Here is a 72,089-nt window from a genome sequence, read left to right on the forward strand (position 1 = left end):
TGGATTTAGATCTTCTTGTGTATTGAAAATACATAACCAAGTGTTGTACAATTTTTACACGAGATGATAACATGATCATCTCGTTTAATATGACAATTTTTTAAATTTAACTCATATAATGTGATGTCCACAAGATGATCATGTGATCATCTCGTGTAAAAAGTATACAACATCAAGTGCTGTATTTTCAACACAGTAGATGATCCAAATCTGTATTTAAACTGATTACATACTTTCTACCGATGAATAAATAAATAATGGATTATCCCAAAAACTACTAATCTATAAATGCGGCAACAAACCAAGAGGGTTTTTAATTACTCTATTATTATGAGCTGTAGCTCAATATTTTTTTCAATAAAAAAACCTTCAAACCGGTTTCTTTTCTACCAAAAATTTATCTAAATTTAAGGGGCAATAAACAAAGGTTCGTGTATGTACATGTACTAGTCGATGTTGGTAAAAAGATAAACGATGCGCACAACAAATTTGGCTAGGTGTGGTAAGATGAGTCGGATCAATTGTCGTATCTATACTTTTTTGGTGGTTTGGTAGAAACTATCATATAGATAGTGTCTTCGTCCAAACATATAACACGTGTGTTGAATGATGAATCATAATTGAAATAGTGATCATGATTCATTCATTAAATACACGTGTCATGTGTTTAGTGAATAATGACAATATCTGCGCAGGTAACATCAACAAAACCACTTGGACTAAAGTCGAAAAGAGCTCGAGTTCGATTTACTGCGACAATCCTAGCCGTTGGCTTGCTAAATCGCATCTAAACTCGGCCCATCCGACCCTTGAATTCGCCAGATCAAACTCCATCCACATATCCTGCTGGTGATGGTGCCCAATCACATAAGCCTCGACTCCCAATAAATCTGAGTTCCCAAAAGTGAAGCAGAAGATCCCATCACTCCCCCGGGTCATACCCGGAACCCGGTACAGCAACTTCTCACCCGAAACACTCATTTCAACGCCTCGAAACATCAGATTCACGCTCGGCAATGGCGGCAAACCCGCCCTGTTCAGCTCCACTCTGTAGCACAAATCCATCGCCCCTTGGAACACGAAGTTGGGATCCTCGTACGGCCGCAGAACCCCCCTTGTCTGACTCAAGAACTCGTTTTTCAGCGCCGTGTAAGCCGAACCGAGCAAGAAGGTGAACTGCGTGCCCGAATCCACCATGGTTTGGCCTGCGCCGGTGTGATCGGGCTCGTATACCGACTTGGGCAGTGGAAGGATCGTGTTCGAGACCCGTATGCCTTCGAGCTGGACAGTGTACGCGACTCTGTCGAAATACGGCAGAGGGACCGACATCTGAACCATGGGAGTGTAATTCAACGGCCGCAGCCACTGGAAATTCGCCACGCCGAAGAGCAGAACGCCCGACGAGCCACTGCCCGATATGCAATATGAGAATTGAGGGTAACCCATCTGCGAAACGAATGATAAAGCGCCTCTGTTCAACCCGATTAACCCGGTGGTTTTCGAGTCTTCATCAGGGGTGGTTGTGGAGCTGGAATCCATGCACCCGAACGCCATTTGTGGAGTACTATTCGGCCCGCCGATACTGAAAGCTTCGAACGCTAAACTACCTTCGACAGATGACATATCCGCGTACGAGAGAACCACGTGACAGAGCTTATTTGCATCGCAAGAAACGGGTATGGTGAAATCCCGGGTCCTGGACGTGCAGGTTGGTGACGAACATGGGACCGGGCGGTAGGAGGTGGAGATTTGTGGGCTGAAAGACATTGGTGTGGAGGTTGTTTTCTTGCAGTGGAGCCATGAAAGCTCGCTCCCTGTGTCGAGCACCATGGTGACTTGCTGAGGAGGCGAGCCGACTGCGAGGGAGACTGTGAGAGACACGTTGTGGCGGAAAGAGAGCTTGTTGGGTGGTTTTGGGATGATTTGAGGCGAAATTTGCTGTGCTTTTAGTGGCAGAATCAGTGAAGAAGAAGGATTCGCAGGTTTGCAGGAACTCAACTGCATGAAAAATGTACAGAACATGAGAAATTCAGCAAAAAGAAAGCGGCGAAACTCCATTAGCTTTGTGTTTGAGCTGTATGGCATACGGTAGGAAGGAATAGTTCTTTCTTTGGCTTTGTGGTTTTTAAAGGCAACACACAGGTTTTATAAAGGGAATCGATGAGTAGAAAACAGGGCGCACACGGGCATATTGGTCCACTTCAAAAGTAGTAATATGCCAACAAAATCGATCCACAAATTGTTCTGTTTTAAGTTTTGGTTGCTAATAGTTAAAATTTGGTTTCGGTTTAATCGGTTCATTTTTTCTTTTAATTCTGCATTTTTTAATATTGATATGATATTAGATATTAATAATGTTGTGTCCAGAGTCACGTTAAGAAAAAGATAACAACGAAATAATTAAATTATAGAAAAAGATTAGTGTTTTTATTTATGAAAAAGAATATATATTTTGTTTCAGAAAGGAATGTATCTTTTTAAGAAAAAATTTGTGTGAGACGGTCTCACGGGCAGTATTTTGTGAGACGGATATTTTATTTGAGTCATCCATGAAAAATTATTACTTTTTATACTAAGAGTATTACTTTTTATTGTGAATATCGCTAGGATTAACCCGTCTCAAAGATAAAGATTCGTGAAATCGTCTCACTAGAGACCTACTCATCTTCTTATTAGTACTCGAAAAGAGCATGTTAAGCCTGAAGCAAAAACTCCTGTTCTTGTCAAAACGAGAAAAAAATGGTCGATCATATATTAACCATTCAGTGATGTTGTTATATACACAACAAAATTTATATAATAATTATTACAACACAAAAAATTCAATATAATTTGATAAATTTAATATAAAATCTCATAAAATAATAATAAAAGATCACGATATCATTAATATAAATATCGTTGTACGATATATTTGTTGTACATTTCTGATCATGATTCACTTCTGCTTTTAAGAACTTTACTATTTTTTTAAAAAAAAATCGTGCCATAAATATTTCATAAATTTACTTTTATTAAACAAAAGGTTGAGTTCGCTGAATTAAATAGAAATACTAAGAGAACTTAATTAGTTCATTTGAATTAAAATAAACTTGCACTAAAGATCGGACATCTGGCTGGTATTTATAATATTGCAATAAACAGTCTACACAAAAATAATGTGTTAGCGTTAACCAAATCATTGTCCTAATTATTATTACTAGATTACGATGAACAACAACTTTGATAGAGACCTGAAAATTATCATTCAAATCAAATCTATGAAAATATAATTTGGAAAATATCATAATATTGATCTATATCTATTTAATATATATATATATATTTTGGAAAATATCATAATATTGATCTATATCTATTTAATATATATATATATATATATATATATATATATATATATATCATGAAATGCAAAAACTTGTGTGAGACGGTCTCACGGGTCATATTTTGTGAGACGAATATCTTATTTGGGTCATCCATGATAAAGTATTACTTTTTATGCTACGAATATTATTGTTATTGTGAATATCGGTATGATTGACCCGTCTCATAGATAAAAGATCCGTGAGACCGTCTCAGATTATCCCATAAATCAAAGGTTAAAAACTTTAATTTAGTGTCTTAAAAATATAAAAGTTAAAATAATCCTAGAAGATCATGGAAGACATTAAAAAAGTAGAAGAAAATAAAAAAGCATCGAAATTCCAGCTTGGTGCATCAACAACTACCAACTATTAATTCACGATTGGAAAAAAAGTGCAGAACATATGAATAAACAAATGGTTAATGGCATTTTTTAATCATAATTATTTAATTAAATGGCTGATACAGCAGACAAGAGTCTCCCATTTCCATGCTTGTAAGAAATTCAAATCTTTGTTTAATTTACGAGTCATAATCACATTTAAAACATCACAATTATTTTTATATAATTTGACAACTATTATATTATTGATCACTATTTTGTTATGACTTTAAAACCTCCAAGAAATTGATGTTGAATGTTTTGATTGATGATTGATTTCAAGTGTCTCGTCGCCGTTTCACTTCCTTGTTCAAATTAAATTTTTATATATCAAATGAAAAATAAATGTCTATGATTTAATTATATACGTGTTGGGTTAAACGTGTACGAGTCAGAGATTTCTAATATGGATGACATCCTAATAAATTCTATTATGTCGAGCCGTTGATGTTTCAAATCACCTTGGAGAACTAATGCCTCCTTTAAAAAAATCGGAAAAAAAAAAACTGTTGATGTTGTACTATTTAAACTAGTTAACTGTAAAAGAAAAATATTATATCTTAATGAATAAGATTGTCTTTGCCGGAGGCAAGGTCAACAGAGATATCAAAAGTGATATGAGACCACATCAATATTTAGACACAGTGCTCATTCTCAGAATCAATAGTCTCACAATCTTTAGATAAAATAAAGATGTTTTTCTTACAAAATCATGTCAACATAAATAAAAAAATGGCTTGTAACAATATAGAATACCTATCCCAGATAAATAGAGGCTGGATGAATTGTTCACTAATTTAAATAAGAACGACACGATGAAGTATTTAATTGATTCAAGTACCCAGTTGATGTTTTAATTAATGGTAGTGCGGAATCAAAATTTGGTAAAATCGGATAATTTTGTTTACGGTTTTGCATTGTTGTATGTGATTATCTTACGGTTGTAAATGAATCGAGCTGATTTAAGAGTTTTTCGAGCCTATTCAAATATATTTTATTCATATTTGGAATTGTCGAATTCAGCAAATTATCCCGTTGGATGGTTAGCGAGTTACTCGGTGTAAGGCCCGAGATGTTATCATTTTAATCCGAGATTATTTAATTTATGAATTTTGGAATGATGAATTAAGTTCCACGGTTTTTGTAATTAATTAAGGATTGAAATTGAATTAAAAAGAGTTGTGAGGACCAAATTACAAATAGTGAAGATTTCAGGGGCTAAAGTGCAATTAATGGGATTGAGTGGGACACTTGGCTTCACCATGAATTTGATATATAAATAAGTTTAATTTCTTTGGGACTTTCAGAAGGAAAATCGAGAGTTGCCATTACAATTTTCCTCAAGCTTCACTTTACACTAGATTGTGATTTTATGCAATCCGGTTACCAGGATTTGAATCCGAACACAATTCTGTGATCATCTCTTCAAGAGCTACTCAAGGATGTAAGTTTCATCGATTTCTGACGTGTTTCGAAATTCATGTATTGGAGGAATTATGATTTGATCATTATTATGTGTTCTGGATATACTGATCAATAGATATTCGAAGTCAGATCAAAGAACAGACATGTTTATGAAATTATTATGATTTTTCAGAGTATATTGATTGAGATATACAGATTTGGATTATTGACTGATTCTGGATTGTATCGGATATTGGTTATGATATGTAATTGATATCTGTTGATATTGTGTTGACGGAGATATCGGATTATGCCGTTATGCTGTTAATTTTGAATTAGATTCAGATTGATCGGATTTAGTATTGAATTGGGAATGGAATGTTGATATTACTATTCTCGATATGTCATTTTAGATTGACAGAGACAGTCTTGAATTCAGAATTTCCAATTCTTTAGGCCGAGACTACGAACGAAAGGTATAAGTCGATGTTAACTGGGAGATTAACTTGAGTCAGATTGGACTCTAGTTTCCCTAAAACCACATACTTTATTTTATTGCAATTGTTTGACATTGATATGATTAATCTATTGATTTATAGAAAGTAGAGAATAGCCGATAGCTATTGAGCGAGAGTCATTGACAGAAGGGCCAGACAGTGATAGAGTGGTCATTGGCCCATTGCACATTGTCATAGGATAGCTTTGGCGGATATGCCATGTCTGTGGCAGATATGCCAAGACACTAAATTATTAACTTATATCGATATTGCTTAGGGGCGGATCGACTCCTATCGCTGAGATTCGATATATGTGTTAATGTCCAGGAACCGAGATCCCTAGATTAGAGATGAGTCGAGTCGAAGATGATGAGTTAGAGAGTTTTATCTATATTCACTAATGTGTCATAAATTATGATTCATGTTCTTAATACATGGTTTATGCTTTTGTATATGATTTTATGCATCGCATGTGTACATTACTTATACTGGGATTTTATTCTCACCGGAGTTATCCGGCTGTTGTCGTGTTTGTATGTGTGCATGGCAATAGGTGGGACAGGATCAGGGTCGAGGAGATGATCAGAGATCGTGATTAGAGTGGAGACTACGGACTTTGACGTTGCTGTAGATAAGATTCAGCACTTGACATCTAGTTGTTGAACCTTAGTTTAAGTTCGATGTTTGTTGTACAAGACTTGTACTTTTATACTGATATGTATATTAGATTGAATTACATTACGTTCCGCAATTTAAAAAAAAAATTTTAGACCCAGATTAATTAATTGATCCATTTATCCCAATGACGATTAAGAAGATGATTAGCGTCCGGGTCCCCACAACAGGTGGTATCAGAGCGATAGATCCTTTAGATTGAGATAAAAGCTAGTGAGCGGGGTAGATTAAGTTTTCTTTCCTTGCTTTTGATTGCTAGCATGATTTACTGGTTTAATACATGTTTACCTGATTATCTGACTTTGATATGGTAATGTGTTATTGAGAATGAATCAGGACCGATTATTGATCAGCAGTAAGATGATCGGAGGAGGATTGAAACAGGTTTGTTGCATTTGGTTGCTAACCCATTTGATAATCAGATATGCCTCCCTGACGAATTCCAGAATAGGGCAGCACTTCGAATCCTCCCATGGATGTGACAACAACACCGATGGAGACATTACTGAAGAGATTTCAGTCATTCCATCCACCGACTCTGAAGGGTACTGGGACTTCAGTTGATTGCGAGAGTTGTTTAGACGACATTGAGATGATGTTTGAGTCCTTGGATTACACTAATGAGAGGAGAGTGAAACTGATTGGGCACCAGTTGCATGACGTTGCAAAGAACTGGTGGATTACGACAAAGAGGACTTTGGAGCATCGAGGTACGACTATTACCTGGAATGTCTTTAAAACTGAGTTTTATCAAAGATTCTTCCCAGTATCGTACAGGAAAGACAAGGGGGCAGAATTTGCAAATCTGAGACAGGGTCAGCTGAACATTGAGGAGTATGTGGCCAAGTTCTCTACATTGTTGCGATTTGCTCCTCATGTGGCTGAGAATGAAGAAGCTGTTGTTGATCAGTTTATCAATGGTCTGAATCCTGACATTTTTACATTGGTGAACACTGGACGACTGAACAACTTTGCTGATGCCTTGAATAGAGCAAAGGGAGCCGAAGCTGGTCTGATTAGACAGAAAGGAGCTTCGTATGTCGCACCAGCACCGAGACCACATCAACCATCCTCAGCTCAGTTTCCACAACCTCCTCCCAGATTTGAGAGTGGCAATGACAGTGGAAGGAAAGATCAGTTGAAAGCTAGAGGGAAGCATTTTAAGAGATCTTGAAGCAGTTCATCCAGTTCTAGTGGCTCGAAACAGATCGGTCAGGGCCAGAGTTATATAGGAGCCTACTGCAGCACTTGTGGAGGAAAACATGCCTCAGAGCAGTGCCGAGGAGTGTTTGGCCGTTGCCGTATCTGCAGACAGCAGGGACATTTTGCTAGAGTCTGCCCACAGAGAGATTCTCAGAGGTCACAGGGTGCCGAATCATCTGGATCAGCGACACAGACTAATAGACGATCGGCTGTTGTTCATTCGTTCCAGCCAGCACCATCTTGGTCACCGCAGAGGCCAGGAGGTAGTCAGACAGTTAGCCAGCCTCCTAGACAACAGGCCAGAGTATTTGCTTTGACAGAGAAGCAGACTCAGGACGCACCAGATGATGTTGTTCCAGGTAACTGTTTTATTTCTGGTTATCCTGCATATGTATTGATAGATATTGGTGCATCGCATACATTTATATCTGAGCGATTTGCATTGATGCATTCATTGCCTGTTCAGTCATTATCTGCTGTAGTATCTGTCTCTTCTCCTTTGGGGATATGTTTGATATCAGTGAAGTCTGTGAAACATTGTATGCTACAGAATGACAGGCATGAGATTGAGATAGATTGTATTGTGCTTGGATTGTCTGATTTTGACTCTATTATCGGTATTGATATGTTGACCAAGTACAGAGCCGCTGTTGATTGTTTCCACAAGATTGTGAGATTCAGACCGGATATGGCTGATGAGTGGAAATTCTACGGTAAGGGTTCTCGAGCTAGAATTCCTTTGATATCTGCTATGAATATGACTCGATTATTGCAGAAATGAGCGGATGGATTCCTTGTTTATTCAGTTGATTTACTGAAATCGAGTCCATCATTGGCGGATTTGCCAGTGGTGTGTGAGTTTGCTGATGTCTTCCCAGATGAGATTCTTGGCTTGCCTCCGATTCGAGAGATAGACTTCAGTATTGAGTTAATGCCAGGTACAGCTCCGATTTCGAGGGCACCGTACAGAATGGCACCGATTGAGTTGAAAGAGTTGAAAGAACAGTTAGGGGGATTTACTGGCCAAGGGGTATATCAGACCGAGTGTTTCGACTTGGGGTGCTCCAGTATTATTTGTGAGGAAGAAAGACGGTTCTATGAGACTCTGTATTGACTACCGACAACTGATCAAGGCTACGGTAAAGAACAAATACCCTTTGCCTCGTATCGATGATTTATTTGATCAGTTGCAGGGTTCTTCAGTATATTCATAGATCGATCTGAGATCTGGATATCATCAGCTGAGAGTCGGGGATTCTGATATCTCGAAGACAACATTTAGAACCAGGTATGGACATTATGAGTTTATTGTCATGCCGTTCGGTTTGACTAATGCTCCAGCTGTGTTTATGGGTCTGATGAACCGCATATTCCAGAGATATCTTGATGATTTTGTTATTATATTCATTGATGATATCTTGATTTATTCGAAGAATATGATTGAACATGCCGAACATTTGAGAACTGTATTGAAAATTCTGAGGGCTGAGAAACTGTATGCTAAACTGTCGAAATGCGAGTTTTGGTTGAGACAGGTTGTATTTCTGGGTCACATCATATCCGGAGATGGTATATCAGTTGATCCCAGCAAGGTTGAAGCCGTGATTTCTTGGCCGAGACCGACATAAGTACCCGAGATTCGTAGTTTTATGGGTTTGGCAGGATATTATCTTTGATTTATTAAAGATTTCTCGAGTATTGCCAAGCCTATTACTCAGTTGACTCATAAGAATGCTCCGTTTGTATGGTCTGAAGACTGTGAGTCCAGTTTTCTTGAGCTGAAGAAAAGACTGACCAGTGCTCTGATCTTGACTATTCCATCAGGTACTGGTGATTTTGTGGTTTATTGTGACGCTTCTCACAGAGGGTTGGGTTATGTGTTGATGCAGCGAGGGCATGTCATTACCTATGCTTCGAGACAGTGGAAGCCACATGAGACTCGCTATCCAATTCATGATCTTGAATTGGCGGTCATTGTCTTTGCATTGAAGATTTGGCGACATTACCTGTACGGTGAGAAATTCGAAATCTATTCTGATCAAAAAGCTTGAAATATCTGTTTTCACAGTCTGAATTGAATATGAGACAAAGAAGATGACTTGATTTGCTGAAGGATTTCGATTATGAAATCAAGTACTATCCGGGAAAGTCCAATGCAGCAGCTGATGCACTGAGTCGTAAGGTATGTTCTTTGTCCTTATCGACAATAGGTGTTTCAAATTTGATAGAAGGTTGCTGTTTGTCTGGATTAGTATTTGAAACAGATTATCAGCCTCTGAGATTGTATGCTATTCAAGTCGAACCAGAGCTGATTTTGAAAATTAAAGCGGCTCAGAAAGTTGATCAGAATGTACAGAACTCAATTGAGATGGTCAGATCAGGTCATCGATAAGAGTATCAGGTACGTGATGATGTACTGTATATGAACAATCGTATTGTTGTACCGAATGTTTCAGAATTGAGACAGCGGATACTGGCAGAAGCGAATAGCAGTCGTTTTAGCATTCATCCTGGTGGCAGAAAGATGTACAATGATTTGAAAGGACAGTTTTGGTGGAAACAGATGAAGACTGATGTTGCAGAATTTGTTTCCAAGTGTCTGAATTGCCAACAGGTGAAAGCGGAAAGAAAGAAACCAGGAGGTCTACTGCACAGTTTATCGATTCTTGAATGGAAATGGGATCACATTTCCATGGACTTTGTGACGCAGTTATCACGTTCCTTCAGAGGTTGTGATGCGATTTGGGTCGTGATTGACAGATTGACCAAATCAGCATGCTTCATTCCGTATCAGATGACGTACAGATGTGACCAAATGGCAGAAATATATGTCAGAGAAGTGGTCAGATTGCACGGAGTGCCGAAGTCGATTGTATCAGACCGTGATCCTAGGTTTACTTCGCACTTTTGGCAGAGTTTGCAGCAGGCTCTAGGTACGAAGTTACATCTGAGTACCGCATATCATCCACAGACCGACGGACAGTCAGAGCGGACTATCCAGACACTGGAAGATATGCTGAGAGCTGTAGTGCTTGATTTTATCACTAGTTGGCAAGATGCATTGCCACTTTGTGAGTTTTCGTACAATAACAGCTATCAGACGAGTATTGAGATGGAGCCGTTTGAAGCATTGTACGGTAAGAAGTGCAGATCCCCTCTGTATTGGGATGATATCTCTGAGGTACCTGAGTTTGGACCTGATATGATTAGAGATATGACAGAAAAAGTGAAGCTGATTCAGAAGAGAATGAAGACAGCTCAAGACAAACAAGCCAAATATGCCAATGTTCGACGTAGACTGTTGGTATTTGAGGCAGGAGACCGAGTATTTTTAAAGATTTCACCTTTCAGAGGAGTTGTCAGATTTGGCAAGAAAGGGAAGCTGTCTCCATGATATATTGGGCCGTACGAGATTCTCGAGAAGATAGGAGATCGTGCCTATCGACTCGCATTACCGCCTTCTCTATCTGGAATACATGATGTCTTTCATGTATCTATGCTGCGGAAGTATCTCCCTGATGATTCTCACATTATTCAGCCAGACGAGACAGAACTTGATGAATCTCTGAGTTACATCGAGAAACCAATCCAGATTATTGATCGTAAAGAAAAATAACTCAGAACGAAGATTATTCATCTTGTGAAAGTCCAGTGGTCTCGTCATGGTATTGAGGAAGTTACTTGGGAGACTGAATCAGATATGAGACAGGAATTCCCAGAGTTATTTCACTGATGTGAGTCTTTTATTTTAGCTTCTGTTATATCTTCCTATCTGATATGATTTGACTGTCTGCGATTTCGAGGACGAAATCATGTCTCAGAGGGGGAGAATCGTAAGGCCCGAGATGTTATCAATTTAATCCGAGATTATTTAATTTATGAATTTTGGAATGATGAATTAGGTTCCACGGTTTTTGTAATTAATTAGGATTGAAATTGAATTAAAAAGAGTTGTGAGGACCAAATTGCAAATAGTGAAGATTTCAGGGGCTAAAGTGCAATTAATGGGATTGAGTGGGACACTTGGCTTCACCATGAATTTGATATATAAATAAGTTTAATTTCTTTGGGACTTTCAGAAGGAAAATCGAGAGTTGCCATTACAATTTCCCTCAAGCTTCACTTTACACTAGATTGTGATTTTATGCAATCCGGTTACCAGGATTTGAATCCGAACACAGTCCTGTGATCCTCTCTTCAAGAGCTACTCAAGGATGTAAGTTTCATCGATTTCTGACGTGTTTCGAAATTCATGTATTGGAGGAATTATGATATGATCATTATTATGTGTTCTGGATATACTGATCAATAGATATTCGAAGTCAGATCAAAGAACAGACTGTTTATGAAATTATTATGATTTTTCAGAGTATATTGATTGAGATATACAGATTTGGATTATTGACTGATTCTGGATTGTATCGGATATTGGTTATGATTTGTAATTGATATCTGTTGATATTGTATTGACGGGGATATCGGGATTGTGCCGTTATGCTGTTAATTTTGAATTAGATTCAGATTGATCGGATTTAGTATTGAATTGGGAATGGAATGTTGATATTACTATTCTCGCTATGTCATTTTAGATTGACATAGATAGTCTTGAATTCAGAATTTCCAATTCTTCAGACCGATACTACGAACGAAAGGTATAAGTCGATGTTAACCGGGAGATTAACTTGAGTCAGATTGGACTCTAGTTTCCCTAAAACCACATACTTTATTTTATTGCAATTGTTTGACATTGATATGATTAATCTATTGATTTATAGAAAGTAGAGAATAGCCGATAGCTATTGACCGAGAGTCATTGACCGAAGGGCCAGACAGTGATAGAGTGGTCATTGGCCCATTGCACATTGTCATAAGATAGCTTTGGCGGATATGCCAAGTCTGTGGCGGAGATGCCAAGACACTGAATTATTAACTTATATCGATATTGCTTAGGGGCGGATCGACTCTTATCGCTGAGATTCGATATATGTGTTAATGTCCAGGAACCAGGATCCCTAGATTAGAGATGAGTCGAGTCGGAGATGATGAGTTAGAGAGTTTTATCTATATTCACTAATGTGTCATAAATTATGATTCATGTTCTTAATACATGGTTTATGCTTTTGTATATGATTTTATGCATTGCATGTATACATTGCTTATACTGGGATTTTATTCTCACCGGAGTTATCCGGCTGTTGTCGTGTTTGTATGTGTGCATGGCAACAGGTAGGGACAGGATCAGGGTCGAGGAGATGATGAGAGATCGCGATTAGAGTGTAGACTACGGACTTTGACGTTGCTGTAGATAGGATTCAGCACTTGACATCTAGTTGTTGAACCTTAGTTTAAGTTCGATGTTTGTTGCACAAGACTTGTACTTTTATACTGATATATATATTAGATTGAATTACATTACGTTCCGCAATTTAAAAAAAAAATTTTAGACCCGGATTAATTAATTGATCCATTTATCCCAATGACAATTAAGAAGATGATTGGCGTCTGGGTCCCCACACTCGGGAACTTTAATATTTTATTAAAATAATATAATTATATATTAACAATATATTTTGAGTTTTTATTTTCGGATAGATCAATAAAATATTCAAATATTTCGAGTCGAACTCAAACTCGAAAAAAAAAAATTTCAAGCTTCAAATCAAATTTGAGCTCGAATAATACACTTATCCAACTTAAAATTAAATTTTGGCGATCTTGCGTTTGATTCAGTTTGTTTATCAATTTTAAATTAAAACTTTGGTTTTTGTGCAATAACTTCATTTTTTATGATTTTAGTTTTATATCATCGGAACCAGAATGCTAAAAAATACTGCAATATAATATGCCTGTAAAGGTTGACGCGACATTAGAAATTATTGACTTGTTTTAGCGTCATGTCATAAATTGGAGCAAAATAGTCTAAATTTAAAAATTAATATACTAAAACCAAAGTTTGAAAAATTAGTGAGTTAAAACTTAATAGTAACAAAAAAATTATTTTGGATATATATTATATTAAAGAGAATTGAAAGGAATATTTTTTTCCTTTATTATTGTGCTAAATTGATATTATCAATTTAAAATTTTGCCTTTCTAGATTATCAAATCTTGCTTGATTTAATTCTAAATGATAATATCTTGGTGTTGGGTGCAATAATTGTCCATGCTTGTTAGAGCGATCGAACCGTGGTGCTTGAGCTGCTGTGCGTTTTAAAAGATTTGAGTTGCACTATTACCACCAGCTATAGCTTTTGGTAAAGTGGTAAGCACTCGATCCTACAATTGGTATCAGAGCCAAGGTCACGGGTTCCATTTTCATTGATTGCAAGAATTGCAATTATTGGGAGGGAGATTGTTGGGTGCAATAATTGTCCATGCTTGGTAGAGCGATCGAACCGTGGTGCTTGAGCTGCTGTGCGGTTTAAAATATTTGAGTTGCACTATTACCACCAGCTAAAGCTTTTGATAAAGCGGTAAGCACTCGGTCCTACACTTGGTTTACTTATTTCTAGATTATTAGATCTTGCTTGATTTATTTTTAGATGATAAGAACTTGATTGATTTATATCTAGATAATATGATTTATTTTTAATATGATTTGTATCTTTAACATATTTTATTCTTGTTTAAAAGAGTTTAATATCTAATGAAAATCAAGTTTCCACATATTGTAGGACTCTTCTATGGAATAACTTTTAGGTCAAGCCATGAATATAAAGATGTATAGTCTTACAGTCGTACCAGGTGCTTTTAGAGAGAGAAGGCTTTGGAGAGAGAAGAGGTGTGGTAGAGAGAGAAATGGACAGAGAGCTTTTTGATGAGAATAAAATTACAAGAAGTCCAACATATATTTTCTCTGTAGTTTTTCTGTGATCGGTGATCACTTTTGCAGGAGCTTTTCGTGTGAGCTTTTTGGTGTGAGCTCTTGAGAGGATCGGCTGAGGAGTTCTTGCATAGAAAAAAATACAAGAGCCGAGTCTATTTTGATGAGACGTTTTTGTGTGTTCGGGTGATCACTTTGCAGCGCAGGAGAGCTGCTGGAGTTTTTGATGAACATACACAAGTTCCGTATTGAAGATTTTGTGTGAAGACTTTGTGTGATTGATTCAAAGACCTACCATGTTGCTGATTGGTGTTGGCAACACTCAAAAACAACACCGACACAGAGTGTTGATTGAAGAGTGTTCTTTTGTTTGGTTTTAAGCAACACGCTTTTTGTTTCATGCATCTAGTATTTACTTTGAGTGTTTGATGCATGTTAATCCCTTGGAGTATCAAGGAATTTAGTTTTGTTAAGCTCTCTAGTATTGTTTTGGTGTAAACGATTTACATATTTTTCTAGTGAATTTTTTGTCATGAGGCATCACACAAGTTTTCGTTCTTGTGCATAATTTAAAACTGGTGTTTATTCTTTAAAGTTTACGTGTGTGTTAAAAATAAATTTTCGCTGCATGTTGTGCCCTCGTGTTGACAACACCAAAGCACAACACTAACTTCTGATACACACATTATAATATTTTAATTTCATGTACGTTCATGAGCAACATTCCTTTCAAGTGGTATCAGAGCCAACGCTTGATACACTAAGTTATTGATTCTGATTTATTGTTGTTTTTTTTTGCAGGAAATTTTACAGAATCCCAATGGACGTACTGTCTACAAACACTGATGTTTTTAAGGAAAAATGATGGCTGCAAGTCAACCCGCATGGTGTTGCCTCTGGTGTTTCAACACCGGGCCGTAACACCACTTCAAAATCCTTGTGTATCAATGCTAAATCTCACAATGACTCAGGTAATCATGAAATCCAGGATAGTGATTCTGATGAACTCACATTTGAAGGTGTGCAAGCTATGTATGAAGAGCTATACGAAGATTGGATGAAAAGAAATGAAACAAATTCTATGCTCTCAAAGGAAAATACTGAGTTAAAGAGTAGCATGTCTCGACAGGAAGTTTTGTTGAGTAAGAAGGACCTCGAACTGTGCAAAGTCAAGGATGATCTTGAGAAGACCTCAAAGACTATTGCTAAATTCAGCTCAAGTTCATCAAAACTTGACTCAATGATAACTATGGGAAATGACAGCAGAACTGGTCTTGGATATGTTGAAAGCGCATATGAACATGGTGAAACTTCCAACTCTGAATCAAAATCAACCGTGTTTGTAAAGGCAATTGAAGACAATTCTGTCTCTTTAATGGTAAACCCTCCTATGAGACTCTGCCAATCTCAAAGCTAGCCTCGGAACAAAGGCTGAAACAAAATAGAGCTTCTTCCCCTCCTTTGAAAGTTGACCCGCCAGTGAAGATGTCACAAACCAAGAAGCCCGTGTCAACTTCTAAACCAAAGCAAAGAAAAAGACATTTTATTTGCCACTACTGTCATAAGCCTAGGCACATCAAACCCTTCTGCTATAAACTCAGAGATGACTACCTGAATTGGCAATCAAATCGGGTGTTGCACAACACCAGACGCAACACAACAGTCAAGAAACCTCATGTGAAGAAAGTTTGGGTACCAAAAGCTGTTATTCATTGCAAAGTCGTTTATACGTCTTTTAAAACTAATGTTGCAGGTCTATGGTATTTCGACAGTGGGTGTTCACGCCACATGACTGGATCCAAGGAACACCTAACGGATTATGTTGAAATAAAAAGTGGGCGTGTAACCTATGGTGGTGCCAAAGGAAGAATTGTAGGCAAAGGAACCCTGAATGTTGACGAGCTTCCTGAACTTCATAATGTTCTACACATTGAAGGACTTAACTCAAACTTAATAAGCATAAGTCAACTTTGTGACGATGATTTACATGTTAAGTTCAATAAAAGTAATTGTGAAGTTTTTAATGATGCCAATGATTGTGTAATGTCAGGTACTGGTTCTGCTAACAATTGATATCAATTGGAAGAAAATGATGGTTGCCTAAGTGCCAAGGTGAGTGATTTAGACCTATGACATCAAAAATTGGGACATGTGAGCTTCAATACTTTGAAAAATTTGTGTAAGTTTGATGCTGTGAGAGGTATGCCAAATTTAAGTTCAGGTAACTCATATGTCTGTGGACCGTGTCAGAAAGGTAAACAAACTCGTGTTGCACACCTGGTGTTGCAACACTTTGGGACAACACGGTGCCTTGAACTCTTGCATATGGATGGATCTAATGGGTCCGATGGAAGTTGAGAGATTGGGTGGTAAGAAATATTCGTTTGTTTGTGTTGATGATTTTTCGCATTTTACTTGGGTAAATTTTCTTAGAGAAAAATCTGATACATTTGATGCTTTTAAGAAATTTCATGCTAGGATAACAAATCTGTATGATTTGAGGGTGGTCAAAATAAGAACCGATCATGGTAAGGAGTTCGAAAATTCTCGTTTTATTTCTTTGTGCCATAAGAAAGGTATCATTCATGAATATTCAGCTCCGAAGACCCCTCAACAAAACATCATAGCTGAAAGGAAAAATCGAACCCTCCAAGAAATGGCTCGGGTCATGCTTAGTTCCAAGAATGTATCAAAATATTTTTGGGCCGAAGCTTTAAATACGTCATGTCACATTTCCAATCGTGTTTATTTAAGGAGTGGTTCTACAATGACCTCATATGAGATTATCATGGGAAGAAGACCAAACCTTAAATATTTTCATATTTTTGGATGTGTAGGTTGTGTTGAATGATAGAGATCATCTAAGCTAAATTTGCAAAAGTGATAAATGTCTTTTTCTTGGATACTCTACTAATAGTCGTGCTTATCGTGTATTTAATCTGAGAACTAGGACTATAATGGAATCAATTAACGTTGTGTTTGATGATCTTGCAGATCTGACAATTAAAACACCGGAGGATGATGTAGAAGAATTGCTGGATATAAGTGAGCCACTGACCAGAAATGATGTTGAGTCTGGTGTTGAGACCACTGTGTCAACACTAAGCACAACACCGCCTCTGAACCGAACAGAAACTGTGGATAATGAAAAAGATGATTATGATGATGTTGTGATAAATTGGGAAAAATAAATTCCCAGCAAGATTCAGAAGAATCATCCATCATCACAAATCATTAATGAATTACATGATGATGTGCAAACAATAAAGAAAGAAAAGGTGGACTACCGCAAAATGATTGGTTTAATCTGCATGAGCTCCACGTTTTTCCAGGTAAGTCACTCGTGTTTTGTGTCTCAAATTGAACCCAAGAATATTAATGAAACACTAAAAGATGAATTTTGGGTCAATGCAATGCATGAAGAACTTGAACAATTTGTGCGCAATGATATATGTGATTTAGTGCCTAAACCTTTAAATACCAATGTTATTGGAGCAAAATGGATTTTCAAGAATAAAACAGATGAATCTGGTAACATTGTTCGGAAAAAATCTCAGTTGGTAGCTCAAGTGTATACACAGATTGAGGGGGTGAATTTTGATGAAACCTTTGTTCCTGTAGCCCGAATTGATTCTGTCCGACTGTTGCTTGCCATAGCATGTTACATGCGCATCAAGTTGTATCAAATGGACGTCAAAAGTACTTTTTTAAATGGAATTTTGAATGAGGAAGCATATGTAAGTCAACCAAAAGGATTTGGAGATCCACATCACATGGACCATGTCTACAAGCTGAAGAAGGCTCTATATGAACTGAAACAGGCTCCACGAGCATGGTATGGTAGGTTGGCTGATTAATTGATCAACTTGGGCTTTAAACGAGGTGAGGTTGATAAACTCTCTTTATTCAAAAATTGAATGAAGATATCCTGATTTGTCAAGTTTATGTAGATGACATTATCTTCGGTTCTTCATCACAAAAACTTGTTGATAACTTTGTTGAGTACATGTCTTCGCAATTTGAAATAAGCTTGGTTGGAGAGTTGAATTTCTTTCTTGGATTACAAGTTAAACAATTACATGAAGGTATATTGTGACAACTCAAGTGCTATAGACATTTCTAAGAATCCTGTTCAACACTCTCGAACAAACACATAGACATAAGACATCATTTTATTCGAGATTTAGTTGAAAAAGGCAAAATTCGACTGGAATTTGTTAGGACTGATAATCAACTGGCTGATATATTCACGAAACTTTTGGACTTTGAGAGATTTTCCAATCTTCGAAAATCTCTCAGAATGTGCGTACAATAATCACACACACATGTTGTCATTGGTGTTGCCAACACCGGTGACAACACCATTTTTGCATGTCTATTTTTAAGATGCTAGGAATACTGCATAATCATAACCATCCTATTTATTTGTGCAATGTCTAAACAGTGAAGACAATTTCTGAAAGGTACTCTCTGAGTGTTCATACTTCTAATCAAATGTTGAGGAATAAATTATGCTCAATCCAAGGCATCGAGTAGTTGAGGATATTCATGAAAATCGTGATCTTGTCTAATGTGAAAAAGTGATTTGGAAAATGCGAGCATAAGGAGAAAAACAGAAAAGAGGTAAATAAAAAAATTATTTAGAAGAAAATAGAAAAAGCTATCTAGATGAGTCCATTGAAGACCGTTCTTCTAGTGTGAGAGCTACCACTTCTAATTAAAAATAGTAATGGAAAAAGCTACCTAGGGGAGTTCATTGAAGACCGTTCTTCTAGTGTGGGAGCTATCATTTCTGAATCAAAATAAAATTTTATGAAAGTTTGAATAAAACTCAGTGGTGTTGCCAAGGAGGTGTTGCCAACACCAAGTTCTGACACAGCACAGTTTATACACTGCCTGACATTTTGATAATTCATCATATTGGAGGCATATTTAGGACATGCATATTGATTTTTGTTTCGTGAATTCATCATGTGCAGTGACATATCAGTGTTGACCTATGAAAGTTGATAAAAACCTTGATTACCTAGATTTTAAATTTATGTGTATACTTGTGTCAGTGAGTTATAATCGAAGTGGGTTTCACTGGATATTCTTTTGAAATCGTCGTAACATGAGTTTGAATCAATTTTACTGTTTGATTTTGGAATAAAACCGTAATTAGTGTTTTGGGTAAATTTCGGAAATATTACTTTTACCATGCAGATTTTTTTTGGAGCTGAAGAATTGAATCGGTGTATTTTTTTTGTTAGAGTAAGAGCATATATGTTTTGTTACAGTTGAATACCTGATAATTACTCTTGCTTGTTCTCATTTATCCTTGCAATCTTTCCTTACTCTCGTGATTTCTTTGTGCGTAACTCCTGATATACCTTTATAAATTTCTCTCACATTCTAGAGGTGGCTGAAGATATTGCTGATGTTGAGTCCGATGTTGTCAACACCGTGGACAACATTGACTTTTTTTATTATGATGTGAGTCATTCTGTTTTCACCAAGTTCTACACTGAAGCTGCCTTAGTCATATGGCTTATCTATGTGAATAGAGAATTTATTGAAAAGAAGAACATTGACATGGAGGCGTATGGCCAACAAAATTTGACGGCTTAGGTTCTTCAAAGATCAAGGACTATTTGCTATGATTGTCAAGTTTTCCCCGACTGTCATCAATGAATTCTACAATACCCCGTGGATGAAGAATATGAAATCACAGAAGACATCAATGCTATCACTGATGAACTTTTTTTCCCCTGATCTTTGGGATACTGGAGTTATAGAGGTTTCTCAAAGAAGATGATGATAATTTTTTTTATATGAGCGAAACCCTCAAGATCGCTTCGTCTTATTCAAGGGTAACATGAAATTGGACCTACCTTGGTCAGTTACTGGTGTTGACAATGGTGTTGGCAACACGACAACCTCGTCCACTTCTACTTCCACTCCCAATGGATTTGTCATGCTCTATGCTTCTCACTTAAAGACCCAAATTGAGTTTGTTCTATAGCAGATTCAAAAGCCCAAAGACCCCATTGCTTACTAAGAAGAACAAGCGGCTGAGTAGAGGACACTTTTTAAAGTTGGCTTACATTCTGGCCAAAAAAGGAGAGTAGGAGAACCAAAAATGACACAGACCATGGATGGTGCTGAAGCATCTCGAGTTGCTGAGACTGATGAGCTTACAGACACAGAAGAAGACAAAGGATGAATACTTATGTTCTGTCTGTAATGATGTTTTTGGATTGCTCTTATATCTGTTTGCGTGATTATTGAATTTTTCTTTCGTACGTCTTCTTATGTTTTCAGGTGTTCTAACGATGGTGTTGATAACACTGTCAACAACACCAGTGATCTAACATGTTTAATTCAAGGGAGATGAACTTTGACTCAGGGGGAGACACACTCTAACGCAAGGAGAGCTTAACTGACTGTGATGCTCACCAAGATTATCATTTTTGGATGTTTTGTCCATAAAGATAAAAATGGAGAGATTGAAAGGAATATTTTATTCCTTTATTATTTTGCTAAATTGATATTATCAATTTAAGATTTTGCCTTTCTAGATTATCAAATCTTGCTTGATTTAATTCTAAATGATAATATCTTGGTTTACTTATTTATAGATTATGAGATCTTATTTGATTTATTTTTAGATGATAAGAACTTGATTGATTTATATCTAGATAATATGATTTGTTTTTAATATGATTTTTATCTCTAACACATTTTATTCTTGTTTAAAAGAGTTTTATATATAATGAAAATCTTGTTTCCACATATTGTAGGACTCTTCTATGGAATAACTTTTAGGTCAAGCCATGAATATAAAGATGTATAGCCTTACAGCCATACCAGGTGCTTTTAGAGAGAGAAGAGGCTTTTTGAGGAACGAGAGAGTTGTAGAGAGAAAAAAGGCTCTGGAGAGAGAAAATGTGTGGTAGAGAGAGGAATGGATAGATAGCTTTTTATTGAGAAGAAAATTACAAAAAGTCCAACATATATTTGCTCTGTAGTTTTTCTATGGTCGGTGATCACTTTTGCAGGAGCTTTTCGTGTGATCTTTTTGGTGTGAGCTCTTGAGAGGATCGGATGAGGAGTTCTTGCATAGAAGAAAAAAAATACAAGAGCCAAGCCTATTTTGATGAGACGTTTTTGTGTGTTCGGGTGATCACTTTGCCGCGCAGGAGAGCTGCTGGAGTTTTTGCTGAACATACACAAGTTCAGTATTGAAGATTTTGTGTGAAGACTTTGTGTGATTGATGCACAGACCTACCGTGATGCTGATTGGTGTTGGCAACACTCAAGAACAACACCGACGCAGAGTGTTGATCGAAGAGTGTTCTTTTGTTTGGTTTTGAGCAACACACTTTTTGTTTCATGCATCTATTATTTACTTTGAGTGTTTGATGCATGTTAATTTTTTGGAGTGTCAAGGAATTTAGTTTTGTTAATCTCACTAGTATTGTTTTGGTGTAAACGTTTTACATATTTTTCTAGTGAATTTTTTGTCATGAGGCATCGCACAAGTATTCGTACTTGTGCATAATTTAAAACTGATGTTTATTCATTAAAGTTTACGTGTATGTTAAAAATAAATTTCCGCTGCAAGTAAGAATCGAAAAATACAAATTTGAAATATAAATGAAAACTCAAAAACTAAACTAGAGGAATGTAGTAAAAGATATGATAAAGAAACTGGTATGTTAATTTTGTGAGACGGATATCACACTCGACCTGATTCATGAAATGTATTGCATTTTATGTTTAAGTATTATTTTTCGTTTTAAATATGTTTGGTTTGACCAGTCTCACAGAAATAAATAATTGAGACCGTACAATCTAAATTTTCAATAAAATGACCACCTCCTTACATAAGCACTATTTGAAGATGAACTTACCTGGCAATCAATTCTAACTAATAAATAATAATAATCATTTGATAATTTTTTTTTTATCTTAATCCCAAAATTATAAAATTCAGATACAAAAAATGTTCCTTGTGGCACCTAAATAAATAAAGCCAAATCCAAAAGAAAATGGAATTAGTGCATTTAATTGCGGGACATTTTTGTTTAGAAACCATAGCTAGTTTAAATGAATGGGCTTTGTTTATTTCTGTCTTAGACAGGCTTTATTGGTGAGGTCCATTAATAATCTAACCATCCAAAAAATGAAATAGGAATTTAATCACCAAAAAAAAGATTCCCGACACACGAACATAATGTAAGCAAAGATTTGATTTTTAATTTTGTTTTTCGAGAACGAAATGAACCACCATTGGGGTAATTTATTCGATTACCCCGAGTCAACTAAACATAATTGATATTTTTTTTTAAAAAAAAATTAGCTCTATTTTGACAAAAAGAAAGGAAATTATATTTAATACATTAAGTTGATCTATTGATTATTCATTAGATAATATATAATTATACATCCTTAATCCTTAAGGAACAAGGATGAGTTTGGTAGAGTCTCGCAAAAGATGTGAAAAACTTTGAAACAATATACTTCTGCGCCTCTCCCGAACCCGCGGAGTGTTAAGTCGCGCGTAGCTTTAGCGCCCATCCACGAGCTGTAGCATAGACCAACCACACTTCTCGCACGTGAACTCGAAGCCGGAACAGCAAGGAAGATGAACCCTATGGCGATTTCAGATACGAAGGTATGAGACAGAACACTCAAAGATCATGCTTTCAGACCACCTGTTCAGTTCAAATTTTTTAAACGAAATAAGCCTTTCAAAACCTGACCAAAACATCATGCTGTACCCTGTAAAAACATATCGGAGAACATGTGTCTGGTAGAAGTTTTGGACCATCAATATTTTCCCGTGCCACATTCAGGGAGCGATGGCTTGATGGACGATGGACTGCCTAGTGGCACATTCAAGATGCTAGCTCATCATAGTGGAATTTCTCAATACCTGCATCTTGCATACAATAAACTGCACCAAGGGGTGGGCCCTTACCCAAGTTGTGAGAGATATGTATACCACAAGAATCGGTAGCATCCATTTTGACAACTCTTAACTTCAATATAAACAAGTTCATCAAAAGAGGTCTTCTGAATATGATGATCCATTTGGCACAAGATTCACGGATAAAGTTAGAAGGCAAATATACATATGGTGGAACAGATATATATAGCATTTGAAAGCTTCAAAGGAAACCTTAGATGACAAATTACAGATGAAACAGATATTATATAGCATTAGAAAGCTTCAAAGGCAACATTAGATGGTAAAAAGTACATATGAAACATGTATTATCTAGGATTAGAAAGAAACTACAACGTGAAAAAATGTAAAGGGGAATGAACTAGGAAAGAACTGCTAACTTGGAATGCAATATTTTGATACATTAGGCCGGGCACACTATTCATGCTCCGATTTATCAATTCTTTGTTCCATTTCACTCATATTACTTCTCTTAATACAATCGAACAACAGAGAGTTTACAACAAGCCATCATAGTGTGCCCATAACAAATATATGTATTTGATTTGAAATCAAACTCAAGATATCACCATCTCCTGTCATTCCCATCATCAACTTCCAAACCCCATCCTCTATGCCGACTGGATGAGGAGCTCAAAACAGAAGGCAACATGCCACTCCTTCGACTCGTCATAGAATCCAAGCTAGAATTAGAGTTGGCCGATCCCCTTCGACCAAAACAAGCAAACAAACTATTGACGAACCTCCTCAACCCACTCCTCTCCCTGGATACATTCCCTCTAGAACCCCACGAAATCCTCCTTGGAACACCATTGCTATTGAAACCACCATCCATTTCAGTGTAAACCACCGGTAACTCCCTTTCGCCACCTCTTCTCCCACCGGAAAACCTCCCCACAGCAAACCCTCCACCTGGTAATCTCCATATCGTCAGTCCTACCGTCTCATCATCATTCCCCACCTCGCTCGCAGCTCTATTCACTTCACTTGCATCCGGGTTAACGTTATTATTCTCGTTTTCAGTGGGCAACTCATGTCTACAAACGGGACAAGAATTTTTCAAAGTAAGCCATGGCAAAATGCAATCTTGATGGTACAAGTGGTTGCAGGGCATTTCGCGAGCCTCACTTCCCAACTCGAAAGCTTCTTTACAAACCGCGCAATACGATTCAACCGCTATATGCTGGTCAACTATCTCCACAGTGGGCATAGATTCGATCGCCGCCTTCGAAGCAGGAGGATTACCATCAATTCTAGCAAGCCCGTTCGCCTCAATTTGAGCCAACTGATCAAGCAACCTGTCAAAACCAGACCCAAGCAAGAATTCAGACATGGTAGCCGGTAATGGTCTCAAACCCGACCCGGCTCCATCATCATAGTACAATTCGAACCCCCTACCACCACCCGCAGCAGCCTCCTCCCCCGCCCGGCTACTATTGGGACCACGAAGAACAATAACCGGGTTGAACGGCGACCTATCACCCCCGTTCCTACGGCTCCTCCTCAGCCTCGGGCTCGAGCCCGACCCTGAACCAGATCCCGAATCTGGCGTTCGCATCATATACATAGCGGCCGCCGGGAAACGTCGTCGCCGCGAGTCGGAAAGCGAAGATCGAGTTGGGTTATCCACCTCCTCCACGAAACCGCCACTGCAATCAGGGCAAGAGACAGAATCTTGGTCCGAAACCCTAACAAATCGGTTGCATCTGTAGCACCAATAGGTTGAAGACATCGACATCCACGGATCTTTCTATTCTTCTTCAGCTACAATTCTTGAAATTAACGAGAATTACACAAGAATAAAACGAACCCAGATCCGCAAAATCCAATCTTCGTGCAAGCAGATCGAAATCGAAGAGCAAATAGAGGGAGAGAAATGGGGGATCTTGGGATGTAGGAATGATGAGAGAGGAGGAAACAAAAGAACGGAGGATACGATTGGGAATAAAATCGGGAAAAGTAGGGGTATATGTGGAATAAAGTTGAAACTGTGAGGGTAAATATTGAAATAAGGAGCCTTGACAAGGGGCGGTTTAGTGGGCGTCAACTGTCGGAATGTGAACATTGTACTGAATAGGCGCGTGAGGCGTTAATTGGTATATTCCAATCCCATCATTTCTCGATTGAATTAGTAATACACATATTATTTTTATCTCTGGAGATAGATCATTCATATCGATATTTATAATAAAAAATAATATTTTTAGTTTAAATAGTAATAATTTTTCATGAATGACTCAAACAAAAGATTCGTCTCACAAATACGATCGTGAAACCATCTAACACAAGTTCTTGTCTATATATTTTAGGCCAAAATTAGTAATATATCCTATACTTAAAAAAAATTCATTAGTCTATGAGATAAATTAATATGCATCTATACTATCTTATTAAGTTTGAGGCACTTAAAGTAACTAATTTTGGTGTCATAGTCTGTTTTAATAATTATATTATATATATTAATAAAATATTAAAATTTTAATGTAAGTTATATGTAGTTCAGCGGATAGAATCATTGTTTCCTTGAGTTTAGGTTATAGGTTCAATTTTTACTGAGATCATTTTTTATTCTTTTATTTTTTAATTTATATATCAAAATTACAGTTTAGTCCTTCACCATTTCTTCTAATTATATTTTGATCCTCATTTAGATATGAATCAAATGAACTATAAAAATATTATACAAGCACGCAACGTACGCGTTGATTCGGTGAACTGGTAAATATATTGAAATGTGGGAGATGGTTATCGATTAGGAGGTTGATTAAAAGTAGTTATACTTTTTATTTCATATTTCTTCGTTTTTTAAAAAAAATTAAAAAGATAATGAGTGCGATATTTTTAGATTTGATTATATTAATACATATCAAGAAGTTTTTACGATGTCGTAAAATAGAAAAGATAAAATTTGTTAATAAATTACGAATTTTGACCTAGTTTCATGGTTCAGTCCATTAAAAACGGTAGTCGTTTCCACCTAAGATATTAAATTGGAATTTTAATTCAAAAATGTTTTTTTTTTTTTTTGTGAAATTTCAATTTTCCACCATGGGATGACTTGAAAACACCACAAAAGAGGTGCGAGGACATTGAAGATTTCCACGAGATGTCGGAAATTTGTGCATTATTACTGCTCAAGAGGCTCAAAGTTGTATGCACACTCATTCCGACATTTGGGAAAAGTTGGGATCAAGGGATTTATCTTCATACTCGTCGGGAGATCAAACTCAATCGCCTTCATTCCCTTCTCCGATGTCTGACCTTAGGCCGTCTTCTTCATTCCCTTCTCCGATGTCTGACCTTAGGCCGTCTTCTTCATTCCCTTCTCCGATGTCTGACCTTAGGCCGTCTTCTCCATATGATAAGAGGATATTCCCACTGTTATATAGTGTATACATTAATCCCAATAGGCCATATTTTCAGTGGCCACAAACAAAGAAAGAAAGAAATTGTTGTAGTAATTAGTGGCGGAGCCAGAAATATGGCTCTGTCCGGGTTGTAATTTTTTACTCTAGAATCTTTTAATATTTTAAATTGATCTACCTGAGATAAATTATTTCAAAATTATACAAAATTTACATATATATTTTTTTAAAAAAATTGGATCACCCGAGCTTTAGCTCGGATAAAGGAGCATGTGGCTCCGCCCCTGGTAGCAATGACCACAAGTCAAGCTGTTTAGCAAAAAACATATATTTGAATACTTGAGTATTAAGTCATCTAATGAAGGTGAAGAAATTTCCAACATCACGTCAACAAGTTTTGATATCATGTAATCAATCATTTTCAGGTTACGAGTCGTCATTTCCTCAGCACACATAATTACTATGATAAAAAGATTAAAATTGAACAAAAAATGCAAATTAGTAGATTAATATAGTGAATTATCTGACAATAAGACAAAAATTAAAAACATACAAGTTATAACACAAAAAAAATTTAATTTTCCAAAAACAAGTAATAAAATCTTTCTTCATGTGTTGAAGTTTGTCTAGTCTTCTCTCTACAAATCTTGTTTATTGTTTCAAATAAGTTTTAAGCTAGACATTGAATATTTGTACTTAAAGCTTGATGTTATTAGAGTAACTATTTTGACTTGATCTCACATCAAAAAACTTTTTAATTTTAGCCCAACATTATTTACATATAGAGATTTTATTTTATGTACTTATTAGTATTTTTAAAACATCTCATTAATCTTTCTTCACATTTCCCTCCATTTTTTACTACATATTTGGTAAATCTTATGGCAATACCTAAAGTATTCATCCAATTATCACGAATGATCATATGATTTTTTCACATTGTCTAATATGTCATATCACACAAAAGAATAACGTAGCTCCCCTTATAGTCATTGGATATACAGTTGGGTAATACTTTGAGGGAGGATCGAACTAACTATAATATTATTTGAAGCTATATATATAGGATATAAATGAATCGAGCCAATTCACGATCTTTTTTAGCCAACTCGAAAAAATATATGATTCACATTTGAAATTATAGAATTCAAGGTAAACTTTAACTTGCTCGAACTTTCTTAAAACTGAACTCGAGCTCAAATTATATACCGCTCGTGAGATTTATTATCTTATTTTAAATAATATACTTAAATATTAAACAAATATTTACATGTATATATATACACACATATATAATGAACTTTTATTTTGAAATATTTTTGGAACATGTCGGATATTTTGAGTCGAACTTAATCCTCAATTCGAACGAAATTCGAGAAAAAAAATTTAAACTTTTCGACTTCCTAATCAAAATCGAATTCGAATATACAGACAAGACTAGCTACTTTTGGGTTTGATGAACTTTTTGATGAAAAACATAAATATCACAATAAAATTACAAAAATACTTCATCTTAATTTAATTAAAAAAGTTATAAATAAATTTATTTATAATTGCCATCTTTCAGTAAAATATTCAATTATCTTTATTTATCTACATTTGAATATTTAAATTAAATGATGATATTACTCTTAACATAAAATATTATTACAAAAGTCTTTTTAATTATTTTTATTTTAATATAATCTTTAGATGCTTCTTATAAATATTATTAACATAAAAAATTTAATATATATGCAGAATGCATATGTCAAGGATTGCTAGTATTGTATTATTTTTTAGGCAAAAACTTGTATGAAACGATCTCACGGGTCGTATTTTGATAGACATATCTCTTAATTGGGTCATCCATGAAAAAAATATTACTTTTTATGCTAAGAGTATTACTTTTTATTGTGAATATTGATAGAGTTGACTCGTCTCACAGATAAAGATTCGTGAACATCTTACAAGAAACATACTCATTTTTTATGCCTTTGGACAGAAGATTTCAACTCTCATCCGGCAAGCTCGCGACAACGATTTGTAACAAAATCGCATTTTAGGGACTTAACTTAAGACACGGAATAAATTTGAGGCCCATGCCCCCATGCCACGCGGGCATCAACATTCACATGCAATCATTTCTTTACAAAATAAAAAAGGGGAAATAATCTTTTTCTCTATATATATATATAGTTTCTAACATCACATTAACATTTTTCAAAGTCAATATTCTAATTAAATATGACTAAAAAAATCAAATTTAATGTATCCAATCAAACGTTAATTATTTATTAGACTAAAATCCAAAATGAAATAATTTAGTGTACCAAAGAAACTATTTTCCAAAAGTAAAATTACGATAGGGATATTATTTCTTTTTTTGGATAAATATATTTGGGTAGAAATAAAGATTGGGAAAAGGAAATAATTCATAACGTGGGAAAAATAAAAAAGTCTTATTCTAATTAGCCTGTACAAACTTTGACTTTCTAATTGGTCAAATTTTGATTTTCATTACACTAAGTTTCAGTTTTTCATACATAAACCAATTTTTGCCGAAATTCCCAACTTTAGTTGGAAATCTAATTGGACAATTGGTGTTTTTTCAACCAAGTTGTTATATATATATATATATACATATATACATATATATATATCTCTCTCTCTCTGTGTGTGTGTGGCAGCATTAAAATTCTTAGTAAGTTACCTAACTTAATTTATATATATGACAGAATCTAGGTACATTTTGGTAGGAACTTTGCACCCTCAGATTTTAAGTAAAATTGTATTAATTCTTATGATGAAGTCGGTTGGGGTTAAGTAATCAAGATTCTTGCTATTTTAACGTGGCGTATACTACTACTATTCGATGCAGATATATCCACCAGTAGACTAAGAACGAAGCCCGAAAACATATATTCTCACAAATATATTATAAATAAAGCAAAATATAAGCAAAAAGTGGTAGTTGTGAACAGATAGATGTCTCTCTTCTTTCATTAGAGCATAGTCATATCCACCTTCATCTTACAAACCTTAAAATCTTTCTTTTGATTAACCAATCCGTACCTTAAAAGTTGCATTTGATCATTCTTGGAAGGAAAAGGAAACCCCAATGGAGTCTGTTGTTTCGGAGCTTGAAGGCACCCTTTTGAAGGATCTTGACACCTTCTCATACTTCATGCTGATAGCATTCGAAGCATCTGGTTTGATCCGGTTCGCGTTGCTGTTAGCGTCGTGGCCGCTGATTCGTCTTCTCGAGCTTTGTGGGAGAGGGGACTATGGGCTTAAGATAACAATTTTTATAGCCACAGCTGGGGTTCCAATATCTGAGATTGAAGCAGTTGCAAGAGCTGTTTTGCCGAAGTTCTACTTAGACGATATCGATATGGAGGCTTGGAGAGTCTTCAGTTCGTACAAGAAACGAGTTGTGGTGACGAAAATGCCTAGGATTGTGGTCGAGAGGTTCGTGAAGGGGAATTTGGGAGCGGATGGCGTCGTCGGGAATGAGCTCTATGTGAATCGATTCGGCTTTGCCACCGGTCTTGTTGGCGATGATTTTTGTTCATTCGGGACGAGAATCGCTGAGTTATTCGGAGGTGAAAAACCAAGCTTAGGGCTGGGAAGGCCTGGTTCTGCATGTGGCTCATCATTCCTACCATTTTGCCATGTGAGTTGGTCATAAGTTTATGCATAAATATTTTGCTTAATTTTATCCATGTTAACGAATTCAATTTCCAAGCTTGATCATCCCACGCATATTATAGATATATTATGTAAAGATAAAATTGAATATTGTATATATACAATATTCTCGTACAAACATATATAGATAGATCAACACCAACTTTCACTTAAGCATGGATCTAACACTTAACTTTTCTTGCAATATTTCTATTTGCAACAAACAGGAAGAGTGTTATCCACCATTTTCCAACAACAAGAAACAAGAGCCCCTCACAGCTGTCCCCGTACCGGTAGTATTTCATGATGGCCGCCTTGCCTTACGACCAACCCAGTCTGCCGCCCTCCTGATCCTTTTATGGATCCCTCTTGGTTTCCTTCTTGCCATCATCCGGATAACCCTAGGCATAATAACTCCCATGTGGGCTATACGCCATGTTTCACCGCTTTTCGGAAGCAGGGTTGTTGTAAAAGGAAACCCTCCTCCCCCAGCCTCAGTCTCCACCTCCGGTGTCCTCTTCGTTTGCACGCACAGAACCCTAATGGATCCCGTGGTCCTCTCAGCTGTCCTCCGCCGCAGAATCCCAGCTGTTACTTACTCCCTTTCTCGCCTATCCGAAATCTTGTCTCCCATCCCGACCGTCCGTCTGACGAGAATCAGGGACGTTGATGCGCAGAAAATCAAACGGGAGCTCGAAAAAGGAGACCTAGTTGTCTGTCCAGAAGGAACTACTTGTAGGGAACCTTTCCTTTTGAGATTCAGCGCTCTTTTCGCTGAGCTAACGGATCGAATCGTACCTGTCGCCATGAATTATAAAGTAGGGTTCTTTCATGCAACCACAGCTAGGGGTTGGAAAGGTATGGATCCAATATTTTTCTTCATGAACCCCAGGCCGGTTTACGAGGTCACGTTCTTGAATCAGCTGCCAGCAGAAGCTACTTGTTCTTCGGGTAAAAGCCCACATGATGTTGCTAACTATGTTCAGCGAATCTTGGCTGCGACTTTAGGGTTTGAGTGCACAAATTTTACTAGAAGAGACAAGTACAGGGTGCTCGCAGGGAATGATGGAATTGTATCCCAGAATTCATATGGGAATCCTGCCATGCAATTGGTTAACACTTTGAAGGAATTGGTGGGAAGTTTCATTATTCACTAATGGATAAATAAGCACCAGGCTTTGGTACATAAATATTATGTGTTTCCATTATTATTTTTATAATATGTTTATGCGTTACTTTTATTTGTTTTGGGACATTTTGATTTTCAAGAAATTAGTCAATTGGGACATCAATTTTCATATAACATAGAGTATATATGATGAAATAAGCAAATATAAATTGGGAATCTAATATGTAATGAGAATTTGAGAAAGAGACGTAAAGCTTAAGAGAGAACGTAAGATGCCAAAGAACGTAAGATGCCCAACTAACGAGGTTTACGATGAGTATAGCTTTCAAGCAAGTCAAAAATTTGTGTGAGACGACCTCACGAGTCATATTTTGTGAGACAGATATCTTATTTGAGTCATCCATGAAAAAATATTACTTTTTATGCTAAGAATAATACTTTTTATTGTGAATATCGGTAGGGTTGACTCATCTCACAGGTAAAGATTCGTGAGACCGTCTCACAAGAGACCTACTTTTCAAGCAAATACGATGAAGTACATGTTTTCTCCATTGCTTACCTAGTATGAACAATGCAGAGATCACACTCAAATTAAGTTGGGATCATATGTCAATCATGTTCTATAGGTTACGTTTTAAAATTTCATGCTACCTATAAAAGCACTATCCTAGTGGTATATGTGAAATTGATATATCTCCACTCTTAAATGTAATTTGAGGTAGTGCTTGTAAAGGTAATATGTCACTTACAGGTTACGTTATGTATATGGTATACATATGGTGTGTGTATAATTATTATATTTTTAAAAATATATGTTATTATTAAATTTTAAATGTAAAGAGCTAATTGAGGAACATATTATATATGTCAGATTTATTAGAAAAACAAGAATAAATGTTAGTAATTCACTGCCGTAGATTTTTTATTATACGAATGAAAATGTATTTTTATTACCTAAAGTACCCATTTTTGTTAGCCTATGAATTTTTTACACAAAAATTAATTTGAAACCGTCTCACGTATAAAATTCGTAAGACGAATTTTCGACCCGACTCATAAAAAATATTATTTTTTATGTCCAAATAATATTTTTCATTACAAAATTATCATTTATTGTTAGTTATGTTGTAAAAAAATATTGTTTAATAGACATTCATTTGAATGAAAAATATTTATTTTTATGTGAAAAATATATTATGTAATATATATATTGATTTGAGTAAAGTATAATACATTTAATAAAAAATATTACTTTTCATAGCTGATATAGTCTGGATCAACTCGTCTCATAAATATAGTGTCACAATGTCACAAAAATAGTTCATGAGTAGTGTACATTAGATCTATTATTCTATTTATAAAAAAATAAAAATAAAAATATATACAATTCTACAGGTTGGTGCTAAATATAAGAAGGGTATTTCAGGAATCCATGTTGAGATATATCAAACCTACACTCATAGTTATCATATCGTATAGATAAATACTAGAAGATTTCTTGTTATTTCTATTTGTAAAAAAATATCTGTCGAAACAACATATATATCTTACAAACATGTTGCCTGTTGGACGCACACTTGTACATACAAAAATTTACCTTCTATGCGCATTAATTATCAAAACAAATTCTGATGTTGGTTTGCTCGTGTCAAAGAGCAGAACCCAACACAATTCCTGTTTCCTATTTTGTTGACGCGTTGCAGGAACAGATAATGTTATTCGCAAATACTGTGTCTATCTATCCATATATATGTGTAGGTAGATAGAAACTTGTATGAAGAAAAAAGAAAACAAAACAGAATCAAGTAGTCAAGCCATGGGGGAAGTACCACAAAGAGCAAACTCACCTCATATTGTCATGTTACCCACCCCAGGAATGGGGCACCTCATTCCACTGATCGAGTTCGCAAAGAAACTCCTAGAACAGAACTGTTTCACCATCACCTTCCTCATCCCTACTGACAATTCACCTCTGCATCTACCTCAAAAAACCTTACTCCAATCCCTGCCTCTAGATTCCGTAAAGACCATATTTCTACCTCCGGTGAGCTTCGACGACCTTCCGGAGGACACAAAGATCGAAACTCGAATCTCTCTCAGCGTGATCCGATCCCTCCCCTCACTTTCCAAAGTACTGAATGAACTCAACCAGTTGCGCCGGGTTTCGGCCTTCGTGGTCGACTTGTTCGGTTCATTCACCTTTGATTTGGCTGAGGAGTTGGGCATCCCTTCGTTTGTTTTCTACACTTGCTCCGCTATGACCTTGTCCTATTCGTTTCATTTACTTCAGCTCGATGCATCTGGCAAATGTGAACACAGAGATTTGCCTGAGACAGTTGGGTTACCGGGTTGTGTCCCCGTTCACTACTCGGACTTACCGGACGAGATTCATGATCGAAACGACGAAGCGTATAAAATGGCTGTAGAGTTGAGTAAGAAGTATTATCTAGCCAAGGGAATACTGATCAACACTTTTCTGGACCTAGAAGCAGATACGCTAGAGGCATTTGAGCAAGGACGCTTCAGCAATATTCCACCAGTTTACCCTATTGGACCTTTGACCCGACCCAGCTCGAACATAGATAACAAGCCCGAATTTATGAAATGGTTAGATGAGCAACCATTGAGATCGACTGTATTTGTTTCATTTGGCAGCGGTGGGACCTTATCAAGAATCCAACTACAGGAACTAATTTCTGGTCTAGAACGAAGTGACCAAAGATATCTTTTAGTTGCTAAAAGTTCAAATGAGAAGGCTAGAAATGCGGCATACTTTACAAGCAATGAAAACGAAGCAGATGCTCGATCCGAATTTCTGGATCCATCCCCGAGCAGGAAGGGCTTTATTTTGTCACAATGGTGTCCTCAAATCGAAGTTCTTAGCCACCAGGCTATCGGGGGATTTGTGACACATTGTGGATGGAATTCAATCCTGGAAAGCATTACACATGGGGTGCCACTGATCGCGTGGCCTCTATTCGCGGAACAAAAGATGAATGCTGTGCTGTTGAGTGAAGGTTTGAAGGTTGCGTTCAGAGTAAGGGAGGAAGCAAATGGGGTTGTTGGGAGTGAGCAGATATCAAAGTTGGCCAGAAGTTTGATTGAGGCAAAAGAAGGAGAAGAGCTAAGGAATAGGATTAGAAATCTCAAGGATTCAGCGTCTCAAGTGCTCAGTCAAGTTGGATCTTCTGCTAAATCACTAGCTAAAGTAGTTGAAATCTGGAAAAACAGAGAATAAATGTTGTTTCGATGTAATTTGTTTTCCATTTTATATTAATTATATTTTATTGTGTTAGGTATATCTCCAAAACGAACACCATTGCCCTCATAATAACTAAAGACACATTGCAAAGGACAACTATGCCTAAAGCTGAGCATAGCAGAGAGCCGAGAACCGGAGTCACACGTTAAAAGCTCATCGTCCGAAGCCCTCACCACTATCACTCCACGACCAAATCTTTTCACTCAGGAAAGTATTCACACTCTCACTCAACGACCAAACCTTTTCACTTGGAAGAGTAACATCCATAGATAAGTCTTATCTTCAAGCATCGTGTTTTATTGGTTTACAGAAGAAGGTTACAATCACAATGTTTAAATTCTTACCAGTTGCTCAAAGATAAAATTCACTAATATAAAAGAAAGCTATCTAGATTTGTGGTGTAAGAATGGTTGCAAGGCCTCTGGGTTGGAGATGAGTCTAAAGGTGCACGGGAAGCTACAAAGTGCAAGGCTACAAATTTCAGGGGTGACTCAAAGTTATGTTTTTCAGCGAAAGCAGGAAGAAAATCAAAGTGCACGAGAACTGATCGTTGCTCTTTCAATGTCGTTATATGTCATTAAATAGAATTACAAGACGAAATGAAGGAAAACGAAAATCATGCCACACCAAACCAAACTTAACATCCCTAACTTGATCTGCATTCACAATCCATGATATGTCCTCAATCAAACATTCGCATCCCAAAGAAATAGCTAATCCATGATTAGTCCTTAGTCAACATAGGCATCCAAAATAATTAAGAAGGAAAAAAGATATGGAATAAGACACGGTAGCATACAACGTAAAAAGATGGAAATATTACTTTGGTACATATCAAAAAGTTCATTAATAGGACAATATTTCTCATACTTTATCAGCAAAATGGCCGAGAATGAATCTACCCACTTCGTTTTTTCATTGCAAGAAGGTTTTAGATGCTTTATATATTGTGTGAACATAGTTTTGAAATAAAATATTTTTGTGCATTTATGCAACATACTTCAGGAGTTTTCAGCAGCATGCATAACCTTACGGTTCTCAAAACTTGATGTGCCATTCTCTTTTAATCTTTTGCACAGACTTCATCCAACATTAACGCAACCACCACGCGCGAACGAGGCTCTCCAACCAACAAACTATTATGTCAAATGGATTTAATCTCATCTGATTTGTCTACAATACATGTCTTCCACTTCAACTTTGTTAACTTTGCTTTCCATTATCATCTCATAATAACCGAGAAGAGCATAAGCCTCAAAAAGTTTACCATATATCCACATTAAACAAGACACAAATTTAAACAAATACTATTGAAATCAAAATCAACACATCAAATTCCATGTAAAAGATTCCATTTTTTCATGTTCATCAAAATAGAAAAATTACAATGCCAAGTATGATGTATACCTGAACGAAATAGTTGCAAGCTTATAAAATATCCAAATTCATCACAACGCATATTGGGACGGTGCCCTCGCAGCCATACTAGCAACCTGAGCCTGCATCTGAACTGCCCTGACTTTCGAAGCCGTGGCTCGATGGAAAAACTGCTCTCGCGATAAAAGCCTCACATTTCTCAAGTATTGATCAAATGGCACAGCCCCTTCTTGCACCGCCTTATCCAATGCATAAATGGTATCTTCCACAGCCAAATCCGATGACGTACAATCCATCATCTGCTTCGACAGAGTATCAGACAACTCAAATGCTTCGTCTACATCCACACTACTGAAATCTTGGCAGCCCAATTTTCCTTCATTATCTCGTAACCATTGGTTCATAACATCGGTATTCATCAACACCAACTGTAATTGCTGCTCCAATCCCTCTCTTTCATCCCGCATTTCCATCAACCCTTTCCTTAATTCTTCTTCCCGCTTCCGTAACACATTTTGCGCGCTAAAAAGGCCTTCCATTTCAACTTCCCTCCCCTTCCTCATCTCTCTAATGTCAGTAGTAAAGCCTTCCACCAGTTTGTTTATGGCGTTCTTCTTAAAAACATCGGCAGGATCCTCCATTACTCTCCCGACCCCATATGGCGGCGGCGGAGTGGGGGAATAAACCTTTGGTGGGATTGCCGGCCGCGGCTCCGACGATCCTAATGACGAATTTACACTACCGTAACCTGAATTCAAATTAGGGTTCAAATTGGGAGATGAGGCCTTACGCTGCGAGTAAAGCGGCGGATCCCGAGCAAAAAAATGGCTCAAATTCCTCACCAATTCAACCAAATTAGATCCGGGGAAGACCCATGAATGGATGTACGGGATAGAAACGACTCCATTGGGCGACAAGAAGGAGTGGGGGCGCTTGATGATCATGTCGCGGGTTGGGTTCACGAATACGAGAGGCGCGTGACGGGGGTACGTCTCCATCATCCAGATGATAACCGGGATATTGTACGTGACGCCCTGGAAGGACATCGGCACGGTGCCGTCGGCTTGCAGAAGATTGACTGTGCGGCCGTCGTTGTGGTTGAAGACGGCGGTCTTGGGCTGCAGCGAAGGGTACGCCTCCGTGAGGAACAACAAGTGCTGCCGGATGTGCCACTTCATGTCCTCCGCGTACGGCAGCGCCGACGGGCCGCGCTGCGACAGCACGCTATTAAGGAATTGCTGCGTGTATTGCTCCATTTCACCAGAAAATACGTGTACACAGATCTTGATTCCTCCTGTAAACCAATTATTGATCCAAAGAATTTTCTACCGCAATTAATAATATTTGAATAAATCGATCGAAGAACCAAAATCAGCTAGGCAAAGACGACGAAGGTAACTGCGTTAAGAAATATCGTAACACGCGTTTGCAGAGCGGAAAGCGCTAGATATATTGACTCATATATATAGTAATGGTTAATTTCAATATGCCCCATAGATTGTTGTCAATACCCATTTAACCCCAAGAAATTATGAACTGCATCAATTAACCCATTAACTACTTATAACATTGGATCAATTTTTTTTTTTTTTTAAAAAAAGTAATCGCAGTATGTTATGAATCAATAATTATCTTTGATATAATTGTAATCAGAACGTGACATTTGAATTGATGTACGATTCAAAATATTTGAATTATTTCGTTACTATCAGCTACAATTTTGTTTGTTAAAACGACGAGTGTTACATCCTACAATTATATAAGAATCAAAGTTATGTGTTTAATTATAAAATACTGCAAGAAGTGAAATTATTAGGAGACTGATTATTAGGTGCAATAATTTCTTCTCTTAAAAGAGTGATCGATATGTGACGATTGAATTGTTGTTCGGTTTAAAATATTTAAGTTGCATTGTTAGCATCAGCTATATCTATTTATAGAACGTTAAATGTTTGATTCTACAAAACACAATTATGATTATAATATATGTAAATAAAGTTATTAATAACAGTCTTGTGCTTACATATTAATTTCTGTGGACATTATATAATTAATAATTTGAGGGGTTAAATGGATGTTTTAAATAGTTCAGGGCGAGCAGGTGAAAAATTGACCCAGATATAATAATAAGAATAGCTATTTGTATCAATTAATATTATTTTCTAGATTGTATTCGCTTTTGATTAAATCACACATTTTAAAGTCAATGATTCCGAAAATATTTTTAACTGAAATTGTTTCATTTTTATTTCGAAAAGAGTTGAATCCCATTTTTATTGAATTAGTGTGTTTCAATTTTTTCCCACATTATTAATTTGATCTAGAGTAAGTCTCTTGTGAGACGATCACACGAATTTTTATCTGTGAGACGGGTCAATCCTACCGATATTCACAGTAAAAGTAATACTCTTATCATAAAAATAATACTTTTCATGGATGATCCAAATAAGAGATCTCTCTCACAAAATACGACCCGTGAAATCGTCTCACGCAAATTTGATCTAATCAAAGTTGGTTTTAGATGTTCATTTTTCTTTATATTTGTGGTCCAATGAACATGTAAGGGTGTGGGCAAATTATTATGTTCCTTTACTGATCGAATGGATTTATCCATGTTGATTAACCAAAGGATAATTTTTCAAAACCAAATTAAAATGGATTATTTCAATCATTTAACTAGAACAATTTCAATTTGTTTAAAAATGGAATCATGTCAACAAATAAATCCATGTACTGAATAATACGTGTCTATAATAAATTAATCCTACAAATAAACAAATGCATTCAAAGTATCTTAATAATTTGTAATTTTTTTTAAACATAAGGGACAACATACAGATGAATATATATAGTTTTGTTATGTTGTCCATAGATAGTGGTAAACTAACTATATGCTCATCAATGACGTGTCATTTACGTATTAGATATAAAATTTTGTTATGTTCTAACAATAAATATGTATAACAAAATTAGAGTGTCCAAGTACATGAAACAAGCACCAAAGTTATAGGTGCTTCCAAGAACAAACTCATTCATTCAACATACACCACAACACCTATACAAGACCAACTTATAATGTGTACAAGCATGTTCCATCGTCACTTCTGGCGGTAGGATCAAAGTTATTTGCACCCGGGTCGGCGCAACCTTCGGGTACAGGAAAATCAACCGTCTGAGCTGCCTGGCCTGCATTACAAACATGTTGCATAAAGGTTGGGAAAATTTTTCTGTCTTTGCGTTCCTTGATTCGACAAGGATGTCAATAAACATCATATTCTATGTATCCTGCAAAGGAGAAGAAGTTAAATCGTACCGTAGAAAGTCCCTCGGTCGATAGAATCCTTGTTTGCATCTCCAAGTGCAGCTTGATTCATGTACTTGTCAGCCAATCGTACCCTCTTTACATTTTCTTGCTCTTGCACCAGCATGTTGCCATACTCCAGGAGCTTCTCTAGAGTTATGTTAGGCTGCTCAAATACTGGTGGCCCCTCCCGCGAGTTAATTAGTTTTTTGCCAATGTTGTCGACTCCGACTCCTGATATCCACTTCCTCACCTCGTCGTCATACACTCTTGCCCTCAAAGCACCAAAGAAATCTGCAATGTATTGTTGTTCAGAAAATCGTTGATTTTCGCGGCCCTGAAAAATGTGTCTTGTTTCAACAGTTCAGTGAGTTTTTCCCTAGGTGCAGAGGCAGATCCAACATATATTTGGAGGTGAAATTTGATGGTTCAAAAAAAGCACACATGAAATTTCAAATCTTGTCATTCTCTAGTACGCATATCGATGCACAAAGTGATACTGAGATCCTGTGCCTATTGAAACTAAGATAAATCTTACCAATAGATTGGCCAGGGAAGGTATCCACAAGCGTGACAACTGCCTCCACCGGTACGTTATCACTTCGAAAAATACCTCTACAAACACCGATGCTGTCCTCACGTGTGGGAGCCCAGTAAAATTTGTCCATACGCCCGTCACGTATCAAAGGGGCATACAAGGTCGAAAAATCATTTCCCGTGACGATTATAGGCACTCTGGGATTCTCCTCTTTGTTGTACATCCCGGGAAGTTGCACGTTAGTCGGGTTATCTGCTATGTTCATAAGCGTGGCGTTAACCATTTGGTTGTTGACAGTGTATTGCGTCGTCCCCCCCATACGACCAGCACCAGCATCGAGATCGTTGATGAACAGGCAGCACATTTTGCCTTTCTTGATGATATCGGCTGCTTCACGGTACCGTTGCCTGATGAGCTTCGCAGGTTCTCCTGCGTTTCCACTCTCGAGTTCTCCGGCGCTCATCATGATAGGGCTGTTTATAACACATTTTTCAGGATCTCAATCCATATTTTTGCTTAAATAAAATGGATATAAATATGCTATGTGACCTACTTGATTCCCATCTTGGCAAAAACAAGTTCACATTGGAATGATTTTCCTTGACCTTTGCCTCCCCAAATACCCAAAATAAGAGGAACCTGTCCCAAAAAAACCTTCAACCAATGTTGGGTTTCTTGAAAAATTATAAAACAGAAGCAACAAACAACACCTTGATGTTAGGCAAGCTCATGAAGTTCTTGCTCAAGTGAACAACAAGCTTGTCCTTGAAGGCCGGAGCAATGTAAAATCCGGACACCATGTTATCGCCAAAGCTATATCTGTTGGCAACAGAAGCCATATAAACAATTATCGCGATTTAGAACATTACAAATCGATCAATACTTTTGTCGAAACAGAAAGTAGTCAGTCTATTACGTTCTAAGTCCCTTGCTGATGTAGTCAAAGGAGGTGAGCACGGCGTTGTGCGTTCCCGTGCCTTGGGGAGCTTGAAAGAGAGCATCAACCGCACCCTTGCCTCTAGTGATATCTTGCTGATCATCGGATACATCCGTTCCGAGACCCTGCCATCTATCTACTTTAGTCGTTTTCTCCTCTGCCACGATCTTCAAACTCGAAGAAGGGGACTTGGGGATGTATACTGTGCTCGATTTCTTTAAAGTTCTGCTGCCTAAAAAAGATGAGCTCGGGATTGCTGATCCACCACTTGATCCTTTCAACTTCAGCTGCATCAATAAAATGTAGCCAGAACACAAACAAAAAGTTACGAACACTTTGATTCACGTAGAATATATACCCCAGACAAATCAAAAAATAGACAAAACATTCCAGATAGTTTTTAATTGAAATCAACTGTTTTATCAATTAAAATCGCGTCCAATATTTATATAGTACAAGAATATAAAGAGTAAAACTCCAAAAATATTTCCAGCGGAATCGAGTGATTGACGTTTTACCGATGTAAAAGCCACTGCACGTTTGTTTTATCGTAGGCCCATTTCCACCTAGAATGCTTTATATTCACCCAAATCTGATCCCTCCAAATGTAACGACTTATTTTATGGATCAATTCATTGCTTAAATGTCATATAAAACAAAACCCATTTGAGCTTTTTCACAGTTCAAGCCACCAAAAATTTTGAAACAGTCTCGGATTTCATGACCGTATCATATAAATCATATTCGGAATCTTGTATACCATCTCCAAAAGAAATGTAAGATAATTGCTGCTTCATATACACATACTTTGCAAGGAAAAAAAAAATCTAACAAATTAATTAACCACGTAAAAAACAATATATGAAAACACAAGAAAATCCAATACCGGAGCTCGGTTAACAATGGCGGATCCTACGGTGGAGACGGCTGTTGACATTACAGACTTGCGGGGAGGAGTAGCTGCAACTGTGGGGGATTTCCAGTACTAATTTGAACAGCACTTGAATAATAATGTACACAAGTTAGAATCCAAAAGATCGGGGATAGAATTTCAACGGACCACACAATCAAGATTGATTGTTCGCATGCAACTTGTAAACCAATAATTGCATTGGAATTCTGTTGGAGCACACAATCCTACAAGAAGAAAGACATATGATGACATTAGATATTTTTTTATTAAGTGTTGTTATCAAATCATAATATCGACACTTATAAAAATAATAACCAAAAGAAAATATTAGGCTATTTGTGTTGATATTTTAAATACCAATTCAGAAAAATACATATGTCAATATTTCAATTAACATTAGTATTTAGCCATAATTTTTTAGGAATAAGTACCTAACAATGATATGTGTTTAGTTTTAACTACTTACGAACCAAATTACATTTTACCCTTTATTATTTAAATAAATATATTATTTATCCATAAAAATTACATGTGTCTTCTCCATTTGAAATATAATTGTAAAAAAATATTGTTTCTCAATTATCATGCAATAAAAGTAAATACTTATTTTGACATACAAATTACAAAGTACTTATTATGGGCTTTCAGATACTTGATTTAGCTCTTTGAATACTCCAAACATATAAGAAAATACTATATTTTCGAGCATTCACCATAAATTCAGTCATTGTTGGTCATTTCATGAAAAATGCATTAGAATGACTTATTCGTGTCATTTTATTTTTAAAAAAAAACATAGACCATCACTCATCATAAAATAAGATTAAATATTTATTTTGACCTACAAAATACCTATTTTGGAGTTCCAAATGCTTTATTTGGCTCTTTGAATATTCCAATGTGTAAGAAAATACTGCATCTTCGAGCTATCACAATAAATTCAATAATTGTTGGTCTTTTCATTGAAAATGCATTAAGATGACTTATTCATGTCAACTAATTTTTGAAAAAACACAGTTTCTCACTCATTGTTGAATTAGAAAAAGTACTTATTTTGATCGATAACATACCTATTTTGGGGTTCCAAATATTTGATTTGGCTATTTTAATACTTTAAATGTGTAAGAAAAATACTTAAGTTTCAAGTAATATTAAGTGAATTTTGATGGTGTCATTTGTGATTAAAATGTGATACTTAAATTGGTACAAAGAGTATCTAATTAGAGTATATAAATACATGCTTTTACCCCTTAAATATTCATATCTGATGCCAAAATATAATTTGAAGCTAACATTAGGTGACACCGATGATGATATTCGTGAAGTACTTAATTTGAGTTTGTAAATACTTGATTTCGTAAATGAGATACTCACAATATTATTAAAATACTGGATATTCGAATAGGCAACGTAAGCTCACCAAGTATTGGTATTTCCATGGAATAAGCATTTGGATGACATATTCATCTCATTTAATATTTTTTTTGTAAAAAAAACAAATTACCAACTAAGCATGTAAATTTTAGAGTACTTTTTTTTATTTGAGAAGTACCTAATTTGAGATTGCAAATATTTGATGTGGTACATGAGATACTCATAATATGTAATAGAATACTTGATATTCGAATATGCAACGTAAGCTCACCAAGTGTTTATCTTTCCATGGAAGATGCATTTGGATGACATATCCACCTCATTTAATATTTTTTTTGTAAAAAAGAAAAAGAAAAAAAAATTCTCAACTAAATATTGAAATTTTAAAAACTTAATTTTACATGAGAAGTATCTAATTTGAGTTTGCAAATACTTGATATCTTAAATGAGATACTCACAATATGTATTAAAATACTGGATATTCGAATATGCAACGTAAGTTCACTAAGTTTTGATCTTTCCATGAAAGATGCATCGGTACGAAGAGTATCTAAATTGGTGAAGTTAAAATATGATAGCTAAATTGGTACAAACAGTATCTAATGCGAGTTCGCAAATACTTGATTTTACTCCCTAAATACTTATATCCAACTATTTGAGGATGTCAAATTATATAATTTGAAGTTAATATTGAGTGATCTTTGATGATGACATTCGTGAAGTAAAAATGTGATACCTAAATTATATAAATAATACATAATACGAGTCCACAAATACTTGATTTTACCATTTAAATACTCAAATTCAATTATTTGATGATGTCAAAATATATAATTTGAAGTCAATATTGAGTGGCTTTGATGATGAGATCCGTGAAATAAAATGTGATATCTAATTTGTTACAAATATTACATAATTAGATTACACTGATAATTGATTTTACCCTTTAAAAACTCAAATTTGATAATAAGTATAATGAAAGAATATCGATACATATAATAAATGATTACCAATAAATATTATGAATGAATACTAATGAGGATGATATCAAATTAAATGAAGTATTGCCTTTTCATTTAATTAATACCAACAAGTATTGTGAATGAATATTAATGATATTATAAATTAAGACTCATAAGTATAAAGAAAAAAATATTAATAAGTATAATGAATAATTACCAATAGGTATTATGTCAAATAAGTATAATTGTCAAATAAGTCATTCAATTAATATAAAAAAATATTGTAAATTAATATTGATGAGTATTTTATAAATAATTAATCTAAGAATCGATAGATATACTTAAAGTGCAAACTTTAAGCTCATTTACGAACTATGTTCATAATACATCTCCAAATTAGTCCATGATGAATAATGAACTATGTTTATTTATTTAAATGACATGAATAAGTATCTTAATGAATTTTCCATGGAAAGATTGTTTATTCGAATATCCAGTATTTTAATGCATATTGTGAGTATCTCATTTACGAAATCAAGTATTTGCAAACTCAAATTAGGTACTTCTCAAGTAAAACTAAGTACTTTATAAAATTTTCATGCTTATTTGAAATTTTTTTTTACCAAAAAAATATTAAATAAGATTAATATGTCATCCAAATACATCTTCTATGGAAAGACCAATACTTGTGAACTTACGTTGCATATTCGAATATCCAGTAGTCTATTACATATTATGAGTATCTAGTGTATCAAATCAAGTATTTGCAATATGAAATTAGGTAATTCTCAAATAAATTAAGTACTTTTAAATATTCATGCTCATTTGGGAATTTTTTTTTAAAATATATATAATGAGATGAATATGTCATCCAAATGCATCTTCTATAGAAAGACCAACACTTGGTGAACTTACGTTGCATATTCGAATATCCAATATTCTATTACATATTATGACTATCTCATGTACCAAATCAAGTATTTACAATATGAAATTATATACTTCTCAAGTAAAACTAAGTACTTTAAAATTTTCATGTTTATTGGGAATTTGTTTTTTGTTTTTGCCAAAAATATATTAAATGAGATGAATATGTCATCCAAACGAATCTTCCATTGAAAGCCAACACTTGGTAAACTTACGTTGTATATTTGAATATACAGTATTATATTACATATTATGAATATCTCATGTACCAAAACAAGTATTTGCAAACTCAAATTAGATACCAAATGCATATTCCATGGAAATATCAACACTTGGAGAATTTACGTTGCCTATTCGAATATCCAGTATTTTAATACATATTGTGAGTATCTCATTTACGAAATCAAGTATTTTCCAACTCAAATTAGGTACTTCTCAAATAAAACTAAGTACTTTAAAATTTTCATGCTTATTTGTGAATTTTTTTTACAAAAAAATATATTAAATGAGATGAATATGTCATCTAAATGCATCTTCCATAAAAAGCCAACACTTGGTGAACTTACGTTGCATATTCGAATATCCATTATTCTATTACATATTATGAGTATCTTCTAAATCAAATCAAGTATTTACAAACTCAAATTAGGTACTTCTCATCCAAATGCATATGCCATAGAAATATCAACACTTGGAGAACTTACGTTGCCTATTCGAATATCCAATATTTTAATACATATTGTGAGTATCTCATTTACGAAATCAAGTATTTGTCAACTCAAATTAGGTACTTCTCAAATAAAACTAAGTACTTTAAAATTTTCGTGCTTATTCGGTAATTTGTTTTTTTATTACAAAAAATATATTAAATGATATGAATATGTCATCCAAATGCATTTTTCATTGAAATACAAATATTTTGTGAATTTACGTTGTCTATTCGAATAACCAGTATTTTAATACATATTGTGAGTATCTTATTTACGAAATCAAGTATTTACAAACTCAAAATAAGTATTTCTCAAGCAAAAATAAGTACTTCAAAATTTACATGCTTAGTTGGGAATTTGATTTTTTTTTACAAAAAAATATTACATGAGATGAATATGTCATCCAAAACACCTTTCATGAAAAGCCCAACAATGACTGAATTTATGGTGATCATTCGAAGATCCGGTATTTTTTTAAACATTTGAAGTATTTAAAGAGTCAAATCAAGTATCTGAAACTTCAAAATAGATACTTTATATGTCAAAATAAGTATTGAATCATATTTCATGATGAGTGAGGAACTATATTTTTTTAAAATGACATGAATAAGTCATCATAATATATTTTTAATGAAAAACCAACAATAACCGAATTTATGATAATTGTTCGAAAATATAGAATTTTTTTAATACATTTGAAGTATTCAAATAGCAAAATCAAGTATCTGAAACCCATAATAGGTACTAATATTTTGGTAGATGAAAAACACACAATTAATTTGGTGGATAAAATTATATATTTATTTAAATAATAAAATGGCAAAAAATAAATTTATCTTTGTAGGGAGTTAAAACTATATTTGTAGTGTTGTCAGGTATCGATTTGTAAAGGAAATCATCTAGGTACTGAATCTTAAATTAAAGATGTACAAAGATATTTTTTTAAAATTTACCCTTTTAATAAATGTCATGTGATTTCCGTTTAGAGTAGGTCTCTTGTGAGACGGTCTCACGAATCTTTATCTGTGAGACGGGTCAACCCCTACCGATATTCACAATAAAAAATAATACTCTTAGGCAGCATTTGGTTTGGAGGAAAAAATAAACTAATGATTAGTATGTAAATGATAAAGAAAATGATTGTCGTAGAAATGTAATATATGGTGTAAAATAGTATTTTGTTTGGTTTGATTTTTAAGAGTAGGATAATTTTGAATTTTCTGATGAAAAGAAAAAATTGTCCTTTCCTCTTTTTTTTTCTTCTCCACTCCGGCGGCGGTTGTTCGACAGAGGCGGCGGTGGCGGTCTGTCGGAACCGACGGCGGTGGCCAGTGGAGGCGACCGCCGGCGGCGGCGGTGGCCGACGGTGTCCGACGGTGGCCAGCGGCGGTGGTCGGCCTTTGGCGTGGTTGCCGGTGGGCGGTCGATGGAAGGAAGTGGTGGTGAGTTTGAATTTAGGAAAATGGTAAAATTGGAAAAATATGATGTATTAAGAGTGAGATAAATAATCTTAGGGGGTGAGGAGGTATTATTTTAACCTATCTAATATAACCTAATCATTCATAGGAGGGATTGACTTGGTTAAATAAAAAACGTACCAAACAAGTGATTAGGTAGGTTAAAAAAAATAAACCTACCTAATCCACCGAACCAAACGCTGCCTTAGCATAAAAAGTAATACATTTTCATTGATAACCCAAATAAGAGTTTCGTCTCACAAAATACGACCCGTGAGACCGTCTCACACAAGTTTTTACCTTCCTTTTATTGGAAGGACAATATTTTTTCCGTGCCAAATTATTGCATCCCTTAATAAATGTTATGATTTTTCTTTATTTGAGAGAATCCAATTATTTTCCGATTGAAATTTTTTTCTCTTTTATTTATAAAGAACTAATAATCCAAAAAATAAATAATATATATGATTTATAATAATGCACAAGGGTTAAAAATACACAAGTTAATACACACTCATATATACATATACAAACATACATACACACACGCATACAACTTCTAATATTTAATTTAAAACAAAATATTAACTCAAAAAAAGGAAAAAATAAAAAAAACCCGGTCACCAACTCCATCCCCATTGTAAAACTCGCAAATTTTCAGGTTTGAATATTTCTAATTCGAAATTGTACTGGATAATGTCGAGACTGTGTAACGAGTAAATTTTTTAAGTTTGCATGAGATTTTGGACTCAATGGGCTCGAAATTTAGGCTAGAAAAATATATATAAATTTCGAGAATTGTAGATATGGATCAAGATGTACACTACAAGATAAAAAATCTTCAAGATAAGGAAATGTGATCTAAAAAAAATATCATGTATAAGAATGTAAATACATAAATCAAAATTTTATCAAGATAGATGCTTCAAGATAGAATAATTTTTAAGATAAGAAGATAGTGAGCATACAATTCGAAATTATGCATGTATATGCATATATAAATCGAGATACATATATATAAATATATACTTCAAGATGAGGACATTTGAGTATCCATAATCAAGATTGACTTATCAAGCACATGGGAAAATCGAGATTCACATGCCAAGTTTTCGAAATATGCTTATCATGATAGATAAAAGATTTCAAGAAGATCACGAAATCAAATCTTTGATCACGATCTAATCCCAAATTCGAATTTCAAGATTTGAACTTTGAACGAGAGGATAACATGCGATCATGATAGTTTTCACACCTCTATAAATAGGGCAACACCTCATTCACAAAAATGACACCTAATACTCCATCATATTTTCGAGAATTTTCTGTTGAAGAATTTCGAAAAAATTATATAAAGGATTTTGATTGACTTCAAGGCACGTTTTGTAAACGCTATCTTTTAAGAGATGTTTCTCGATCTCTTTCAGGATACAATGGAGAAAACAAGTTAATTCTAGACCCTTTGAATATGATGATGCACTTCTATTTATAGATAATGTGGAGACGATTCCGAACGGGCATGACTCTTAGCCAAACAACACTTATTTTCTGAATTGACACATGCATCCGTTCATGAACCAAAGCATCCACTCGCGAATAGTCATGAGGTTTCTGAAGATTCTGGAAATATGAAAACAAATTTCTGAAAATATTCTAACATTTTCTCTCAAAGTACTGTCGAGATTTCGAAAATTTTACAACCCTAAATCATGTCCAAACGCTGTCTGGATTCAATCAGGAGTTCAAGATTTGTTGATCCAAGCTACCCTCGTCACGTTTTCTTCATTCATTCAATATTAAAGTAAGTGGCTTTTTGTATGTGATTTCGGACACTTGTTCATTTTAAGTGGGCTTATTTAAAAAAAATTAAATTTCGTATATGGCTTAATTTGTTTTTTAAAGTTTCAGTCGAGCATAATTTTTCTTCTTCTCCTTCTTGTGAGACGATTAAGAACTACCATATGTTTCGGCACTGTGATGATTCAACTAGATATGAGTGAGAATCCCAACATATGATAAGTTTATAATACTTACATGGTGAGATTGCAATCATTATATAGTCTCCTCCTTTAATTAGATAAGTAAAAATTAGAGAATGATATCATCAAACCACGGAAAAAAAATGAATTTTAATGCCAATGTTATGCTTACGTATATGTTATATGTTGTGCCAAATATGTTATGTCATAATATGTTGTTTTTCGAAATTTATGTATAATTGTTATATATGCTCGAACATCCCTCGCTTGTTGAGTGTTTCCCCAAAACACTCATCATTTACTATATCCTCCCCATATAAGTCTGAAGAAAAGGTTGAGGACGAGGAACAAGAGTAATTTTGGGGCTGGTGAGAGAGACGACCCTGTTGAAGATTGTTTCATTTATTTATTTTCAAGTTTTAATTTAAGTGTATGACTCTTCCACAAGTTTTACTATATTTTTGGATTTTTATGTTGTAAAAAAATGGAATTTATGAAATAAAATGGTTTTGGATTATAATGTGTTAAGCTTGTTGTTTGTCGATTATATGATTGTTGAAATAGGTCAATGTCTATGTGCCTCGGTCCCGGGGATTGACATTTAAATGATATTAGAGTCGTCATGTTCATAATCTTGTTAGGATAAATTTTTTTAAAAAAATGTCAATTTTGGCAAGGGGCGAATATATTTCCCTCCGAAATGATCAAACATGTATTAGTGGTAGGGTCCGAATTCGCGTAATTCCTTTGTTTAGGCCTCCGAAATCGTGTTTTTGTCATTTTAGAAAAGTTTTGGACAACCTATAACTTATCATAGGAAATTCCAAATCTGACTCCGTCAGTTGCTTTGGACTCTTCTTAATTTATGCTATGATTTGTTCAATCCACCAAATTTTCGTTCGAACCATATATCGGCCCAAACGGCCTTAGTAATTTTTGTTTGTTGTTTTGTATAATTACTCTTTCATATAATTATTATTATTGGATATATTCCGAGCCTTTGCATTTTCCTTGGTTTCAAGACATGGCTTCAACAGCTCCTTCGAGACCCCGCACTTGCGCTCAGGCTGATGTCCGCATGAAGTAGCTTGCCCTCAACAATCACGATCACCTGATTAAGCATCTTAGAGCCTGAATTGTTGGACAAAGGCATGAGAATGAGGTTTCAGCCGCAGCCAATGAGAGGTATAGGAACGACTAAACAAGACATTTCATCAAGTGGAGTGACGAATCCAGGAATAAAAGTTGGGGGGGCTTGAAGTCAATATGATAAGTTATATATTATTAAAAAAAATTTACATTATATCGTTCAACGAAGTTGTGCCCTACGAGATTTTAAAACATAAAATTCATCAATAATAGAATTTACATCAATATGTTTAGCTAAATCTCGTTCAATATAGAGTGTCAAACAATCGGCAAGAAAGTCATCCTCCATTTTATTGCGAAGTGCCGTCTTCACATGCTTCATTGCTGAAAAAGCCCGCTCAGTAGTGGCAGTAGACACAGGTAATGTCAAAACAAGATGAATCAATCTAGTCAACATAACATAAACACTTGACCGTCCACTCTCGGTCAATTGCTGACACAACTCAACAAGTGTAGAAACCTTTAAATTCTGCATCACATCAAGTTTATAATGTATCAATTCATACTCCAAAGCAACAATTTCTTGATCTGTGAAATCTCCAGGATAAAACTTCTTCGCAAGCTTGCAAATATCATCACTGTTAAATGAGTCAAATGAATTTTTAGGATCTAAAGCTGTACTAAGAGAAAGAAGTTCCACCGATGACTCATTGAACCGAGTATTTAACTCCATCAAAATGAAATCTATTGCTGCATTAAAAACATCAAAGTGGTAATGATGTTCTATTGTAGTTTGCCGACAGGAACGTCCAATCTTATATAGACAATCAAGGTCAGGTACATCAATTTCATTTCTTGAGCAAAAAACTTTAACTTCCTGAAGAAATTCATTCCACCCACATTCTCTAAATTCTTGAAGGCAAGTTTTGGTGATAGTGACAAATGTGATAGCAGTCAAAATGTCTTGAGATTTTCTTTGAAGAATTTGACAAATAGTATCTGTTGTTCTCATAATTTTATGCATTAAGTGCAAAATAAACACAAATTCAAAGCTTGCCATGTTTCTGTATATCCCCCGAACTTCAGCCTTAACTCTTCCATTTGGAGAATAATCACTGAGAACTTCAAAAACTTTGCAAGTTGCAGTGTACATACCTATCAAGCTTTTTACCGAATCATAGTGAGAACTCCAACGAGTAGCTCCTGCTCGTTGCAAATTACCAATCTGGTTTGCACCACTTCCAGAATCACGTTCTCCAATTGACAACATATACTCAATTTCATTTCTCTGTGCAGTATGTAATTCAGCAATGCACTTAGTAGAAGAAGTGACAATATTAACAATATTGTCCAAATGAGAAAAGAATTCCCAAATAACACTAACATCCTTAGCTGCAGAAACCAATGTCAGTTGTAAACGATGTGCAAAACAGTGGACATAGTATGCATAGGGACAATCTTTGAGAAATAATGCTTGAAGTCCATTCCACGCTCCACGCATATTGCTAGCATCATCATATCCTTGGCCTCTGATTTTCTTAACATGGAGATCATGATGAACAAGAACATTTGATATCTCATTTTTCAAATTCATTGAGGTAGTGTCACTAACACTTTTGATGGCAAAAAATCTTTCTGTCAAAATCCCATGATTGTTCACAAACCTCAATATAATGGCCATTTGCTCTCGTTTAGGTATATCTCGGGCTTCATCAACAAGAATACAGAAGTATTTATCTCCGACTTCTTCACGAACCATCTGTCGTACTCTATTGGCCATAATATGTAAAATCTCTTTCTGAATTTCTGGAGCGATATATTGGGCATTTTTTGGAGCATTCTCAAGCACAACTTCATCAATTTCTATATTCATTTTTGCAAAAGCCTTCACCAATTCAAAAAAATTTCCACGATTAAATGAAGATAGAGATTCATCGTTACCTCTAAAAGCACAACCTTGAAGTGCTAGCCAACGAACAGCTACAATTGAGGTGCTCAAACGCAGACGATTTTTCTCTTTTTCTCTTTAGATTGTGCATGCATCACTTTATCAATATGTTGTGAGGGCCTCATCAAATTTTCAGCCCTTCTCTCACACATAGTATGAGGTGAAGAAGCTGCAGAACCAATATGGGCAAGAAAAGCACATGTTTTTCCTTGGTTTACCCTTTTCCAATTGTCAAATCCTTCATTGACCAATGCCGAGATATTAGATGAATTAACATCATTCAGGAAAAGAAAACAATAGAAACAATATGCCTTATTTGTTGAAGGCGAATACTCCAACCAATAAAATTTCTGAAACCATTTTTTCTGAAAACGACGATTCTGGCTTCCAAATTTTGTACCTGGATACTCCAACATATCTGGTTGATAAGGCCCCATATTTAGATATGAACGTCTTATCTCATCTCGTACATTAACATGATATTCACATATCTGTTTTCTTTTTCCTGGATCTCGTTCAATAAAAGTAGACGAAGACTGATGATCGTCTCTAGGAGAGGAACATGAAGGAATTTGGATATTGGGAAATAGAAGACTTTCACTGGATTGATGTTGCATTGTAAGGACCGTAGGAATTGAAGTATCTTCACTAGCTTGACGATCTCTCTTCTTAAAGAAAGAGGATATCAATGTTTTTCCTTTCTTTGCAGCAGATTGATATTCCATTTTGAAATAGTTCAATTTATAATCCTAAACAAGAATAAAATAACTATTAACCAAATAAACAAGTAATAGTCACTCAACAACTCAACAACAAACAATCAAGAAACCACAAATCACACACAGAGAAGCTATAAAAAACAAAATAAAAAATGTATAGCCGATTATTACCTGGATTGTTGCCTTGCCGATGAGCAATTCGATTTCTTCGGGAGTCCGCAATTCTATTCTGTCGCTAAAGGGCTTGGGACTTGGGAGAGAAATTTTGTAGAATTGAGGTGGGGCGGATCAGAGGATAAATTTGGTCTCATCCTTGTAAATGGACGGGACTTGATTGGACTAAGACATTGATGTACGACGGTTTTTGAAATAGCGACGGTTTTTCAAAAAACAGTCGCTAATAGCGACTGTTATTAGCGACTGTTTGAATAAACCGTCACTAGTAGCGACGGTGCAATTAAAACCGTCGCCGATCCAGATCGGCGGCGGTTTTACTAAAACCGTCGCAAATATTAGCGACGGTTTTTGAAAAACCGTCGCTAAATTATTAAAAAAGTGGGCTGGACTACAGCCCAGTACAGCCCTAGAATACATCCGTCTCTGAGTGGAGTAGTTTAGTGGAGATAATATCGCTTTGAGAAACAACATCAAGATTGGCGAATATCAAGAAAATAGGCTACGTGAAGACATCGAGTTTTACACCTAGGGTTGTAATCGAATCAAGTAGGTTCGCGAGCTTTTCAAGCCAACTCGATAAATATTTTATTCATATTCGAACTTAACGGACTCGAGCAAAAAATATTTTGTTCTATAGTTCGCGAACATCTCACGAACCTTAATATTTTATTAATAAAATATAATTAGTTTGTTCCAATGCTGTCCTGATTCAAGCAAGAGTCCAAAATATTTTCGATCCAAGCTACCGTTCTTCACATTTTCTTCATTCATTGATGATTAACGTAAATGGGTTTTGTACAAAATTTGGCACACTTGTTCCTTTAAATGGGCTTGTTTTAAAAAAAATTAAATTTCGTATTCGGCTTGATTCATTTTTGAAAGTTTTGGTTGAGCATAATTATTCTTCTCTCCCTTCTTGTGATACGATTAAGAATTACTACATGTTTTGGGACTATGATGATTCAACTAGATAAGGGTGAAAATTCTGATCGATAAGTTTATGTCCCTTACATGATGAGATTGTAATCATTATATGGTCTCGCTCCTTTAGATGAGTAAACTTTAGATACTGGTATCAGTAAACAATGAAAAGAAGATGAATTTCAGTGTCAGTGATATGCTTACGTTTATGCTATGTTATATGTTGTAAAAAAATATGTTACGCCATAATATATTGTTTTTCAACGTTTATGTATAATTGTTATGTATATGCTCGAACATCCCTCGCTTGCTGAATATTTTCCCAAACACTCACTCATTACTATCTCATTCCCAGATAAGTCTAAAGAACAAGTTGAGGACCAAATAATATGATTTTGGGGCTGGTGACAGAGATGACGTCGCTGAATATTGTTTTGTTTATTTTAATTTCAAGTTTTTATTTAATTGCAAGACGCTTCCAAGTGTTTTACTATCTTTTGGGATTTTTACGTTGTAAAAATAATGTATTTATGAAATAAACTGATTTTGGTTTATACTGTTCAATGAGACTTGTTGTTTTTCGATTATGTGATTGTTGAAGAACGCCGATGTCTATAGGCCTCGGTCTTGGGACGTGAGATTTAAGTGGTATCAGAGCTGTCAAGTTCATAATCCATTTGGGATAAAATTACTACAAAAAAATTTGCATCAAGTTATGGCAAGGGGCCAATGTATTTCCCTCTTAAATGTCCCAAAGAATAATAGTGGAAGAGTCGGAAATCGCGAAATTCTTTTGTTTAGGGTTCCGAAATCGCGTTCTGCCGTTTTAAAAAAGTTTCGTAGAGCTCTTAACTTATCGTAGGAAATTTCAAATTTGATTATGTCAGTTGCTCTAGACTCCTATAGATATATATGATTTCATTTCATATGCCAAACCCGAACTTTCCATTTCTCGAAAATTTTCTGAAAATCCCGTTAGAACCATGTATCGCCCCAAACGGCCCTAGTAATTATTGTTTGTAGTTTTGTATAATTACTGTTTGTATTATTATCATTATTGGACCTATTATGAGTCTTTAAATTTTTTGATTTAAGGAAATAGCTCCAACAGCTCCTTTGAGACCCCGCACTCGCGCTCGACTGTCATCCACATGAGCAGCTTTCCCTTGACAATCAAAATCGTCTGATTAAACATCTTATAGCCCAACTTGCTGAACGAAGGCGTAAGAATGAGGTTTTAGCCGCATCGAAGGAAGACGTAGATGAACTAAACAAGATGTTTCATCAAGTGGAGCAGTTAAGGGGATATATTGTTGCTTTGAGAGGCGACATCGAGATTGGCGAATACAGAGAAAATAGACTATATGAAGACATCGAGCTTTACACCTAGGGTTCTAAGCGAATCGAGCAGGTCTGTGAGATTTTAGAGTCGGCTCGATAAATATTTGATTCGTATTCGAACTTATCAAACTCGAGCCGAACTCGAACATGTTCGAATTTTTTTCGAACCGAACTCGAGCCAAAATATTTTTGTTTTATAGTTCGAGAACATTAATATTTTATTAATATAACATAATTATATATTAAATATTTATACATTTCGAGCCTTTCTTACTTTCTTGAACCTTAATGTCTGGGAAATAGTTCGAATAACACACCAATATTTTCAAACATTTCGAGCAGACATCCAACATCATTTCGAGCCGAACTCAAGCAAAGAAAATTAATATTTTCTAGGTTCAAATCGAGTTCAAACTCGAATACTATTAATTTTAGTCGAATTCGAACCTTACATTTTTAGTAGTATTCGACTCGATTTGATTAGTTTACACACTTAGCTAGACCTCATAATTAGGCAAAGCAAACCAACAGAATGAGAATAACGAAATGAGGTTAGAAGAAGCTAGTAACGATATGGTTAAACTCTCTGAAGTTATCCCACCTTCTGATCAAACGAGCCGAGGACCTTAAAGCTCAAAAACAACAGACTCTGACACAATATCAGCACTACCACCAGAACGCACAACAGCCAATGGGAGAACTGATGAGTAAATTAAAGGAGTTATTTATAAATTATTTGTAAAAATCGATGAAACTATATATATATATATATAAAGATGAACATTCTAGATTCAGGTAGAGCCCCGCGATTGAATAAAAAACTTATATACGGGATAACGTGGTCCAATGAAGATGGATATGCGGATTGATATGAAATTTGTTATGGTCTGCACATGCGGCTATCCAATTCTATAATATATATTCTCTTAAAAAATAGTAGGTATCTTGTGAGACGGTATCACGAATCTTTATCTGTGAGACGGATAAACCCTACCAATATTCACAATAAAAAGTAATATTCTTAGCATAAAAAGTAATATTTTTTCATGGAAGACACAAATAAGATATCTATCTCACAAAATACGACCCGTGAGACCATCTCACACAAGTTTTTGCCCTCAAAAAAATTATATTCCATATTTTTTTATTATGTTATGTTGTGTCATTATTTTCTAATATATATAAATTTTGATTTAAAATATGATATACATTTTACTTTTAAGGAGTCTTCTGAATTCAAGTACATGACATTGCTATATAATTTATAGATATTTTGGACATAAATTAATATGAAAATTACGTATATGAATGTCCAAATCCAGTTAAACTGAGAAAGAATTTGATGATATCAAAAAACGTACTTTAGGTTCTCTGATGAGCTCAGCCAATTCTTGCGGGTTCAGCGTGGGTCGGACGGACAAACTGTCAGCTCGGATATGTGTGGACGAAAAATAGTTAAGAGTAAACCGACCTAATTCATCCGAAACATAAGTTAGTGTTGGGACAAAAAATAAATAGTGCGATCGAAAATAGTGTTAGTGAAAGCAATGCGTGGATGAATAACTTCGTGATAAATACATGATATTTTTAGAGTTAGGAAGAGCTAGATATCTTGCATGATAAAAACTCTTGCTAAAACGAGTTGATGAAACACCAGATTCACACAGAGATCTGTCATGATATGATATGATCTTATTTTTAATAGATTAAGAATTTTAAATGTATTATGTTATCATTTTATAGGAGATTTGACAAGATATTTTGCATTATGAGACGGGTCAATCCTACTGATATTCACAATAAAAAGTAATATTCTTTGCATAAAAGTAATATTTTTTTATGGATGACCCAAATAAGATATCAATCAGTCTCACAAAATACGACCCGTGAAACCGTCTCACACAATTTTTTGCCTTTGCATGAATAGAACTGTGTATTTACCGTCATAATTAGTTGGTTGAGCTCGGATCGAACGGTCATGCTCGAGCTCGGTCGCTCATACATTTACATCTTGTTTTTTTTTTACTCGAGTAGAAAACAGTTCGACTTTTATATAACATCTTGAGCCCTTACACTGATCTAATCATATCAAATATGGCTTATCAGCTTTTAAATGGGCTCACTTGAATTATTCTGAGTCGGATCCGGGTCGAATCGGATGCAGGGGATCAAAATTAATTTAAATATAATTCAAATTAATGATAATTTTGTAGTACCCGAAAAACCAATATGCGTAGATATGTGCATAATTTCTATTATTTAATTTTAAATGATTATTATTTTAAGAATTTGTTGATTTAATTGCACTTAAATCATTTACGTTATTTTTAAGGATTTTAAATTGCGTATTTCAAATTTTAGTTTTTTAGATATATACGCGAGACCGGACCGGAGATAGAAAATCGTAGATGAATTTTATGATCCAAAAATATTCCTAAATTTATTCCGAGCTAAGAAATAATTTAATTTAATGAAATCAAGTGGAATTAAGTCTAATTTAATTAATTAATCATCAATTTTATTGTAGGCTTCTTAATTCATCAAGATTATGCTTAATTAACCTTTTAATCAAGCTTATTTAACATAGAATTCTACTTAGCAAAACTTAAACAAAATCCTACACTAATTGGAAAGCCAACTCTCGGTCATTCCCACTCCACACAATTCCAAACCATTTAACTCCCTCAACAATACAAATGACAACCATTCAACATGCATCCCCCCCCCCCCCCCCCCCAACTTGACTTCATTTACTCACCCATGCACCACCTTATTAACCACCAACCTTCACCACCTTCTCCACTCCCCCTAGCACGAAAATTCAGAAGAAAACTCATCCAATAATCGTGAGCCATCAAGAGAGAAAACAAGCAAGAAAAGAGAACTCCGTCTCCGTCGCGCCGCATTCATCGTAATCGATTTGTTTTGTTTCAAACAAATCCAAGGCATGTCTATATTTTTCTTTGCTCTTCAATCAAGTTATATAAATATTTTAAAACATTACATGATCATGATTTCCATGGCAAAAACCGAATTTGGACAGCAACTTTCAAAGAAAAATCTGCACAGAATTTTGGTCCCCACTTGTTCTTCACGGTTTTGATGTTTTGTTGTTTCAGGGTTGGCTTGATTTTCTGGGGCTCAAGGCTGCTTTTAGACATGATATAGGGTGTGTTAGGAAGGGATTTGTCCATTGGTTTGAGCTCTTTCGCCCCAGCAAAAACCATTTTGACAGCAACTCTCCAGGTTGCAAATTATGAGACTCGAATTTTCTTATTTGGATTGGCTATGGGAGCGTTCGAATCTTGGCTGTCCTAGGGGCTGTATCCAAGCTTAGAACCCCTCCTTTACATGTCTAAGACGTGACCAAGATGCCCTTTCATGGCTTGGTTCATGGTACCATCGGTTTTTCAAACAAACAAGAATAGCCCCCATCGGTTTTAAATTTTCTGGTTTTGTTGAGTGTGTTGGGTTTCGAATTTTGAGGTGTTAGATGGGTTGTGGTTGGCTTGTAGCCCTTAGTCATGACTCATACAACACCTTAGCATGTCTACCATGGACCATGGTTAACCTCATAACCATTGGATCCTTCATTTGACAGCAAAACAAGCTACACCCCCCACGGTCCAGCATGTGTTCTCGGGTGGGAGTTTCGGGTTGTCCTACGGTTTTGATTGGGTTGTGGCTGTCTTTTAACCCTTAGCCATGGTCTGAGTCACTCCTTAGAATGTTGGTAAGAGGCTCTGGTCGGTGGTGCAAGCCCCAATGGCCGATAGTCTCGAAAACGATGCAAGAAAGCGCAACAGCTGCTGCTGTAATTTTTGATAGCAATTTTGTGCTTCGGTTCAGAGGCTCGTTTGAGTTCTTGGTTAGCTTTTAGCCTATGGCCTTGGACTGGACAGTACCTCATTAAGTTAGGAATGTCATGTTTTTGGCGGTTCGTGATTTGGTCAATTTTAGAGGTCGTACGAGAATTTACGGAGTCATAGTTGGTTCGGGTTGGTACGGAGTCATAGTTAAATATTAAGTTTGTTGGGCGTAATAGTCTCGTTTTTAGTTCGATTTTGAAGCGTTGGTCAAGATAAGTTATTTGCATGGTCAAGCCAAGTTATTTGCATGTTTTTCATGTTAGAATTAGGTCGCAGTGAGCCTAGGAACGATCCAACCCAATTGGTAAAATAACTCAGGAATTTAATTATATTACGTGCATAAATATAAAAGTTTATTTTTGATATTTATGCGATATGTCTTGTGGCCACTTCACACACATAGGATTGCAGCTTATGGGATTATCACTTCACCCAGTGACCTACGACCGGTTTATTTTTATGTACGGGTACGGATATCTAGTCCAAGGTCTGTGATGATCTCTACCGCCCAATATAATGTGGTTTAGTCTGATCAGACGATACAGTTCATGTTATGGGCCACTTGCATAGAACATTATCTCAACAGAAAATTATGATATGCTATTTTACGACAGGGCTCTATCGAGCAAACATTTTACGTACGATTTTCGGTTATGCACGTATTTATAATTATTCATGGCACGATTTTCACGTTACGCTTTACGATATGATATCTTTACATGACATGAAATTTTATGATATATTTTACTTTTTATTCACGATATATGCATGCTGAGTCTTTAGACTCACTAGACTTGATTGATGTAGGTACTGACGATGCAGAGGCTGAGGGCGGGGACCAGTGAGTTAGCTCGGATCGGCGGTAGTACGAACCCGAGGACCTCACATTTCGTTATTCAGTTTTATGTTCAAACTCTTGTTATAACTTTTATATATTTTAAGTTATTGTTTAAAACATTATTCAGTTTCCGCTGCAATGTTTATGTTAAACCGTTGGATTATTTTACGAAAGTTTTTATACGTTGCAAGTTTATTTATTTAAAGAGAAAATTTTCAATAATTGCGCAAAATTATGAATACGAAATTACAGGCTCTCACAGTTGGTATCAGAGCAATGTTTCTTGTAAAGGGTTGTACTTACTACTGATCTCGAGAAGCTCACGAAGTCATGTCTTCAGTCTGTAAGTCCGACTTTCACGTATTACATTTTTTTGAGCATGAAATAGTTTACCAGCATGTTCTCATGAAATATTTTATCAGCATGTTCTCATGAAAAATATTTTTATGTCAAGATTATATTTTAGCAATTATATATTTAAATTTCAAGAAAAATAGTAGAAATATTGCATGTTGGTTACGTAAGGATTTTACATGGTATAGTATGCCTCCTAGACGAGTTATTGACCGCCCGAGGGGTGGTGAAAGCGAGGCTGATGAGACTCAGAACCGTTATGAGGATAGAGGTCCACCGCCACCTCCTCCACCACCTGATATGCATACCCAGATGATGGCGGGTATGACTCAGTTTTTCGCACATTTCGCGGGGAACAATTGCAGCGGTAGCTAGGCCGCCTAGACCTGAGGCGACCTATGAGCGATACATGAAGATGAGACCGAAGGAGTTCTCAGGGACGACAGATCCCATGATTGCCGAGGGCTGGATTAAGTCCCTCGAGGTTATCTTCGAGTTCATGGGGCTTGGAGATGAGGACAGAGTTCGTTGTGCGACCTATCTGTTTGGAGGAGACGCCCGCTTATGGTGGGAAGGAGCATCCGTAGCATTGAACTTGGCTAATCTGAGCTGGACGCGCTTTACAGAGGTATTCTACTCCAAATATTTTACTGACGAGGTGGGTTCCAAGTTGACCAGGGAGTTAATGACCCTGAGGCAGGGAGATATGACTGTTACGGAGTTCATCCGTAAGTTTGAGAGGGGTTTCCATTTCGTACCCCTGATTGCCAATGATGCGGGAGCCAAGTTGAGACAGTTTATGGATGGTCTACGGCCGATCTTGCACCGTGATGTTAGGGTGGCTGGCCCTACTACCTATGACGTCGCTGTCTCCAGAGCTCTAGCTGCAGAGCAGGATCTGATTGATATTGAGAGAGACCGCCAGGGCAAACGACCAGTCCAAATGCCACACCGCCCTCCTCCGCAGCAGCATCAGAATAAGAGGCCTTTCCACGGCCCACCCAGGAACAAAGGACAGCAGCAGCAGCAGGGACGGGCAGTCCTGAGAGCCTTTGAGTACCCAGTCTGCGCTAAGTGCACGCGTCGTCATGCTGGAGCTTGTATGTATGGCTCGGGGAAGTGTTACAAGTGTGGTAGTCCAGACCACTTGCTGAAGCAGTGTCCGCAGGGGAGTCTGCCTAACCAAGGCAGAGTTTTTGCTCTCCATGCAGCGGAGACGAACCCGGAGACTATGCTCTTGACAGGTATCTTAAAGCTTTAAGTTTATATTTGAAAGTTATTGTCTCGGGGATTTGGGTTAAGATTTTGAACTTAGAATTGCGATAGGATTGCATGCTCAAATCAGTGTTACTTTCGGGAATTTAGGTTATAAGAACTTTGACTTTCGCATGTCTATAAGTTAGTTCTTGTATCTATTGGGTTCAGCTTGATGTTCCAACCTTTTAGGAAGAATATTTATAGGCAGAGTTTCTACGAACGCCTTGATTGATTCGGGGCCACTCAATCATTCATATCTGAGACTTTTGCGAATTCCATTGAGGTCAAGACGATTGGATTGGATGTGGCGTATTCTGTGGTTATTCCATCTGGCGAGGAGCTAGCAGTTACTAATGTGATCCGAGACATAGACCTCAAACTTCATGGCAATCTTATTTATGCGGATCTTATCGTACTGCCGATGCCAGAGTTTGACATCATTCTGTGTATGGACTGGCTGTTAAGGAACAGAGTTTTGATTGACTTCCAGCGGAGATCTGTGCTAGTCCGACCTCCAGGGAGAGAGCAGTTCTTATTCAAACCAGACAGGTATTTTACTTTACCGCGCATTATACCTTGTGTCCAGGCTAGGAAGCTCATGCATAGAGGGTGTCGGGCGTTTTTAGCAACTTTTGTATCCGTTTTCGAGGCACCCAGTCATTCAGCCTCCGATGTCCCAATTGTTAGGGATTTTCTAGACGTTTTTCCTGAGGACGTCTCTGGTATGCCACCCGAGCGAGAGGTGGAGTTTTCTATTGAGCTTATGCCAGGTACGGCTCCGATCTCAAAAGCACCGTACCGATTAGCACCGACAGAGATGGCAGTACTTAAGAAGCAGATTCAGGAACTTCTGGACAAGGAGTTCATTCGCCCGAGTTTTTCACCATGGGGCGCGCCAGTCTTGTTTGTGAAGAAGAAGGATGGTTCGATGAGGCTCTGCATTGATTACCAGGAATTGAACAAGGTTACAATGAAGAACAAATACCCACTCCCGAGGATTGAAGATTTATTTGATCAGTTACAGGGAGCTTCAGTATTCTCTAAGATCGACCTGCGTTCTGGTTATCACCAGTTGAGGGTGAAAGATGCCGATGTTCTCAAGACTACTTTTAGGACTCGTTATGGCCACTTTGAATTCCTAGTAATGCCGTTCGGTCTGACGAATGCGCCAGCGATCTTCATGGATCTCATGAATCGTGTATTTCAGCCGTATCTTGATCAGTTCGTGATTGTATTCATAGACGACATTCTCGTCTACTCAAAGAGTCAAGAGGATCACAGCAGACATCTGACCGCAGTATTGCAGACGTTGCAGAGGCACAAGTTGTTCGCTAAGTTCAGCAAGTGCGAGTTCTGGTTGGAGAAAGTGGAGTTCCTAGGCCACATCATATCTAGCAGTGGCATTGAGGTAGACCCAGCGAAGGTTGCGGCAGTCAGAGATTGGGTTGTGCTGCAGAGTGCATCAGAGATCCGTAGTTTCCTTGGTCTAGCAGGATACTATCGGAAGTTTATTTAGGGTTTCTCCTCTATCGCAGTTCCACTCACGTCATTGACAAAGAAGAATTTTAAGTTTGTGTGGAGCGAGGAGTGTCAGAAGAGCTTCGATACTTTGAAGCAAGCCCTTATCTCAGCACCAGTATTGGCCATGCCGTCAGGGCCCGGAGATTTTGTTTTGTATACCGATGCTTCGAAGCTCGGTTTGGGCGCAGTATTGATGCAACATGGGAAGTTAATAGCATATGCTTCTCGTCAGTTGAAGACACATGAGAAGAATTATCCTACCCATGATCTAGAGTTGGCCGCCGTAGTATTTTTCTTGAAGATTTGGAGGCATTATTTGTACGGAGAGAAGTGCCAGATCTTTACCGACCATAAGAGCCTCAAGTACTTCTTTACACAGAAGGAGCTGAATATGCGTCAGAGGCGTTGGTTGGAGCTAGTGAAGGACTATGACTATGACATTAGCTACCACCCTGGCAAAGCTAATGTAGTTGCGGATGAATTAAGCAGGAAAGTCGCAGTGATGGCTCACCTAACGATTTCGAGGCCTCTTCAGACTGAGATGCAGAGGTTTGATCTAGAGACATATCCTCGAGGTAGAGTTCAGCGTCTATCTACTTCGACGATTCAGTCTTCCCTTCTAGACCTTATTCGCAGGGGTCAGTCAGCAGATGAGCTGTTGGCAAAGTGGAAGCAGAGAGATGAGGCCAAGGGCAGTATCTTGTATACAGTTAGCGACGGTATTGTGATGTATCGAGACAGAATGTGGGTTCCTAGCAGCGGTTCTATTCGAGCAGATATTTTATCCGAGGCCCACATGTCGCCGTACTCCATTCATCCTGGGAGTACGAAGATGTACAAAGACCTGTAGTTGTTGTATTGGTGGCCCGGAATGAAGAAGGATATCAGACGTTTTGTATCCGAGTGTCTGACGTGCCAGCTAGTGAAAGCGGAGCATCAGAGACCAGCAGGCTTGCTCAAGCCTCTTCCTATTCCTGAGTGGAAGTGGGAGAATATTACCATGGACTTCGTGGTAGGTTTGCCGAAGTCAGTCAGAGGATCAAATGCTATCTGGGTGATTGTTGATCGTCTTACCAAATCAGCGCACTTCTTGCCTATTAAGACGACTTTCACCATGATTCAGTATGCCGAGTTGTATATCCGAGAGATAGTCAGACTTCATGGTATCCCCGTTTCTATCGTGTCTGACCGAGATCCTAGATTCACTTCCTCATTTTGGAAGAGTCTGCATTCAGCGATGGGTACGAAGTTGTTGTTTAGCACAGCTTTTCACCCTCAGACAGATGGTCAATCAGAGAGAGTTATTCAGATCTTGGAGGATCTTCTCCGTGCTTGTGTCATCGATTTCTCAGGGGGCTGGGAATCGAAGTTGTCATTAGTGGAGTTTACCTATAACAACAGCTTCCAGTCGTCAATAGATATGGCTCCCTATGAAGCACTGTACGGAAGGAAGTGTAGATCGCCTATTCATTGGGATGAAGTAGGCGAGAGATCAGAGTTAGGTCCAGAGATCGTCCAGCAGAATTTCCATAAATATTATATATGCATAAATACGAAATAATTATATATCCAGCAGAATTTCCATAAATATTATATATCCACAAAATTATGAATACGAAATTACGGGCTCTCACAAATTTCCATAAATATTATATATGCTTGAGGATGTGCTATAAAATCAATGATTGAACAGAAGCATTTGACTCACGATTTCAAATTTATTATTTAAGTCAATACATTGAATCGTAAAATTTCAAATGTCAGTGTACATCAATTGGCATCAACGAAATCTTTGATTTGGATTTGACTTGATACAAATCCAACGGTCAAAGCGTCACCTAATCAAACTTAGAGATTGAATGTTGTATAATCAGAATACGGAGATTTTAGCAAATTTCTTTCAAATTTAAATACAAATAAATGAATTTGCAATATTAACTCATATGAAGTTTAAAGCTAAATGAAAGTTGAAAGTACACGAAAATAGCAAGCCTCGAAATTCACATTTTGAAAAAGTCCTTCTGGTATTAAAAATATAGCTTTTTTCTCATTTTCGAAGGGAAAAATGATAGCACTTAGTTAGGATTAAACGTATATCATTAGATCAAAAAATTAGTAATGCATAATTTTATTTTATTATATTTGTGACAACGCAGAGTGTACTTATTTGACTAATGGATCAAACTGTTAAACCTATGAGTCCGAGAAAGTTTGTGTCTATTCACAAATATTGTATCATATTCATTAGAGACAGTTTTACTATTTTACTCTCGTCGATCATGTCCTCAGCAGAGATAATATTATCCATTAAAATCTGACTAATTCTTTTAAATCAATCAAATCAAACAACACAACGTCAATATAACTTGATGCACGAAAGCTTATCATAATGTCATCAATCTCAGTAACGCTCCCAATCATTTATACTTAACCTAACAAAAGATAAAGATAAACGGGACCAATAAAATAGGGGGACCTTTTTTCCCCAAATGCATTAATTCGCCGCAACTATTTCTTGTCGTTTTCTTGTTGCTAAATTCAAATTATACAGCTCGCCAGGAAAAAAAAACGAATATTGAAATATCTATAATTTAAAAAATTATACGATTCCAGTTCCAAGTTGCCAAAATTGGCTACCAATGCTTATCCCATTCACAACTTTTAAGTTCAAAAAAAATTACGAACTCGTGACACAAGCCAATATCTTGTTAGACTTTATATGTTATTTTAACAGAAATATCTAAACATTATAACATAAAATAACGCATGAATCATCGGTTACATTAAAAGATCCAGGAAAAAAAAATTATACCACAACTAAAAAATGGCTTCAGGGAGAAAAAAACAAAAACAAAAATCGTACCACAGACTGATCTCAACAGGGTTTTACTCCTCTAATTGGTTGAAGTTCGGCTTTTACACGACCAAAAGCCGGTCTAGACCAACTTACATGATCTATATATTGTTTTTCGCCCACGCGAACAAAACCGAGCATACGATATATAACATCTTGTCCCATTGGAATCAATAGCGGGAACATTAAAATCCATAAATACGAGACAACTTCCTTCACACGTAGGCGGTGTTCTTAACCGAATCCAAGACTTCATGGCATCGTATGTGAGAACCCGAATTTCCAGCATTTCCAGCATTTCAGTAGCAATGCAAAATTTCCAGCAGAAGATAATATTTCAGAAGCTGATACTTTTCCAGCAGATTAGAATCCAGCAGCAGACAACAGATAAAATCCAGCAGCAGAAGAACCATATTCCAGCAGACAGTTACTGATTCAGCTTAGACTTGTAACTGAAGCATTTAACACGGAATAAAGGTTGTTAATGACATATTATGGCCATTAATTGGGAGGCTAACAGTCAGAATTTTGCCTATAAATAGCACCCTCAACCTCTGAATTGGTGTTACACAAATCTTGAGTTATCACTTGAAATATCTGAGATAAGAGAGTGCTTATTTTAGGGCAGTAGAAAGCAGTAGCGAGAGCAAGCCTATTTCCAGACTTCAACCGAAACACTCGAGCAAATTACAGTAAGTGGGCTTATATATAAATATCTTGAAATCCGTTTGATAATTCTGTTTTAAAGTTCAGTTTCTGTATGTTTGATTTCTGATATATGATTTGAAGCACTGAAACTCCCTAGTGAACTAATGGTAGGAATATATATTCTGAACATTTCTGAATTCTGATTCTGATTCTGATTCTGGCCCCTTAGAGGAGAAAACATATAGGGGACCGATATCAGTTTAGCCATGAAATTCACTAACGTGCTCAGTGCTTATTAATTCTGATTTCTGTTCTGGAACCTGTAAATTTTGAATTCTGATTTCTGTTATGAAAATACGATTCTTCTGTATATTGTTGTATTACTGTTTCTGTTGAAAACGATTTCGAAAACTGGGAGTTATTCCCGCCCCTGCTTACTGAGTGACAATCATATCACTCACCCACCAAACATATCTCAGATAAGAACGAGGAAGAAATATTAGAAGAAAAAGAGCAGATCCAATTCTGGGGCTGGTGAAGAAGATTATTATTCTCAGTTTATGTATGTTAATTCCGCTGTATCTGTTAAGACAATGTTATGTCTGGTTTTACATTTCCGCAGTAAAACATCAGTATTCGAGTTGTAACAGACAATTGATTTATTTCGTATTATGGATAAAAGACTGGTTTCTGAATTCTGTACTCTGAGGCTTTGTTGTTTTCGAATGTAAATTTGAGAGCAACGCCGGTGTCAACCAACCCCCGTCTCGGGGCGTGACATTGAAGTGGTATCAGAGCGAAACCGGGTTTCATAATCTGGGGAGGAGGAACTAGAAATAATAAGTTCTAATAGACTTCCGAAAATAAGTTTTGAAAGTTACTGAAATAGACTACTGAAAATAAACTACTGTAATAGACTACTGAAAATAAGTTACTGTAATAAACTACTGAAACGAATTGAAAAAAAAAATATTCAGTAGACCCAAAACCAGTAGCCCGAAACCAGAACCAGTAGATGGAAACCAGTAAGTCTGAATGCAGAAGACGGGGTCAGTAGACTCGGAATGCAGCAGACGGTTTCTAACAGTGCTGGAAAGCAGCAGACAATGCTGGAAAAGCAGCAGACTGATTGCAGTAGCATCAGAATTGCAGTAGAAAGTGTATTCCAGCAAGAGCATGCAGTAGACTTGCAAAATGGCATGGAAGTTGAAGTGTTTTTCGCGCAAACTTCAAACGGCCATAACTTTTTATCCAGGAGGAATTTTTACTATTAAAAGTAGGCATTGGAAAGATCTCGACGAGGAGAACCTAACCTAGAATAGACTGATGCATAGACAGTATTGATTTTATTCTGAGACAGAAAATTTTTGAGCTATTTCTTTTATTAAATGCATAGTACTGATTTTATTCATTCCAGTACTTGTCTATAACTGGACCTATACCCTTGAGATCATTTCTGAACCTTCACTCTCATGTTTTGGATGTAGGATATGACTGACCAGAGTAGCTACATTAAGAGCTTAGAGAGGAAGCTACAGAAACTAAAAGAACATAACTACTGCTTAGAGTTGGACAAAGATTAATTACAACGTAGAGCGGAACACTTGAGAAGTGATGTTCAACGTTATGCTCACTATCTGCATGAAGCAGAAGAGAGGAATAGGAAGACTCAAGAGGAGTTTGAAACCTCCCAAGAGACTGTGACAGAGTTCATCGAGCTACGTGATACATTATTTGAGAAGATCCAAATACTTAAGGATCAAAATCACCAACTCGTACACCAACATAATCAGTATAGTGAACAGACTGATGCTCAGATTCAAGAGCTGCAAGACACTGTTGAAGTTCTTAGCGACTAGAATGCGGTTCTGCATGGTCATATTGAACATCTGGAAGCAGTAGTAGCCAATCACGAAGAAGAACCCGAGGAGGATCCCGAAGAAGAAGAAGAAATTGAAGAGGATCCTATGGATTTGGGATTAGGAGAAGTGATAGATTAGAACATCAGTAGTAGTTTTCTTTGTAATGACACTTGTTCCATTTGCATTTCTGTTCTAATTTCGAAGTTCAGTTGTAATTGCACTTTTGTGGAAATCAATAAAATTTATTCTATCCATTGGTTTCATATTTAAAATTTGAGCAATTACTCTATCATCGTGCTTCCTTTGTGTAATCCTATTCTGTCATCAACCTTAGAACTTTCATAATTGTAGGAAATGGACGGAAGACCAGTGAGAAACAACCGCAACCCTCGTTACAACAACCGTAACAACCGTAATGACGAAGATGCACAACAACCCCCACAGCAACCACCAGCAGTTGGCCTCAGTCAGATGGACTTGATGGCTATAGCCACGATTGTGGCAACCACGCTACAAGGGTTAGTGAACCCTAATGCTAACCAGCCACCGCCACCACCTCCAGCTCAGAATGGGACGAAATAGCACTATGAGGCTCTCCGAAGAGCAAGAGTTCCAAACTTTGATGGAAGCTCCGATCCCGAGGTCGGACAGAATTGGATGAAAGAGGTGGAGAATCATCTTCGACTACTTGAAGTTCCACAAGGGATCAGAGTAGACGTGATTACACCTTTTCTTGTGGATAAACCAGCCAAATGGTGGGAAGGAGTCTCACCAGCTATGGTAAGAGCGGGACCTATCACCTGGCAAAGGTTCCGAGAGGCATTCCTGAGGCAGTACTTTCCGACAGCAGTTCGAGTGCAGAAGCTGTCAGAATTTGAAAGCTTGGTTCAAGAACCAAAGATGATAGTGGTGGAGTATTCGTCCAAGTTCCACTCATTGGGAACTTACTCTCCAACCATCATGGGAGACGAAGCCTTGAAGATGCATCGCTTCAAGAAGGGATTGAACAGCCGTATTCAATCTGCCCTTGCCGTTATCGAGCCCAATAGTTTTGATGAATTGATGGGAGCCGCCATCAGGGCTGAGAATGACATCAAGAGACGTGAAGGCGAGAACAAACTCAAATGTCCTCAGCCAAGCCACTACCAATCGGGCCAGCAATTCAAGAGGCCTAGGTTTTCAAGCAACCAATCTACCAGTGCTCCATCCAAAGGAACCACTTCGTCTCAATCAAACAAAGGAGTCAAGTGCCAAACTTGCGGATTCACACACACTGGTGAATGTCGTAGGAATTCTGAAGCTTGTTTCCGTTGTGGAAAGATGGACCATCCCATTGCTCAATGTTCTCTTCCAGATCCAAGGAACGGACCAGCAGGAGGAACAACTCCAAACAAGCCTAAGGAGAACAAGCCAAATGCTCGAGTTTATGCTATCACCCAAGAGGAGGCTGACAACTCGAATGATGTGAGGCCCGGGGCCGAAGAGGGCGGGGGGTGATCGCCGGTGCAATGAGGTTGCACGGACAATGAGCGGCTCCTGGCAGGCTTCTAGGTGGAGGGAACATGAATGAACCGACCCACACGGGAATGAGAGGGATTCCGAGACTGTTCAATGTAATGGAATGTCCAGTTGAAGAGGGCTTAAAAAGATTTGATTTGTACTACTCATATCACGAAGGTGCATCTTTTTTTCGGTAGCTCATCACATAAGAATTCCAAAGTTAAGCGTGCTTGACTTGGGAAAATTTTGGGATGGGTGACCTCCTGGGAAGTTTCCCAGGGTGCTTGTGAGTGAGGACATAAGCACGCTGAAAAGACTCGTCTTGATACAGTGAGGACAGTCGTCAAATCTGGGGCGTTACAGTTGGTATCAGAGCCGACCTTTCTTAGTACGGTGTGGTTCGGGGACGAACCAAGCGGAAGCTAGTGGGCATGTGAGGCCCAGGGGGGTGATCTCCGGTGCCATGAGGTTGCACGGACAATGAGCGGCTCCTGGCAGGCTTCTAGGTGGAGGGAACATGAATGAACCGACCCACACGGGAATGAGAGGGATTCCGAGACTGTTCAATGTAATGGATTGTACAGTTGAAGAGGGCTTAAAAAGATTTGATTTGTACTACTCATATCACGAAGGTGCATCTTCTTTTCGGTAGCTCATCACATAAGAACTCCAAAGTTAAGCGTGCTTGACTTGGGGAAATTTTGGGATGGGTGATCTCCTGGGAAGTTTCCCATGGTGCGTGTGAATGAGGACATAAACACGCTGGAAAGACTCGTCTTGATACAGTGAGGACAGTCGTCAAATCTGGGGCGTTACAAATGATGTCGTAGCTGGTACCATTCTAATCAATAATATACCTGCTTATGTGTTATTTGATTATGGTGCTACGCATTCATTCATGTCTAAGAGATTTTCCAAGAAATTAGGAGCTAAGCCTGATAACTTAGAAGAACCATATAGAGTAGCAACTCCTGCTAATCGAATTTTAGAAACTCGCACTCTATATCGGGATATTGGTGTTCTCATAGATAATCAGAGTTTCAAGGCAGACTTAATTCAACTAAACATGGTGGAATTCGACGTAATTCTTGGAATGGATTGGTTAGCCAAGAATCATGCTTTAGTAGACTGTCATGGAAAGACGGTAACCATCCAAGCTCCACTCCAAGAGAAACTTTTATTTCATGGCAAGACCAAAGAACGAAAGACTCTTCTTTCTGCTTCTCAAACTTGGAAAGCCATGAAAAGTGGAGAAGAAGTTTACCTAGCTATGTTAAGCGAGGTAAAGAAAGAAACCACACTTACGCTAGAAGAGATTTCGGTAGTACAAGAATTCCCGGATGTCTTTCCTGAAGAACTCCCTGGCGAACTTCCCGACCGCGAAGTGGAATTTGAGATTAATTTAGTGCCCAATGCTACACCAATCTCAAAAGCACCATACCGAATGGCTCCGGCAGAGTTGAAAGAACTCAAAGAGCAACTTCAAGAATTGTTGGATAAGAAGCAAATCCGACCAAGCGCATCTCCGTGGGAGCTCCTGTCCTATTTGTAAATAAGAATGACGGAAGCATGAGAATGTGTATTGATTACAGAGAGCTGAATAAGATCACAATAAAAAACAAGTATCCGCTTCCAAGAATAGATGACTTGTTTGACCAACTCAAGGGAGCTACGGTCTTTTCCAAGCTCGACTTAAGGTCAGGCTACCACCAACTGAAGGTCAAGACGGACGATATTCCGAAGACAGCCTTCCGAACAAGGTATGGACACTATGAGTTCATGGTGATGCCATTCGGGTTAACAAATGCTCCGATAGTATTCATGGATCTCATGAATAAAGTGTTTAAACCGTTTCTTGACAAGTTTGTTGTGGTATTCATCGACGTCATTCTAGTGTATTCGTCAAGTGAAGAAGACCACAAGGAACATCTTCGTCTCACCCTCCAGACGCTGAGAGAAAAAGAGCTCTATGCCAAGTTATAGAAATGCGA

General features: G+C 36.6%; 7 protein-coding genes across 7 annotated transcripts; 2 read left to right on the top strand and 5 right to left on the bottom strand.

The window, feature by feature from the left end:
* Positions 1–514: 514 nt before the first annotated feature.
* On the bottom strand, positions 515–2,244 carry LOC142525129 (aspartic proteinase PCS1-like). Its single transcript, XM_075629298.1, has one exon. It carries the CDS (start codon positions 2,083–2,085, stop codon positions 748–750), a length of 1,338 nt encoding a protein of 445 aa, XP_075485413.1. The 5' UTR covers positions 2,086–2,244; the 3' UTR covers positions 515–747.
* A 21,351-nt stretch (positions 2,245–23,595) lies between these two features.
* On the bottom strand, positions 23,596–25,230 carry LOC142524429 (putative E3 ubiquitin-protein ligase RHC2A). Its single transcript, XM_075628427.1, has one exon. It carries the CDS (start codon positions 25,036–25,038, stop codon positions 23,866–23,868), a length of 1,173 nt encoding a protein of 390 aa, XP_075484542.1. The 5' UTR covers positions 25,039–25,230; the 3' UTR covers positions 23,596–23,865.
* A 4,379-nt stretch (positions 25,231–29,609) lies between these two features.
* LOC142525530 (glycerol-3-phosphate acyltransferase 5-like) lies at positions 29,610–31,622 on the top strand. Its single transcript, XM_075629845.1, has 2 exons — positions 29,610–30,320; positions 30,562–31,622. Exons 1-2 carry the CDS (start codon positions 29,766–29,768, stop codon positions 31,489–31,491), a joined length of 1,485 nt encoding a protein of 494 aa, XP_075485960.1. The 5' UTR covers positions 29,610–29,765; the 3' UTR covers positions 31,492–31,622.
* A 1,466-nt stretch (positions 31,623–33,088) lies between these two features.
* LOC142524652 (hydroquinone glucosyltransferase-like) lies at positions 33,089–34,979 on the top strand. The gene is made up of 2 exons (XM_075628700.1): positions 33,089–34,671; positions 34,760–34,979. Exons 1-2 carry the CDS (start codon positions 33,238–33,240, stop codon positions 34,799–34,801), a joined length of 1,476 nt encoding a protein of 491 aa, XP_075484815.1. The 5' UTR covers positions 33,089–33,237; the 3' UTR covers positions 34,802–34,979.
* A 1,056-nt stretch (positions 34,980–36,035) lies between these two features.
* On the bottom strand, positions 36,036–37,530 carry LOC142524653 (protein ELC-like). The gene has a single exon (XM_075628701.1). The coding sequence runs from the start codon at positions 37,356–37,358 to the stop codon at positions 36,174–36,176; it is 1,185 nt and encodes a 394-aa protein (XP_075484816.1). The 5' UTR covers positions 37,359–37,530; the 3' UTR covers positions 36,036–36,173.
* A 1,504-nt stretch (positions 37,531–39,034) lies between these two features.
* LOC142524268 (ribulose bisphosphate carboxylase/oxygenase activase, chloroplastic-like) lies at positions 39,035–42,023 on the bottom strand. The gene is made up of 7 exons (XM_075628164.1): positions 41,765–42,023; positions 40,858–41,165; positions 40,652–40,760; positions 40,495–40,580; positions 39,942–40,414; positions 39,416–39,697; positions 39,035–39,288 (listed from the first exon to the last, which is right to left on the bottom strand). The coding sequence occupies exons 1-7, from the start codon at positions 41,813–41,815 to the stop codon at positions 39,173–39,175; spliced, it is 1,425 nt and encodes a 474-aa protein (XP_075484279.1). The 5' UTR covers positions 41,816–42,023; the 3' UTR covers positions 39,035–39,172.
* Positions 42,024–50,230: 8,207 nt separating this feature from the next.
* Positions 50,231–52,162, bottom strand: LOC142524963 (uncharacterized). The gene is made up of 2 exons (XM_075629129.1): positions 50,614–52,162; positions 50,231–50,331 (listed from the first exon to the last, which is right to left on the bottom strand). The coding sequence occupies exons 1-2, from the start codon at positions 52,160–52,162 to the stop codon at positions 50,231–50,233; spliced, it is 1,650 nt and encodes a 549-aa protein (XP_075485244.1).
* Positions 52,163–72,089: the final 19,927 nt, after the last annotated feature.

This window comes from Primulina tabacum, chromosome 14 (genome assembly GCF_025594145.1).
Source record: "Primulina tabacum isolate GXHZ01 chromosome 14, ASM2559414v2, whole genome shotgun sequence".
NCBI lineage: Eukaryota > Viridiplantae > Streptophyta > Magnoliopsida > Lamiales > Gesneriaceae > Primulina > Primulina tabacum.

Coding starts and splice junctions, on each gene's coding strand:
- LOC142524268 (XM_075628164.1), bottom strand. CDS start 41,815: ATGTCAACAGCCGTCTCCACCGTAGGATCCGCCATTGTTAACCGAGCT. Junction 40,581..40,651: donor TGAGCTTGCCTAACATCAAG/GTGTTGTTTGTT, acceptor TTTTTGGGACAG/GTTCCTCTTATTTTGGGTAT. Junction 39,698..39,941: donor CTTCCCTGGCCAATCTATTG/GTAAGATTTATC, acceptor AATACATTGCAG/ATTTCTTTGGTGCTTTGAGG.
- LOC142524963 (XM_075629129.1), bottom strand. CDS start 52,162: ATGAATATAGAAATTGATGAAGTTGTGCTTGAGAATGCTCCAAAAAAT. Junction 50,332..50,613: donor GGATGACTTTCTTGCCGATT/GTTTGACACTCT, acceptor CCAACAATTCAG/GCTCTAAGATGCTTAATCAG.
- LOC142524652 (XM_075628700.1), top strand. CDS start 33,238: ATGAAGAAAAAAGAAAACAAAACAGAATCAAGTAGTCAAGCCATGGGG. Junction 34,672..34,759: donor CTGCTAAATCACTAGCTAAA/GTAGTTGAAATC, acceptor TTATTGTGTTAG/GTATATCTCCAAAACGAACA.
- LOC142524653 (XM_075628701.1), bottom strand. CDS start 37,358: ATGGAGCAATACACGCAGCAATTCCTTAATAGCGTGCTGTCGCAGCGC.
- LOC142525530 (XM_075629845.1), top strand. CDS start 29,766: ATGGAGTCTGTTGTTTCGGAGCTTGAAGGCACCCTTTTGAAGGATCTT. Junction 30,321..30,561: donor CATTCCTACCATTTTGCCAT/GTGAGTTGGTCA, acceptor TGCAACAAACAG/GAAGAGTGTTATCCACCATT.
- LOC142525129 (XM_075629298.1), bottom strand. CDS start 2,085: ATGCCATACAGCTCAAACACAAAGCTAATGGAGTTTCGCCGCTTTCTT.
- LOC142524429 (XM_075628427.1), bottom strand. CDS start 25,038: ATGTCGATGTCTTCAACCTATTGGTGCTACAGATGCAACCGATTTGTT.